The sequence below is a fragment of the Dermacentor silvarum genome, chromosome 10 (assembly GCF_013339745.2).
Source record: "Dermacentor silvarum isolate Dsil-2018 chromosome 10, BIME_Dsil_1.4, whole genome shotgun sequence".
NCBI classification, from domain to species: domain Eukaryota; kingdom Metazoa; phylum Arthropoda; class Arachnida; order Ixodida; family Ixodidae; genus Dermacentor; species Dermacentor silvarum.
The window spans coordinates 109998516-110070604 of record NC_051163.1 but is presented as its reverse complement, the minus strand read 5'-3'; the positions used below and the strand labels follow the sequence as shown (position 1 = coordinate 110070604).

General features: G+C 48.2%; 1 long non-coding RNA gene across 1 annotated transcript; it reads left to right on the top strand.

Annotated features, from left to right (window-relative positions):
• Positions 1–33431: 33431 nt before the first annotated feature.
• Positions 33432–43340, top strand: LOC125940947 (uncharacterized). Its single transcript, XR_007464101.1, has 3 exons — positions 33432–33487; positions 42873–43080; positions 43155–43340. It is a non-coding gene; the product is annotated as an uncharacterized LOC125940947 (long non-coding RNA).
• Positions 43341–72089: the final 28749 nt, after the last annotated feature.

Below are 72089 nucleotides of genomic sequence, written 5' to 3'. Positions count from 1 at the left end.
CCGATTCCCAAAATTCTTCCTTTATCAGTGCATTTACAGATTCAAGAGGTGAGCGGTTCTCTGCCAGGGCTGCGCTAATTCCTCTTTTCAACCCCGGTGATCCAGAGAAAGATATGTTATGCATTTCAGCCATCGCCGTTGTCATCGCCGTGAGGTTCTGTGTAAAGTCCAATGGTGATAAAATTGTCGCCGCGCGCTGTATGCTATATGTGCGAGTGAAAGAGCATGAGAGACGCGCGCTTTCACGTAGAGTAAACGCACAGCGGACAGCAAACGCGACTTCCATCGTGCGAAAGGCCGTGGGGGGATGGGAGGGAGGGAGGGGAGGCGATGTTTAGCTGCTGTACCAAATGTGGTATCTTGCGACCGGGCGCAAAGGGAACTGGTGACTCAATCTCCCACCCTAAAGGAGGAAAGCAGGATGGCATCGCGAGAGCTTCTCGAGAGGCCACAGCTTCTACTCTCCCAGCAACTGCGTACTTGTACATTGCGCGGCTGAGGGCTGTTGCGTGCACTGTATCTTGAAAGCGATCTCCACACGGATCTTACCTTTGTTTGCGCTGTGCTTTCGCTGCTCAATTTCCGTTGAAGCGATAGACCGCACGAACCTTCAGTCGCTGCTGCTGCCAGGCTTGCTCACGTCAGCATTTTGACAGTGGTTGTCTGCGGTCATTGAGTGTGTTCTATTCATGTTTGCTTGTGCGCGCTGACACCATGCTTGTTAATTCAGTTAGTGCATGGGTCCAAGTTTATGTGGTCGATAAAACTACTGTCCTTACTCCATATAGCTCTCTACTAATTGATGCTTCGCCTTTCGGGCGAAACTGCGGCTTTTTTTTTTGGAAGCATCATCTACATTTTATGTCCATTCATCCGTCTTGAATCGCTTTGGCGTGGTAGGGCACGGAGGGTCGTCCTCTGATGAGTCCAAGTTGCCACTGCCGGTATATTCATTTTCTTCAGAAGAAGAAGGCTCAGAGTGTTATCCCCTAAAGGCTTCTCATCACTGTCACTATCAAAGAGGATATCCACTATCTCGCGCTCGGAAACAACATGCCGTCCACTGGGCGCCGCCATTCCTTCTGCTGCTGAAGACCATCACTGAAAAAAAGAACTGAAAACATACAAAAGTACGTTCAAACGACGCAGTTAACTACTGCCATCTATCGATAACATATCCAAGCATCTTCACATAAGCTTACAAGTGCTGCCATCAATCAACAGCTTGAGGAAATTCTAAATGTGGCTACCCGGCACTTCGCCGGCTTCGGCAACATTGCCACTGCAGGTACAGGCGTCGATTGGCCAGCTTTGGAAGCGAATGCGTTAAAGCATAATCATGAAGTATCCCACTCTGCTCAACAAAAAAGATAAGCTGGCCATTACAGGGTTAACCAAGTAGTCATAAGTCCTATTTTGTCAGCATAGTTGGCAATGTATCTGTTAACGAAACAGTGCAAATATTTCCATACATTCTCACTGTGCAGTTGGTGAATCTACAAGTGAATCGAGCCAGAGCGGGGCACATTTCTCCTCGAGGTGGACAGCACAGCACGGCAGAGGCTCGACAGACAGTAAGAGGAGATAATGCAAGACCGCTCCTTGCTCGAGGCCTCACTCACCGAGCATCATCGGAGGAAGAGCCCCCGCGGGGTACTGCAAACGTCTGGGCGTGGGAGGATCGTTTGACCAGGTTCCACGACATCACGACACACTACCAGTTACAGAGACGCGTATACCCATTCTCTCACGCTAGGTTAGACAGGGCGCAAGCAGTACACTACAGGCAATTACAAACTGATTCTTATATAAACCCAAGACTCATGCACGCCATGTATCCAGACATGTACACTACAAACAGATGCACATCCTGTGGTGAGGTTGCCACACTTAATCACATGTCATGGGAATGTCAGGACATAACAAACAATTCGGGCAGTGCCGACACCTCCGTCTCTTACACCGCCAGCCTCCGCTCGCGTTGGAAGACCGCACTGCTCAGCTCGAACCTGACAGTACAGCTCTGGGCCGTCCAGCGAGCCGAGGAAGCCGCTTCGAGACAAGGTCTCGGAACCGCGTCCGCGGCGGGTGCCCAGACCCACTAAAAGTACGCCGGACTCAAATCTTATCGATTTGATAATAAAGTTTACGTTCTTCTTCTTCTTCAAGGAAAGACGGAATGGAGCTGTTCGGCTGCCACCTGTGCCCCTATATAACGCAACTCCAGTCCAAGTTGAAGAAACGCATGTGTAAACACAGTCGAGAAAAGCGCTTCGAATGCACAGTCTGTTTGATGAAATTTATATACAACTGCAAGCTCAAGCGTCACATACAGATGCATACTAGTGAAAAACCGTTCAAGTGCAACTTGTGCCCATATGAAGCAGGTGGTAAAGGCTCTTTGGCATGCCACATGAGTAACCATACGGGAGAAAAGGCTTATGCGTGTTCCTTGTATCCCTATGTCACTTTACGTAATTGTGAAATAGTGAAGCACTTGCGCATTATACAAGTGACAGGCCCTACAAGTGCAACAAGTGCCCCTATGCTTCAGCCAACCAGAGCACACTAAATCGACAAGTGCATGCACTGCATGGTGAACTGTACATTCGTTGAAACATGAAACTTCTCGTAACTATAAAAGCATGGAAAAAGTACTGGGGAAAGCAGAGTTTAAAAAGACCAAGGCAAATGTTGTCCAGCTATTAGATTAGTACCCGGAAATGTACAGAACACCATACAATTGAACAGTAAAGTATAAACCGCATGCAAGCGATCTTGCACGCGACAGCGACAAGCGGCGCGATGGAGATGGCTATCGCGTTCGCTCGTCGCCTACAAGTCGTACCGCATACGAGCGACAACTTTGAGCAACATCCCCCCCGGTGTTGCCGGTTTGAGGACAGCAAATACGCACATTTCTGCATTCCACTACTGATCACTTACCAGACAAAACAAATCACACACGAGGTCAATCGGAAGATTGCACACAAGACACAAAAAGTTACAAAAAGACACAAAATGTTAATTATCTTCTTTTGCAGAATGTGCTTAGCCTGCTGTATTGCAAATGATACAATGCACAACCAGGGCCTGTATGATGAATGATTTTGGAGGTCCCAAGTGCTTCGTTATAAAGGTGTTTGATTGTAATGTTAGAATCTGGGAATTTGTTCTTCGTGCAAACCAAACAATGCTGCTTAAAGCATGAAATGCAACTCTAAGCCTGTCTTGTATCTTGGTACTTGTTATATTGCCTGGTGTGCCTTCTTTTGCGTTGGTTTAATGGTGAGATACTGTGGCATTTTTTTTTTCTTTCTGCAAACTGAGCAGAACATAAAGCGTTTAGGTTAAAAATGGATACCCATGATATATTACTAAGCGTGGACGCCATTTTTGTGTACTGTAATGCAAGCAGCTACAGTAATCAGAGGCTTTGAATTGCATTCTGGCACATTAAAGATCCACAGGTGGTCGAAATTCCTGGAGTCCCCCACTACGGCATGCCTCATATCATATCGTGGTTTTGGCATGTAAAAACCCAGAATTTAAATGAATGTCATTCCGTTATGTTAGTGCTGAAAGTAATACCTTTTACACTTTGTTTTCAAGGTTCAACTCCTATTCAGGCGCATTTCGAACGGAGACGACCTTGCACTGCTTCAGAGAAAGATCCTTTGCGACAGACAAGGATGGTTTTCCTGTAGATGAACATTTGTGGGCTTGCAAGTTCAAGACGTTGGCCCTCTCTCTCATAGCATGAGCAAAGTGTCCCTGTTTTTGTCAGAGATGAGCTGCTGGGCATTTGATCCCAGCATTTTTGGTTCCTCCACTGAAGACTGTGTTTTGTTTGTATTCACGTATGTATGGTAGTCCACAGAATGGTTTCAAGAATGCTTTTTTGACTGTAACCTCAGTTTCGGCTTACTGTTTTTATTCTTGGAAATGGCTGTGCTAAATACTGGCTAAGTGTGCTTCTGTGTAACATAGTTTGTGTGGTCAGAGTGGCTTCCACTTGTATTGACAATTGCACTGTTTCTCTGCCCATTCCCTACTTAAGAAGTTCCTACACATTAAAAACGCTCATCAGTGATGCTTGAACTACCTCTTTGTAATCGGGCCCTTCCAACATCAACTTAGTTATTCAAGTGGAGCTTTTTTGTAGAACTGGCTCTTTCACAGGAGCAGCATGCATTTGGAGAAGCAGTCAATAAGCTTCTAAGCCTGACATCATATAAGCAGGAACTTTTCAAGAAAGAACAGATTTTTATTTTTCAATCCAGCCTTTGCTTTCAACACCTTGAATACATTAAACACTGAGTAAGATAAGCATGAAGTACTATGCCTAATTTTCAGTTGTCATGACTTGGCGTCATAGCTAGGCTTTCAATTGCCATGAATGTAATCGCTCGTGCAATAATTGGTTGTCTGTATTGACATGTGTACTTGTTTATCTTTCTCAGGTGACCGCATTTCACTGCCTAACAAACGTTATCACTCCACGCAGGACACGCCTGCATGTATCAGTAGTTTCTCGAATGTTATCGATGGTTCATTCCGCTGTCTGTTTTCACCGAACCTTGTGTAATCCGATTGCATGCATGCGCGGCGCAAATTGTGAAGTGCTTTCTGATTTCTGAGAGACACATGGGCACCAGCGATTACTCTGGAACCTTGAACGACTCATGTATAAAAGCCGACGTGCTTGACCTAACCGACGCCAAGACTTAACTGCAATGCACGACAACGAACCACTGACCTCGATGTGCTTCTCGACGGCCATGAAGTCACCGCACTTGTAGACACTGGAGCCGACTACTCCATCATCAGTGCAATATTTGCCGCCAAGTTAAAGTCAAGACTGCATGGGACGACCCCCAAATTCACACCTGTGGAGTACACCTAATAAGGCCGACTGGAATCTGCATGGCAAGAATTACAGTTCATGACCAGACCTACCCTGCAACGTTCGTTGTTCTCCAACAGTGCTCGTGTGATGTAATTCTCGGCATGGACTTCATGAACCAACACGGCGCAATCATCGACCTGGGGTCGAAGTCGATGATGCTGTCCACAGACCAAGCCATACCTCCAGTCAGCGTGCCTTGAGTGTACTTGACCAAGTCAGCGTCCCACTTCGCTCCAGCATTTTTATTTCTGTCAGCAGTGAAACACCTGCAGATGTAGAAGGCGTCATCGATGGTGACTAATGTCTACTGCTTGACCGTAAAATTTGCGTCGCAAAAGGGATCGCTCGTCTGCACTGAGGGAAAGTGAAAGATGCTGACAAACTTCAGCCAGGAGTTCAAGCACATCAACAAGGGCATGACGATCGCATACATCAAGGAAATTGTGGAAACCAGCAATGAGTTTGTCCTCTCGGATTTGACGCATCTACCCCGACGACCATATTTCCCGAACCAGGCTTCGACATAAATCCAAGTCTCCCCATGAGCAAGCAGCACCAGCTCAGAAGTCTTCTCCAACGATACAGAGACTGCTTTTCAACGTCATCAAGGATTCGACAAACATCAGTTGCAAAGCATCGCATATTAACAGAAGAGTGCGCTCGACTACTTCACCAGAGCCCTTACCGCGTTTTGACGCAAGAACGTGAAACTATAAGGCAACAAGTCGACGAAATGCTGTGCGACGACATCATCCTAGTCGTAAAAAGCCCATGGGCATCTCCTGTAGGCTTGGTGAAGAAATAGGAGGGAACCCTACGTTCCTGCGTCGATTATCATCAGCTGAACGAAATCACGAAGAAGGACGTATACCCCCTCCCACGGTTAGACAACGCATTGGATCGCCTCTGCAAAGCTAAATACTTCTCGTCGATGGATCTCAAAACAGGCTACACTCAAAGCACAGCGATAGCGGCAAACACGTCGGCGACCGTCGAAAATTTGATCTGCATGTCAAGCGCATCGCTCTTTATACATGAGTCATCGAAGGTTCCACAGTAATCGCTGGTGCCCGCGTGTCTTCCAGAAAGTACTGCACAATTCGCGTCGCGCATACATGCAATCAGATTATACAAGGTTCGCTGACAACAGACAGTGTATAGAACCATCTATAACATTCGGGAAATTTTCGATACATGGAGGCATGACCTGCGCTGAGCGATTATATTTGTTAGATAATAATGATAACATGTGTTATACACTTTTCATCAGTACTGCGAAAAGTTGTGCAGAAAGTCAGAACGTCATGGAACACTTGATCAGTTTCTACCGTGCTCAGACTCAGGTTGCACCAAAACCTGATCAAAGTTGGAATTAGAGAAAGTCTACCTACGCTTAACATTCATCCACTGAATAGAGTAATCAGAGGCTGCAAGCAAGAACGTGTCAGCACTGCTTCTGTTATAAACAAACGTGGCAAACACAACGCACACATATGCAAAGCTCACGTCAAGTTCACGACAAAGGTAAACTATTGATGACTGAACGTTTAACAGTCATGGAATTTGATAAGCCATATAATGTGCAAACTTTCTTTTCGACATGGGCACTTTTTGCTGAACCCATAAGTTAAATTTCGACACTGGAAATGCTCTACAGGTACCCTGCTAGGTTAGATTACATTTCTTGAAATGTTATCTGAGCTAGGCAGCGTTTAAATATATAAACAAATTATGTAACTTAGTCCTTTGTTAAGTAAGGCAGCATGTGTTCATTGTAGGCTGTGTTTTTTTATAAACCTAATTGCTTTTCTCCAGATGATATAGAAGCTTTACAAGTTACCTTTTGCTGTAGTTCCCCAAACCAGCAAGCAGTAAGGCAAACATGAGTAATCTATTCTTGTAAAAATAATCCCTTGTTCAGAGCACCAACAGTTGTTGATACATGTGTGCGTAAATGAGCAATGTTTGTCGACCAAGTTAAATTTTCATGGAAGTGAATTGCAAAGAATTTAGTTGACTGTATATTCTTCGGAACTTTATCTTGAAGCACAAGTTTAAATCTGCCATCTCTTATCTACTTAAATAATATGTAGTTTGTTTTATCACTGTTTGTTAGCCAGTTAGATGCCCAAGGAGCGAGTTCATTTAGCCATGTATTGACTTTGTGCATTGTTTTGGTAAAATTATTTTTCTGAGAGAATGTGTTAGCGTCATCTGTGTATAAAATCATCACGTTTACTAGGTATTGCTTACTCTTCAGCCAATTAAGCCAGAAATTGCCAAATGGGTCATAGTAGTTCTTGAAACCCTTGAAGAGCCTTCAATAGGAAAATGGCATTTGGAAGGCTCTCAAAGTACTTTTTATGAAATGCTTTAAGAACTGATTTTGTTTTTACATTAGACACCTTCAAATTTTAAAGCGAAGCTTTGTACCTCTACCAGCCAAGGGTTCTGTCGTGTCCGTCGTTGTAATCAAAAAACTGATCCCGACGAACCGCTAACAATTGCAGGTATAGCAGTATAGCTTACTTGAATTCAGGCATTCAGTGTACAACTAAGCACTCGTTTTTGCAAGAAAAACCACAAAAACAAGCTTCAAAGTGATGAGCCAACATGATGGATGATAAGGGCTGCGGGCAAACAACGGAAACGGGCTCGGCGCGGTCTGTAAGATTAGATTGCAGCTGTTGCAAAGCTTATGCAGCTGCTTGAAAGAGGGTTGACGTCATTCGAAACCCTTACAGCCTAGTAACTGCTTCGGTTCATTTTCTAGACTACCCCACTATGGGTAGACCACGGAAAGTAAAGACAGAAGAACATGCATTCGTGGAACGTGCATTGATTTAACCTTGGCAAAGAATGTAACTACAGTGAAAACTGAAAATTTGAGTGTATATCGCACCGATCATAAAGCAGTAGTGAACATTGTTGTGAAGTAAATAATAATAAAGGCCGTGGTTAAAGTTACGTTGTAGTGTGTGAAATATCAAGTGCGCCGCAGTCACCGTGAGGGTGGCGTAAAAAGCTTCGCTTTCCAACCACCTTAACAGGGTGGATTGGCGGGCAATTTTTTTATCTCTGTCCTCTGTGAAATGAGTATTCAGAAAATCTAGCCTTGAGCGAGACAGCTCTGTATGATGCTTATGCTTATTCTGATGTCTTTTGTATGTACAGCTTCCCGCATTTTTAACTATATCGCGCAAGAATACTATAATATGGTCGCACGTCGTCCAGAAGGGAATATCGCATTAGACGACTCTTGCGCAGAAGAGTGCTTAAAGCACAGTACTTCTGCCGGTCTCACTGATTATCACCACTTAAAGGTGCTAAAATGATGCGTGATGGACGCTCGCGCGACGTAGAGAAAAATGCGAGAGACTGTACATTACTGCTTATATGTCCATTCATTTATGCATAGTGTCTGTTTTGCTGTTGTCATTGTTATACATTTTTCTCCACAACTGATTGCAGTCATCATTGTTGTTCGAACTTGGCCAGCTGCAGACACTTTATTTGTGAACAGCATTGCATATTTTTAAGGATATAAACATGCCATTGTTACGGCACCTTCCCTCTGACCATTCTAAAATTTGATGAGTAAACTGAGCATTTAGTTCAGTGTACAAAGCTAAATTTTTAAAATCCCTCTGATTTGATATAAAGCTTCTCTATTCGGACATAGCCAGGAATCCAGCATGTATTTTGGTGCTAAGACTGACGAAAAACCCAGTGGAAACGCTTCATTTATAGGACATCTGAATCACGTCGCAACGTCCATGCACGATTTCAGACTATTAAAACGTCTGCCGGGCATTCAGTTTTGGATATCCTACTACGGATATCCCACGAATATCGCAGATGGACCTGTTTTCGATATCCTGCCATAGGTGTCCCAAGCTTATCCAACGTGGACTATTTTTTATATACACGTGAATATTTGTCCTCCAATTGAGGCTTTGTCCAAGTTACCTCGCAACAGCATTATGTTTTCTTGCATGTTCGAATTACAATCTGAAGCTATCATGTTCGCATCTCATGTGTGCATCGTACTTAATAAATTTTCTGACACAATTTACTTTGAAAACTTCAATTAGTTCATTAAGCCACTTGCGCTTTGCGGAGGTCCTAGAATATTGAGTATGCTGCACTGAGTAAGCGTGCATACACGAAAAACGTGCGCACACAATGTGACTGTTCTTGATGTGTGGCACTCTGCCCGTTGAAACTGTCCCACAGCTGTTGCTGCAACCGTAATAAGCATTATGGGAAACACTGCAAGAGGCCCTGGCATATGTCCGTAAAATGTACACAGCATGTCCCCATGATATCCCTCGTGGACATGCAAGGGATGTCTGCATTTCACAGAAAGTGCAGCCAAAATGATCATGTGAGGGATGTCCGCAGAACGTATTAAAAACATCCCTAGGCTATCCATGTCCTGCCAGTCAATGTCCATAGGATATCTATAGGACGTCATTGTTTCACTGGAAGAAATATTATTGATGCTGCCGCTCCTTCTTGTGCTATTTTTCACTTCATAAAATGGAATTGTCATTCCCCTTGATGTAATGCGAAGGTTCAAGAAGCACATGTTTTGTGATGAATGTCAATGTTTCCTGTCATGAAACAGAACTTGATTATTCCGTCTTGTTCATGCCAAAGTTTATTCACCCCATCTCAAGCTTAATAGCAATTTTCTCGATGTGTTGTTTTCATTGTATATGTGGAGGTTTTGGCCAGAATAGAAACAATACTATTGTGTCCTTAACTCTGTATTGTGCAAATACACTTGAACATCAAGTAAAATTAAATCAACTTTAGGACCTTAATTTCTGGCCATGAAAACACATTTGTAAAAAAAAATCAAATGTGTAAGCAAAACGTAACATGCTTAGCAATTAACAATAGTTTTTTTTAAACTTAAACTGTAATTCTTCTAGCAGATCATAAACGCAATTACTGGCTATGAGTTAGCTTTCCCATACATAAATTAGAATGGTGAGGTATCAAACTCAGTGTGGTAAAAATGATATGTTGGACATTATAGAGTTAACCAAACAATCATCAGTTTTCTTTTTTCAGAATAATTCACAATGTGTCTACTATGAGTGAAACAGTGAGAACATTTTCGTATCTTTTCGGTCTGCAGTTGCTGAATCTCCAAGTAGGCCGAGCCAGAGTGAAGCACATTTCTACTCGAGGTGGACTGTGGACCACCGCTGCGGTGCAACACATGGTACAAGAAAAAGAAGGTGTAACACTACTTCTCTGAGAAGAGGAAGAATAGAGCTGTTCTGCTGCCACCTGTGCCCTTACACAACTAAGTCGCCGTACGGTTTGAAGCCCCACTTACTGACACATAGCGGAGAAAAGCGCTTCGAATGCACAGTCTGTTTGATGAAATTTACACATAAGTGTACCCTTAAGCGTCATATGCGGACGCACACTGGTGAAAAACCGTATAAGTGTGACGTGTGCCCGTATGAAGCAGCTGATAAAAGCTCTTTGGCGTGCCATATGAGAAATCATACGGGGAACAAGCCCTATGCATGTTCCATGTGCCCATATGTCACTTCGCGTAGTTGTGACATCGTGAAGCACTTGCGCATTCATACAGGTGATAGGCCCTACAAGTGCAACAAGTGCGCCTATGCTGCAGCCAACCAGAGCACACTAAATCGACATGTGCGTGCACTGCATGGTGAACTGTAAATTTGAATCTGCACGTTTACATTTTCCACCTGAGAGATAAAAAAATGAAACATGCTTTAATTGGAGAAAGCATTTTAAAAGATGAAGGCAATATGTCTGAGCGAACATCATCCCCACTTTTGTTCTATTAGGCACTGCATGTAATGTGCGCAGCGGCTGCGCTCCATTAAATATTCTTAACCACCAGAGTGTATGTCTGGTTTTGTCACGCCTTACGGCTAGCAGGTCGACCTACCGGAGGTTCACTACCATGATGCCAAAACCCAGAACATCTCATCACAACGCTAAGCTTCTACTGCCATGCGAAGCTGAGGACTACTTTTCGAAGATCATCAGTAGAGGCCGGATATTTAGGCATTAAAAAAGCGCGTTTTAGGCGCCAGAAATAGGCAGGCAAAACGTTTTAGGCTTCCAATGTCGTAAATATAGGCACATTAAACTTTTACATAAATGCAAATAACTTCAAACGAAGACGTGCATGGCCCATATCTACGATAGGAAAAAAAATGTTATTGTCTATGATGGCACAAAGGTGCCAACAGTTGAACATAGCCGTGCAATTGTCCCATAAAACTGCTGGACTAATGACGATCAATTGGCTTCATTCAATAAGCACATTGCTCATATTCATGTTCAATGGCTACTGTACTCGAGCGTCGCATATAGTGAAGCAGGCATGAAAAAGAATACTTGAAAGCTGGGAATACTGATTAAAAAAAACGATACTTTATGTCTGCCTGACGCAATTAAATTAAGACACAACAAAAACAGACAAATAACAAATGCAAGAGAGACTACGATTTATTAAGAAATTAGCCTGTTCTTACATGAAGACTGTTAGGTACAACTCTTCGCAATTTCCTCATATACAATGACATTATCCGAATTGTACACACCAGATGTCCCAACACTGCCAAATACACTTCCGCCCATTTGAAGTGCACATGTTTGAAGAAATCTGTTTGGAGAGCACGCGGAACGTAGTTTAAGAATCACTGTGAAGATTGTGGAAACAATAGCAAACTACCACCATCGATCTCCAGATTTTTGGATTCAATATTGTGCCTCTTGTCACTGAGAATGATCTCGTACGCTGAGAAGGAACGCCCGACGGCGGTGAACACCTTAAAAAGTAAATTAGTAATTACAAACAAAACAAAAGCCGCGTGCACATCACATTTTTCTTCCTTCTATTGCTCTTCACTCTCCTTTCCCCTGACAGCTCTCCGCGGTTTCGCATTCGCCAACCGCCCGCGCAATGTCAGCGCGGCGGCTTATGCTGGCAGGTGCGTCCCATTTCAATGCTGCTAGCAGTTGTTTTCCGGGAGTTGGTTGAACTAAAGGACTAGGTTGAGCCCCATAGAGTTCCAAACAGTCAATGTTGCCCGGTAACATGAATAACGGTCTCTAACTGCACTCGAAAGCGAAACTTGAGGCTAAATAGTGTTCATATAGGCGCCGATATTGAAAATAGGCATTTAGGCACAAACGCCAAAATAGGCATTTATAGGCACTATAAAAACACTATAAAAGCTCTTCTTAACCTCTAATTCATGCTCATATATCAATGTGCGGTGATAGGAGCGCAAGGAACAAAAAAAGGCATTTGCCTAAAATCCGGTCTCTAATCATCAGTTCCGACGACCGTGGTGCTGAGGCCTGCAGCATCATAAAACGGTTCTACTCCGAGAATGGCAGAGCCTCCGCTCGCAATTGGACATCAGGAGCAAGGCTCACAATGCATACAAGAACAGGCACTACAAGAACAAGTCCGACTTGCCGAGCTGTATCGGACTAATACAGATTAGACTAATAGACTAATACTCAGACTACTAGAAGCATTATATTCGCAAGTACACAAGCTCGATGGCTCCATATTTTAAGAGGCCCCGGACAAGCTAATAGATAAAAAGGCATGAGACATTCCACTCTGTGAAAGTGGATGACCAGCGAAGCTGTTTAGCACACGACAGAATTTTGAACAAAGGTATGAACACATTTATTGTCTTGATTGGTGGTCATCGTGACGATAGATACACACATTCTCATATCACCTCTGTTTTATTATATTAATTCCATCCAATTCGCGTATTCACCCCGAGATCTTTGAGTGGCGCCCACTAGGTCGCGGGATCGAATCCCGGCCATGGCGGCCGCTTTTCGGTGGGGGCGAAATGCGAAAACACCCGTGTACTTAGATTTAGGTGCACGTTAAAGAACCCCAGGTGGTCAAATTTCCGGAGTCCCCCACGACGGCGTGCCTCATAATCAGAACTGGTTTTGGCACGTAAAACCCCATAATTTAATTTTTATTTAGTGGCGCCCACTAGCGTTTGACATCAATGAGGGGACTGCAGTGCCGCGCCGCGTGCTCGCTACGTGAAGGTAACTTGAAGATGTCAGCCGTCCTGCTCGTCTGCAGGTTTTTCGACCAGTGTGTAGGGAAGATTCTAGGAATGGTTGACTAACTTTTTTATTCGATTAACGATTAATCATTCATCGTTTTAGCCTTTAATTAATTGATCGATGCAGGGTTTTTCATCGATTAATCGAAATTTTTGCAGGGCGCTTTCACAAAGGTTGAAACACAATTATCTACTTTTTTGGACATTATTTTAATGTTTGACAAGTGAAACCAAGTTTGAAACACAAGTGTATAAACGTTTGATAAAGGATAATCTTTAACTTGTTAAAGACTGAATATAGTTGGCGCTAGTTTCTTTTGAAAAGATAAACAATATATGTTATAAAATGGCACTTGGAGCAGGTTTAAGTTAGATTCATGGCACTAGTCAAACCCTGTACAGTACAGTTAAACAAGAAATACGAAAAATTAGTTGGCCTCCCCCTGTCGAGGAAATGAGGCTAAGCGAAGCTTGTCGTGGGTTTCTTCGGTGTTCCTCCGAACTAATTGCACTGACGAGTACCACGTTGTGCTTGGACCACAACCGGTCACATGCACTGCAGCTGGCTGCGAAGTTCCGGTTGAGAAGCTCGCGTAGAAGCCGTCGCACCGGGGAAGTTGGCGCTAGCGTTGCCGAGACGTGGACCACCGTTGTCGGGTTCATGGAGGTCAAGACGACGCTGACGTTTGGCCTCCACATTGCGCTCCCGCAACTCGGGGCCCACGGCTCTTCGCTGACATTGCGCCTGCAGGCTTCGGAAGCCCTCACGCTAGAATCGGCACGTCGACCACGAGCCCTTTCACGAGCGCGTTCATTCTGGATGGATTTCCTTGAAATTTCTTGAAAATTAAATCTGTCCGTTACGTAAGACAATGAATGGCTCATACCCCGTAAACGTGGCCTCCCCATTACAACGACAAAAGAGAAACGAATTTCTACGCTGGAATGATTAGCGGCAACGCAGCCAGTTGTAGAAGCAGACGAGGAACGCAGGAGCAGTGGCACGAGCGCGTGCGGAGCACGTGCCGGTGCAGCTCTGAGAGCAACTTTTTTTTAAGCGTTACATCGCCGGCGCTGGCTAGCGTATACGAGCTTCGCTTGAAAATGGCAAATGTGAAAGGTATAAGTCCAACTTAAATACGCAAGAAATTACAATATACACAGGGGAAAAGAAAATTACTGGTTTAAGATGTTAAACCACGTTTTTATTTCTACAGGGCGAAGGAATGACAATTGACTGGGATGTATGGGTGAAACCGACACCTTCTTTGAATAGCCACACAACCAGCATGCGAGAATAGGCGCTCGGACGCTATAGATTTGCTGGAATCGACATGAACTTCATCGCTATGCCAAATACATGCGTCAAGCCTACGCGCATGCTGTGCCACGTCATAAGTGGACTGGGAGTGGCACCACGATCAACGACTGGATTGCTGTAGTATGCTCGAATTGCGAGGGCATTTCAAGGCTTCGGGTGGCGCGTGGGTGAAGCGGGGGGAAGCATTCGGCTCGGCATCACTCGGTACTCGGAAAAACAGTCGACAGTCGCTCTAGCACAGCCGCACAGTCACTGCTCGTGCGCCGCCATTCCAGTACGATTTCAAAATTTTCGCGCCACTCCTGTCGAAAACGATTCATCGAACAGGCCTAATCGATTAAGTCAATTAAATGAAAGGTGCATCAATGAAGATTAATCGTTTTGCGGGATACACTTAATCGATTAATCATTCATCGATATTACCAACCCTAGAAGATTCCAGGGCACGATTTCCTGCGAAATCACGCCGAGTAGTCGTGAGCAATCCACGCTGAGTGTGGATTGCTCCTGGCGTCGTCTGCTAGTAGGCGCGTTGCTTCTAAATGTACCATACTTGTAATCAGCCAAGCCATTTTAAACATACTGCTTTATTGTTAAATTCGAGGCTCTGACTTACTGATGTTTGAACGTGGGCTGGTTGGTTCTTTGGCATATTTTGACAAAAAACAGCGCGTAGACGAAAAAGCGCTCTATTTTCGGAAAAACACGTAATCCCATTCCATTCCGGACAAAAGGCGCTTAATTCCATTCCCACTCCATTCCTCCAAGCGTTGTCGCCATTCCATTCCATTCCGGGCTCGCGAAAATGTGGAATTATTCCGGAGTCATTCCAATTCTGCAGTGGTAACTCTGCAACACTGCTGCAGACGTATCCTACGCCGAGCGATTACGTTTAACATTTGTTAGCCGGTGAAAAGTGGTCACCGGAGAATGATAAAAAATTGGAGGACGCTTAAGCTTCGCCTTTAAGAGTGGAACGCGATAGCGTTATCGGGCCCCGTTCGCATCGCATTTTTAATCGAGCTTCACCGCAGCACAGAACGTGGGAAAGTCAGCCCGATCCCCTTAAAGCTGGCTTCAATTTTAAACAGAAATGCATTGCTGGGAAGACGTTTTTCCAGGGGCAATATAAGTCATCTTATACTGAAATGTGAAGGCCCTAGCACGATTATTATTTTATTAATCGTTTGCTATTTCCCCGACGCGCGCACGTGTCCAAAACTCATTAAGCAGGCGAAGTCCCAATTTGACCTGCTGAGGATGCGAGCGCCATCTGGATAGCATTTTCGCAAGTAAATTACCCTAGAGCTCCGTGTTGGTGTGGTATAAATGCTGGAAAAGGGATTTGTCTGAGTTTCCTCGTAACAGAATTGTTTTCTCGTACATTCAAATTACAATCTGACGCCACCATGTCTGTCGGATGTGGTCAAGTCGTACTTTGCCGTTTTTCTGACGGATTTCACTGTGAGAAATTCAATTTTTGTTCACCAAAACCATGCACCACATGGAGGGCCTGCGCGGTCGGGGTGGTTGGGGATGATCTTTTCCGCCGCGGACGCCGACATCCACGCCGACGCCGGATTTTCTGCGACACGGGGCCCTTAACGCTATCGCGTTATAAAAACACGTACACGTGTCAATGCCCCCTTTTTTACAGCACCCTTCCGATGCTGCAAACAAACCCAAGAGCGAAAAAGTTCACCGACGATTACGATACTCCCTAACGGGAAATTTGAGCGCAGCTCAACACGTGCTCTCATTTCGCGAGCCAATATTTTGTATTAGGATTCTATAGGTATTAGGAATAGAACGCTGTGAGTAGCGTAGCTGGCGCGGACAATGTGTTTCGTGCGGCACATGCAAACGAAGCGAAGTGTGGTGCGACTGCGTCGCTAATCGGGAGATCGCGATAGGCAGCGCGTGGGTGACGCGTGGGCGCGATTCACAGCAGCCGCAGCACACAGACCTCCACTAATGCAGCGCTTTGTTTCCATACAGAAGACGTGCGTTACTCTGGCGCCATATCGTAGCCATCGTCGCCGCATAGCCCATCTTGCGCGGCACTACGCTTTCCTTCACGCGTTTTCGTTCCACCAACGACGAGAGCGGCCTTCGTCGCGGGGAAAATCGCGCCATCAGTAACTATTGTCAGCAGCGACAACACCCAAGGGAACGTCAAATCGAGCGTTACTTGTAACCGCTCGCTATCGCCCTCTTGCAGGAGCAGTGATCCCAGTCACACACGCTTGTACCGCGGACTGACCTCAGCAGCTGACGCCGCCGACCAGCGTAGCCCTTCCCACCCCAAGCCACCTAGCCCCCCCTCGGAAGCGCAGATGAGATCGCCCACGCGGCGGCGGATACCGGCAACTCCGCGCAGTCCGTATCTCCTCTGCGCTCCTCCTCCTCTTCATGCTTTTTTCATTCATTTCCCACTGCGCTCCGCGTTCACTTTGATCTTTCGCAGTGCTCGTTCGCTCGGTTACGAGGTAGTACGACGGCGAGGCGTGCCCAGAACGCGCGTCTAATACCCCAGTCACACGGGCACTTTCAAAGTTCTTTGAACCAAAGATCCTTTACTTTAAAGGAAGACGCACGCTGTCACATGGGCGCATCAAAGGAGGCCTAGTTGAAGGGAGCTTTGAGTCGAGGGAGTCCGCGTTTGTCCTTTGAAATCTCAAAGGAATACTTTTGAGCCTAGAGGGCGTCCGACAGAAGAAAACAAAATTCTGTATAAATACGAAAGTTAAATTTTTACCTGTTAAAAACAAGTTTAACTATATTATAGAAGTTTATAAGCACTAAAGACTTTCGTGACACCTGCAGTCTCAATGATGAATGCGCCGGTACAACAGCGCCGGCACGGCCTGTCACAATCGGCAACACCGACGCAAAATGGGTCTTGGAGGGTTTACGGTAGCGCGATTAAAAGACAGAAGAAAAGAAGACACACAGGGACACAAACGGCGCTAACTTCCATCAGTGTTTGTTATCGAAGTCCAGTTCGTACTTTTAATCGCGCTACCGTTAACCCTCCAAGATGCGTTACCAACAAGTACACATTGCAACCCTCATGAGCAAAATGGGTGCCATGTGCGATTTGGTTATCGGCTACTACGCATCGAAGTGTCCTCATGTTGTTTTTTTTTTCTTTTTTTTCTCGTCACTTTTGCGTTTTAGAATACGTGGCGGTTTCTGTCAAAAGCTTCAGTGGAGACCACCTGGCGACCGTGTAGCACTGATACATATCCCTTGAACTAATGTTCCTTTGAAAGCTCTATGCTCCTTAACTTCAAAGGACCTTCGGTATGCCATTGTGACCTGGGGTATAAGAGCTACGTTCTACAACAAAAGTACCGGTATTAAAGAAAAGCAATAATAAAGGAACAGTGTCGCGTAGTTCGTCACCGGGCTAGAGAGTCTTAAGACGTGGGCGACTTCAGGTTGTGCATGGCGCCGCTGTGATTTCGAAATGCCATCTGGCGAGACCTCATCGTCAAGTGCGCCAATACGTATGATGAACTTGTAGGGGCCGAAATAGCGTCACAAAAAGTTTCTCACTAAGTTCTCGTCGGCGTATCGGAGTCCAAACCCAAACACGGTCGCGGGCTGGTATTCCACGTAGCGTCGTCAAAGATTGTAGTGTCGACTGTCCGTCCTTTGCTGGCTCTTGATACGCAGGTGGGCAAGTTGTCGGGCTTCTTTGGCGCGCTGCAGATAGGCGGCAGCGTCTAGATTCTCTTCGTCGGTAACATCTGGCAGCATGTCGTCGAGAGTCATCGTCTGGTTGCTTCCGTAAGCCAGCTTGAACGGCGTGATCTGCATTGTTCCTTGCATCGCCGTGTTGTAAGCGAAGGTTGCGTAGGGAAGGACCGTATACCAGGTCTTGTGTTCGACTTCGACGTACATGGATAACATTTCGGCGAGGGTCTTATTCGGGCGCTCTGTAAGGCCATTCGTCTGAGGGTGGTAAGCGGCGGCTATCCTGCGGTGACTTGTCTGGCTGTATTGCAGGATGGCTGAAGTAAGCTCCCTGTGAAAGCAGTTCCTCTGTCGGTTATCAAGACTTCTGGGGCACCATGTCTTAACTGGATGTTCTCGGCGAAGAATTTCGCCAGTACGATCGCAGTACCTTTGGTTAAGGCTTTCGTTTCGGCGTAGCGGGTATCGTAGTTGGTAGCCACCATGATCCACTTATTCCCAGATGTTGACGTCGGAAATGGCTCCAAGAAGTCCACTCAGATCTGCTGGAAAATGGTTGAAAAGGTGGCTCCACTAGCTGCAGCAATCCCGCTGGCCTTATTTGTGGTGTCTTGCGTCGCTGGCAGTCTCGGTATGTCCTGACGTAGTTGGCAACGTTGGTGGTCAGGCGCGGCCAGTAATACTTCTCTTGTATTCTTGATAGCGCACGGGAGAATCCGAGATGCCCAGCCATCGGATCGTGGCGTGCAGAACCTCTCGGCGCTGTGCTGAAGGCACAGCCAGAAAGTAGTTGGCGCGGACTGGTGAGAGGTTCTTTACGAGACGTCGTTTTTCAGGAAAAACAAAGACAATCCTCACCTAAACGCCCTAGGAACAACGTCAGTGTTGCCTTCCAAGTACTCGCCGAGGCTTTTTAGCTCAGAGTCTGCCCGTTGCTGTTCAGCGAAGCCATGCACGCTTATTGTTCCCAGGAAGGCGTCGTCATCCTCGTCGTCCTGCGGCGGCGGTTCAGTGGGGGCGCGTGATATGTAGTCGGCATCATAGTGCTTCCGTCCCGACTTGTGTACATTCCTGGAATCTGAGACTCCATCGTGCGAGGTGTCCTGAAGTGTCTTTAAATTTGCCAACCAAGACAAGTCATGGTGGTCGCTTACGACTTTTAAAAGGGCCTACCGTATAGGTAAGGACGGAGTTTCTTGGTAGCCCAAATGATAGCAAGGTATTCTTTTTCTGTCATCTAATGATTGGCTTCTAATTCGTAAAATATTCCGTGAACATCTGTGCGCGCTCTTTGCTTAATCTCCCATTTGCTGTTATGCTTGGGCATTCTGTGCTTTGTTTTGTTTTTTAGTTCAACCACTGTACAGTTGGAGATTTATTTTTTGCGTTGTTTCCATTGTACTCAACAGCTCATTGTTACATTGCCCCCCTTACTCAATGCCCGACAGTGCCTGTAAGGTGTTTTCTAAATAAATAAATAAATAAATAAATAATTTCCATAGCGACTGGCTAGCGTAAACAATTACACTTTATTCGTCTTTCCCCCTGGTGTAGGACCGCGCCGAGGGCTAGGCTACTCTCGTCGATGTGGATTTCGGTGTTGGCATGTTCATCGAAGTGGGCTCGTACTAGTGGTGACCGCAGGCGTCGTTTAAGCTTTCAAATGCTTCGATTTGCGGCGCTTACCACTTAAACTCGACGTCGGATATTGTGAGTTATTAGTATTTAACGAAGCGCTTGTAATAAGAACACAGGCCAATGAATCTGCGTACTACCTTCTTGGCGGCGGGCTGTGGAAAGTCAGCGATGGTAAATGTCTTCTGCGGATCAGGACAGACTCCAGACCTGCTGATGGCGTGGCCCAGGAACAGAAGCGAATCACAGGCAAAACGGCACTTTTCCGGCTTCAGAGTGAGCCCTGATGATTTGATGGCCTCTAGTACTGTCCCAAGATGGCTAAGGTAATTGTCGAAGTTTTCGGCGAAGACAACGATGTAATCCAAGTAGACGAAAAAGGTCTCTCACTTCAACCCTGCTAATACCATGTCCAACACGCGCTGGAACGTTGCAGGTACCGAGCACAGCCCGAATGCCGTGACGTTGAACTCACAGAGGCTGTCCGGCGTGATGAAGGTGGTGTTCCAGAGATCCCTCTCGTCGCCTTCTTTTTGCCTGTAGCCAGTCTTGAGATCCATCGATGAGAAATACTTGGTGTTTCAGAGCCGGACCAGTGCGCCGTCTATCCCTGGGAGCAGGTATACAAGCGGGTATACGGGTATAGAGCTATTTCAAGATGGAAATTGAAGCAAAATGCGATAGATTTCGTCCCAACCACAGAGGACTTAACCTACTCGACATCCGCTGCGGTGGCTTAGTGGCTATGGTGTTACACTGCTAAGCACGAAATCTCGGGATCGAATGCCGGCCGCGGCGGCCGCATTTAGATGGGGGCGAAATGCAATGACGCCAGTGTACCGTGCATGTTACTTCGCCATAACATTTACCATGGTGCCCTCCCTCTCTCCCTCCCTGCTTCATCCCGTCACCCTCCTTACTCAATTTCCGCTAGATTTGATATCGGTTGAGTTCACAGTTCTGCCAGAGCTACGAGATAAATTCTTTGTTCGCAAAACAGATTCATAAAGCTCCGGATCACTTGCATGCGTAATTTACTGCAAATGTCATAATTAGTCCCCTGTCTTTAAAGTTTACCTAAATATTGTCCATAACGCGCTATCTACTTTCGCCAAATATAAACGAAATGTCTTTCACCGAGGACATCGCTGAAACCAAGTCTGAACGTGTTATGGCACCTGAAAATAGGGACAGAAAAAAGACGGTTCAAGAATTATTCGCAACGCTTCTAGCTGCATCAGGAACGTAAAATTTTTTTCACACATTGCAGTTACCATGTCCCCCTTCCCCTTTGCACAAAATGTAAACCTGCTGTAACCTATAGCTATGTCGGGATACTAAGAAGCAGAACGTATGACACTCTTTATCACTTGAATAAGAAATCTTTTACAAAGGCTATGTATGATACAACGACATTTAACTTCGCACAGAGAGTTTCCATAGCATACCACCAGCTTTGGCTAAATTTGGTCTTGGTGGCTTTCATAGTTCTGCCATGGCAGTGGGCTCAATTCTACCCCGCTCGTTAGACACGTTTATACCATTCTAGAGTGCTTGTATGCGTAATTTATTACGAAAGCCCCAATTACTTATCTACTCTGAACTTCAACTCATCATCATCATCATCAGCAGCAGCCTATATTTATGTTCACTGCAGGATGAAGGCCTCTCCTTGCGATTTCCAATTACCCTTGTCATGCGCTAGCTGATTCCAACATGCGCCTGCGAATTTCGTAACTTCATTACTCCACCTAGTTTTGCTCCATTTTCCGGCCGACCTCTCTACATTTTCCAATAATTAAACTACTTCTTCTTCGACTGCGCTTCCCTCCTCTTGGTATCCATTCTGTAACCCTAATGGTCCACCGGTTATCCATCCTACGCATTACATTGCCTGCCCAGCTCCACTTTTTGCGCATAATGTCAACTGAAATAACGGCTATCCCCGTTTGTTCTCTGATCAACACCGCTCTCTTCCTATCTCTTTACGTTATGCCTAACATTTTTCGTTCCATTGCTCCTTGTGCGGTCCTTAACTTGTTCTCGAGCTTCTTTGTTAACCTCCAAGTTCCTGCCCCATATGTTAGCACCGGTAGAATGCAATGACTGTATACTTTTCTTTTCAACGACAGTGGTAATCTTCCAGTCAGGATTTGGTAATGCCTGCCGTATGCACTCCAGCCCAATTTTATTCTTCTATAAATTTCTTTCTCATGATGAGGGTCCCCTGTGAGTAATTGACCTAGATAAAAGTACTCCTTTACAGACTCTAGAGGCTGACTGGCGATCCTGAATTCTTCTTCACTTGCCAGGCTATTGAACATTATCTTTGTCTTCTGCATATTAATCTTCAACCCAATTCTTACACTTTCATGGGTGCTTTGTAGTGCTAACATGCTCTGTCCTAGAGTATATACTCTAGGACAATTGAAATGGAAAAAATTGCCGACATACAAGTCCAACAAATGCCGCATCAAGCATTGGTGTTTGCTATCCCGCCTGGTGTTTCAGTTTTACAGTATGTACACATATTTACCAGTGCACCACTAAAAAGGGTTCAAAGCTCTTCCTGAAAACTCTCACAAGCACTTACCACAATCATTTCCCCCTATAAGTGGTTTTGCTGAAGAGTATACAGGTATACAAGCATAATTAGACAATGAGTTATGTGGGTAGGAACACTTTATTTTCAGCACACATGTTTTTTTGATGAACTGCTTCTATACTAGTAAAATCAGTGCTTTCAATAAAAGTACAATGTACTGCTTCATCACTCCATGCCAAGTGCAAGTATCCTGTACCAGGAAGTCAAACCAAGACGTGGAAGGTTCAGTCTGTGAAAATAAAGACGAGTTTGAAACATTAACGTCTAAAAGTAAAGCACAGTCAAGAAAATGAACACAGTACAAGAACAAATCCAACAAATCAGAATTACATTTGAGAGCAAACATAACATAGTTTCTATGGCACAATGAAGAAATCTTATTCCTCCGGCATTTTTTTTTTTTGTGAGAAAAGATGAAAGTGCATCTGTTCTGTCCCATTTTGTGTATTTTTCACTTTTCCACACACAAAAAGATGTCGTCTTAACGTGCCCAACTGTCTTTGCATATCTATTTCTCTGCTCTCACACCATAATACCTACAGTTAAAGGTTGTAGTAATGCTTAGCTTGAATGAACCAACACCAGCCATGTGCACTATGCTGCTAAACATAACAATGTAAGTTAAGTTCACGCACAGCACATTTATGTGCTATATACGTTTGCTCTTGATTATAGGTAAGATAAATAAAAGGAAGGCATGTAAATAAGAATGGCCCTGATGTGCTATGCAGAAGTGCTCTCCCATTTGGACAGAAGCCAAGCGCAACCACAATGAACAAGAAGACAACTTATACAGCATTTAAAATCTAGGAGCTCGGTGCTGAAGATTTTTCTGAATTCATGGTAAAAAATCTAGCTGCTAAAGGTGACGCATATATAAACAGGTCTCTGCTCAAACTGGTAATGCTATGTGTAGCTTAGTTTCACAAAATGTGTCCTACCACTGGTCTCCCAAGCTGAGGCTGCAGTCCAGTTGCAACTGCAAATCACTCAATTATGTCTAGGGCGCACTTGAGCAAAATGCGGACAAAAATTACTACACCACTGAGAATGTACTAGAGGCTCAACAAAGCAGCTGACAGCCTGCATGGACTGGAGCAAGAGAAATGCGTTTTGGGTCTAGGTGCGCACAGCTTGCAATTGCTCATGGACGCTATTTAATGTATTTTACATATTTCAGTTACGTCTTGGTTTCAGGCAAGAAATATAATGTATTTTGTATCCTTTCCAGTGTTAAATACTCAAACCCAGGACACCACAGGTCTGTTTTTGGCATCGGATTTCTTCTCAGAAAACTAACCCTCTAAAAAAATTTCACAGGTACTTAACCCCAACCTCTCTTGAGAAGAGCCTGGTTTTTGAACATGACAAGGCCACTAATTAATTAACACAGTGACTCCTTGCGATGTGATGTACGTAAGCACTTTAAAAGGAAAGGAAAATTTAATAGTAGTATGACAGGTACACAACAAAGCAAAGTGCCTGATTTCACCATCGTATTCAATGTTTGCTTGTCTACTGGCGTTTTGCCTACAAAAATGCAACAGGCGAAGGTGACTGCTCTGTTTAAATCATGGGACAGAAATGACATGTCAAATTATCAGCCGCTGTCAGTGCTCCCTGGCATATCAAAAGGCTTAGAGAAAGTTATCTGTAAAAGAGTTGTCATTTTGTGAAAAATATTCGTTATTATATCCGCATGAATTTGGGTTTCATAAGGGCCGATCGACTGAATTAGCTATATTAACACAGAAGAATTTTTTCTTGAACGGCTATGAAGAAAAAACATTAATGTTAGGTGTATTTATCGATTTTACCAAAGCCTTTGACAGGATAAATCATATTACTCTACTAAAAAAACTCGGAACATTACGGATTGCGTGGATTACCCTTGGACATTCTAAGGCCTTGCTTAACCCATAGGAAACAATGCATTTGCATCTCAGGAGAATAGTCAGACTCCCTGAATTTAGACGCTGGTGTTCCCCAAGGGAGCATATTAGGGCATATATTGTTTAACATCTATATAAATGATTTAACAAACATCAGCAACTTATCACACTATATAATATACGCAGATGACACCAGTCTTTTCTTCCAATCATGTAATGCTGATAACTTATCACAACTAGCAAACACCGTCCTTGATAAACTATATTGGTGGAGTAAAGCAAATTCCTTACAGATTAACTCCAAAAAAACCAAAGCTGTTCTTTTTGCACCTGCCCAAAAACATGTACCGTCCTTGATAAACTATATTGGTGGAGTACAGCAATTTCCTTACAGATTAACTCTAAAAAAAAACTAAAGCTGTTCTTTTTGCACCCGCCAAAAAACATGTAAATCGTAATCTAAACATATTCTCTCGATCAGAACGAATTGACGTCACCGCGAAAGTGAAGACACTGGGAGGGATTTTTAATCAGCATTTAAGGTGAGACAAACACGTAGAACACGTGGCAACAAGTATGGCAAAAGCATGCGGTGCGCATTGTAGGCTTTGAGATGTTCTTCCGTTAAAACTATGGCTATTTCCGTAGAACACCGTATTTATTTCTCATGCAAATAATTGTATTCTTGTATGGGGGACAACGCCACAAAAATATAGAGACATTCTCTCTTTTACAAAAAAAAACAAAAAAAAACAATGTGCCGTGTTGCTTGTATTTCTTATGACAGTCATACAAGTACATTCTTTTCTAAGTTTAAAGTTCTCTTATTTCATTACAGTTATCAGTTTAATCTTGCTATGAGATATAAAGAAAGCGTAAAACGTGGCCACACGGGATTTATTGATCTTTGTAATCTAAGCAAATCTCATCACCTCAATTACGACATTCGGGAGCAAGAAACTTGGGCCGTGCCTTTTTCACGAACAGATCATGGAAAGGACAGACTACTGTGCCGAACATCGCTATTACTGAACAGTCTTGAAAAAGGAAACATGGATCTTATGACGGTTTCACGTTGAATTTTGAAGGAATATTTCATTAGCCGTGCGATTGCATGTGAATAATGCATGTTGTATTTGCGTTTGCTTTTCTTGCTTGTAACTTAAGTATGGAAGATTTTTGTATTTGTCTTGCATGTGAAAGTGCTTTTATATATTCTTATGTGCCCGGAAAATGTATTGTTTCACCGCGTTACATAAGTCTGATTTCTGTTAGGACAAGGCGTGTATTGTTGGTAAAAAAAATGTTGGTTAAGTGTATGTTTTCAAACATTAACGTGCCCTTAGAAATGTTTTTAAAATATATTTTATGTATCGATGTATTGTTGCATGAAAAGAGTTGACAAACTGTCTGCTGCCGAATACTATAGTGGCAGGGGCCTTTGTTAAGCCGCTTCAAATAGTGGCTTTTTGCTCCAGTTCAAGGAATGGAAAAGGAATGGATAAAACATCGCACATGCTGCCATAAATGTTCCTGTCTCCATTTCAATGTGGATGTTTTTAGCAGTGAATATGTCATTATAATGAATGTCATAATATCACAAAAGCGAAACGGCAATGGTCCTTGCATTCTGAACGGGCAAATGTACTTTAATATGTTTCAGCATTATACACTACGTTTCTTGCAGTGAAGCATACTAATAGCGGCAAGGGTGAACCTATCACGTAGGGTTTAGGCAAACTACGGTGGACGTATCCTGCAGTGAGGATTCTTCTATATTGTGGTAAAGCATATTGATAGTGAACAGAGCTAACTTGGCATGTAAAGATTTAGCCAACAAAATTTGTCGAAACATCATCCGGCCGCGAAAATATGCTTTGTTGGGACTAGAACGTTGAGCCTGGTAGGGTTCGTCGCTGACTGAAACCGTACACTCCCGATTTGCGTGAAGCCTTCCCACTATCAGTATGCTTCACAGCAATACACAAATATGTTGCGGTGATATAACAGTGGCCGAACAGGCTGATGCAAATGTTTCGACAAGAGAGCTTGCCTTCATCAGGGCACATAGGCGTATTGACTGGGGGATGTGACACCTTGGGTTATAGCGGACGTGACGTCATGGGTGAACGCAGACGTTTTGGGCACCTTTTGTATGCTGCGACCCGGTCGCAGCGGTGGCGGCGGGTATTGACCCTTTTTGCGGCGTAAAATCATGCCCGCGCGCTTTCCCACGACGAGATGCTGTTATCATCTTCCTGGAAACTCGGATCCCTCTGGTTTGGGAATCATGCCCGCGCGCTTCCCCACGACGAGATGCTTTCATCATCTTCCTGGAAACTCGGATCCCTCTGGTTGGGAATCATGCCCGCGCGCTTCCCCACGACGAGATGCTCTCATCATCTTCCTGGAAATCGGATCCCTCTGTTGGGGAATCATGCCCGCGCGCTTTCCCACGACAAGATGCGGTTATCATCTTCCTGGAAACTAGGATACCTTCAGGTGTGGGAATCATACCCGCGCGCTTTCCCACGACGAAGATGCGGTTATCATCTTCCTGGAAACTCGGATCCCTCTGGTTTGGGAACCATGCCCGGGCGCTTTCCCCACGACTAGATGCTGTTATCACCTTCCTGGAAACGGATCCCTCATGAATCATGCCCGCGCGCTTTCCCACGACGAGATGCTGTTATCATCTTCCTGGAAACTCGGATCCCTCTGGTTTGGGAATCATGCCCGCGCGCTTCCCCACGACGAGATGCTCTCATCATCTTCCTGGAAACTCGGATCCCTCTGGTTTGGGAATCATGCCCGCGCGCTTTCCCACGACAAGATGCTGTTATCATCTTCCTGGAAACTAGGATACCTCAGGTGTGGGAATCATACCCGCGCGCTTTCCCACGACGAGATGCTGTTATCATCTTCCTGGAAACTCGGATCCCTCTGGTTTGGGAACCATGCCCGTGCGCTTTCCCACGACGAGATGCTGTTATCACCTTCCTGGAAACTAGGATCCCTCTGGTTTGGGAATCATGCCCGCGCGCTTTCCCACGACGAGATGCTGTTATCATCTTCCTGGAAACTCGGATCCCTCTGGTTTGGGAATCATGCCCGCGCGCTTTCCCACGACGAGATGCTGTTATCATCTTCCTGGAAACTAGGATCCCTCTGGTTGGGAATCATGCCTCGCGCGCTTTCCCACGACGAGATGCTGTTTATCTTCCTGGAAACTAGGAGTCCCCAGGGTGGGGAATCATGCCGGCGCGCTTTCCACGACGAGATGCTGTTATCCTTCCTGAAACTAGGATCCCTCTGGTTTGGAACACAGCCCGCGCTTTCCCACGACGAGATGCGGTTATCATCTTCCTGAAACTAGATACCTCTGGTTTGGGACATCATGCCCTGCGCTCTTTCCCACGACGAGATGCTGTTATCTTCCTGGAAACTCGGATCCCTCTGGTTTGGGAATCATGCCCGCGCGCTTTCCCACGACCGAGATGCTGTTTCATCTTCCTGGAAACCTCGGATCCCTCTGGTTTGGGAATCATGCCTGTGCGCTTTCCCACGACGAGATGCGGTTATCTTCCTGGAAACTCGGATCCCTCTGGTTTGGGAATCATGCCTGTGCGCTTTCCACGACGAGATGCTGTATCATCTTCCTGGAAACTCGGATCCCTCTGGTTTGGGAATCATGCCGGCGCGCTTTCCCACGACGAGATGCTGTTATCCTTCCTGGAAACTCGGATCCCTCTGGTTTGGGAATCATGCCTGTGCGCTTTCCCACGCCGAGATGCTGTTATCTTCCTGGAAAACTCGGATCCCTCTGGTTTGGGAATCATGCCTGTGCGCTTTCCCACGACGAGATGCTGTTATCACCTCCTGGAAACTAGGATCCCTCTGGTTTGGGAATCATGCCTGTGCGCTTTCCCACGACGAGATGCTGTTATCTTCCTGGAAACTACGGATCCCTCTGGTTTGGGGAATCATGCCCTGTGCGCTTTCCCACGACGAGATGCTGTTATCACCTTCCTGGAAACTAGGATCCCTCTGGTTTGGGAATCATGCCGGCGCGCTTTCCCACGACGAGATGCTGTTATCTTCCTGGAAACTCGGATCCCTCTGGTTTGGGAATCATGCCTGTGCGCTTTCCCACGACGAGATGCTGTTATCTTCCTGGAAACTCGGATCCCTCTGGTTTGGGAATCATGCCTGTGCGCTTTCCCACGACGAGATGCTGTTATCACCTTCCTGGAAACTCGGATCCCTCTGGGTTTGGGAATCATGCCTGTGCGCTTTCCCACGACGAGATGCTGTTATCTTCCTGGAAACTCGGATCCCTCTGGTTTGGGAATCATGCCTGTGCGCTTTCCCACGACGAGATGCTGTTATCACCTTCCTGGAAACTCGGATCCCTCTGGTTTGGGAATCATGCCTGTGCGCTTTCCCACGACGAGATGCTGTTATCTTCCTGGAAACTCGGATCCCTCTGGTTTGGGAATCATGCCTGTGCGCTTTCCCACGACGAGATGCTGTTATCACCTTCCTGGAAACTAGGATCCCTCTGGTTTGGGAATCATGCCGGCGCGCTTTCCCACGACGAGATGCTGTTATCTTCTTCCTGGAAACTAGGATACCCCAGGCGTGGGAATCATGCCCGCGCGCTTTCCCACGACGAGATGCTGTTATCTTCCTGGAAACTCGGATCCCTCTGGTTTGGGAATCATGCCTGTGCGCTTTCCCACGACGAGATGCTGTTAACTTCCTGGAAACTCGGATCCCTCTGGTTTGGGAATCATGCCCACGTGCTTTCCCACGACGAGATGCTGTTATCATCTTCCTGGAAACTAGGATCCCTCTGGTTTGGGAATCATGCCCGCACGCTTTCCCACGACGAGAAGCTGTTATCATCTTCCTGGAAACTCGGATACCTCAGGTGTGGGAATCATGCTCGCGCGCCTTCCCATGACGATATAATCTCCTCCATCCCTGAGAAAGCGTCAACCTTCTAGGCTCTGAGCAGATGCAAAGGCGAGCACCCAAAGGAGAAGGCACGAAGGGAAAGAGGTCGTCCACTTGACAACCTGACAAAGGCACTGACACTTCACCAAGTTCCCCAGGGAGACATCGGCTACCACAGGACAGCGAGGGGTTATTTAAGGCCGTCCTGGCCCTCGTGTTAGACAGGACCGCTCGAGACTCAGAGTCACAACCATGTACCAATGAAATGAATACAGTCTTTCCATTTTTTTTCATCATCACGATGCGCGCCTTCGTCGCCGTTTTCTGATTCTTGCGGTGACGACCCACCTCACCCGGTCGAGATCGTATCAAGGTGTCACAGCTGTCCCCGATTTGTCGTCGGCGCGAAGTCGATCGATGGGGTAGACAAGCCGGTTGGTCGTTCCGTACGCAAGCGAGCACAGTGAGAAGAGTCAGAGTCGGGAGTAAACAAAAAAACAAGATATTTATCGACTGATAAATATACACAAGTTAATAAAATAAAATAATAAGAAAAACACAAAACAGACTAACACACCTGAACTTAATATCACACAATGATGAAGACAAATAAATGCGAGTAATTAACAGTACATATACATATGAAACAGTGCGAGGATCAAATACACAAGAATACACTAAACAGTATTTCACTAAAGCAAAGTTCTAAAGAAGTCAAAGTTCAAAGGAAAACAAATGGTGTCATACGCATTGCCGGGCAGCAGCAAGTCCATAAACCGTGGAAGTCGGTGCACAAAGCTTTCCCGAAGAAGGCTGGCGGTCCGATCTTGTCGAGGTGGATGCGAATTGCTGAGCTGGGGTTCCCGGGAGTCTAGATCTGACGACTTCCCTCAAGCAGGTTGAGCTAACTTGAGGTGAACTACCGTGAGCTTCGTTGCAGACGCTGGTTTGACGTCTCGTACGTCAACAAGTTCCTCGGAGTTCCGACGTGGCCAGGCGGCCCAGGCGATACTGGACGGCACTAGCCCCCCAACGGCTTCTCAGCAGCGCATAGGTTCAGCTTCTAGACTAATCAGCAGGGCCCAAAACCTGCGCTTAAATAGCCTCTCCTTTCCCTAGTTCCCTATGTAGGGAAACTGCCGCTATGTAGAGTTCTCCGAATTCATGGCTCTTTGCTCCCAACAATCTTGGCCGCGTCCCTTTCACCATGGTCGAAGAACCGCAGATTCTCCTCTCTCCCAATGTCAAGGGCCAAGGCGGAACCCGGCATACCACGCAGACGTACACGCACACTTCTGGGTCTGTAATCGGCGTGTCGCGTCTGGAATCGAGATGGCATCCCGAGCGGCCACGACGCTTTTGACGCCCGTAATTCGGCGTGTCGATGTCGAATAAATTATACGCTGCACAGTCAGGAGCCCACGTTTTTGACGCTCGTAATTCGGCGTGTCGTTAATCAGCGTCCAAACCATTCGAAAATATGCCGCTCCGTGACACAAGGGCATAAACGATGATTTCGTGGAGGTTATAGGGACAACCGAGTACATATTGCATGGGAAGGCCGCAAATGCAATGAAGTTGCGGAAGTTCACGGATGACTGAAGCAAGGGTGTCCTCTGCCTCCATTGTTTTTCGCGCTTTATGTGCAGGGCATAACGACGTGCGTCTCTTAGGCCATCCCCAAATCTGTCACGTACGAGACGCTCTTCGACTTGAGGAGCCTGGTAGTTGCAACGCTTGGCCATGCTACATAATTCGCTGTTATAAACATGGACGTCCTTAGCCCGGTTCCTGAGTACGCTTGTGAAACCAAGAAGATTCGTAAACTTCGTTTGCTTCGTGTACGAAGTGCTCGCTGAAACGTTTGACGACAGTGTCGTAGCACCGCAGTTCGCCCACGGAAAGCGAAGAGGTTTCAAAAAAGGGGACGACTTTCAGGTCTCATACAGTATATAAGTGAGCGTACTTGCGCTTCTGGATAAGTGTGGCAAATTCCAGAAACGGCTGCGTAATCTTCGTAGCGTATTATCCACTTCGGTCAGGACGCAGCGTTTTTGAAGTCGGACACGTAGGTTTGCCGTAGGGAGATGCCGAGCAACTTCAAAGGGGACGCTTCGCGTTCAGTAGACGAAAGCAAACGAAGGTATTCAACCAGCCACTTCTGACACCGTGCAGAATGGTGGGTTTCAAATATTGTGGTGGTAGCGACACCGCGTATCGAGAGGGGCGGCAGTGACGCGCTCTGACAGGAGACACGCCTGTACACTTTGGCGTCGCAATAGAAAGTGACGTTTAATCATGTGTCGGAACACAGGAGGGAACGCAGATGTCCCCACCAGATATCCAGAGAAACATAAGTGGCGACAGCTACACTCGTGAGAAGATTGGCACAATGAAGGAGAAAGAAGCCCACCACTCCACGTGCTAGCACTTAATGAGACTGCAGACACCTTGACAAAGGCAGTGCATGGTGGGCCTGTGGGTTTGTCCTTACCCAACTTCACTATGCTGGCGGTGACACGATTGGGCACCTCATTGCTGCATCGCATTACGGACATGTAGCGTTCCCCTGGAATGTCCGGTCGTGTCCCTCTGGGAAATGCGAAGTTACGTACGTTTACTCTATTACGATGTAGAATGCCGGAGTTAAATCTGTACATGAAGAGGTGTGGGTTTGCACCATCGAAATGTTGTGCATCATGCGGGGATATCGAATTACTGGACCATTCCGTCCTCTGTTGCCGAAAATTTAATTCCGAAAGAAAGACCTACTTAGAGCAGCCCCTATTGCCTATTGACATTCCTCTCTCGGTTATTAATATTTTATCTTTTGTTGCAAGTACCCTTGGTCGAGCCCGAAAGGAAGTGTGTCGGATTGTGCATGAGTACGTCATTGCTACTGGGAGGCTCTAATCTTAAACGTCTTTTCCTCATTATTAAGACTAGATTGCATTATTTTCATAATCTAGCATCTTCGTCAAAATTGGCAAGACGTCTTTGCAAGAAAAGAAACCAAAATAAAAATAAATTTTAATCATCATCATCATCCTCATCACCAGCCTATATTAATTATTTTATGTCCACTGCAAGACGAAGGCCTCTCACTGTGATCTCCAATTACCCTTGTCTCGCGCTAGCTGATTAATAACTATTAATTAAATATAGGTAGTATGATCATTAGGCTAACAGCAAGCAAGAACATCAAATTATGTTTGCATTGTGAACCATCTATTCACCATCAAAAGAGCATGAAACGAATAACAGTGGCGATGTTTCTTGATGTCAAAGGCGCATATGATAATGTAGCCCACCAAGCAATCCTCTATGCTTTGACCGATGTGGGCACCGGTGGCCGTGCCCTGCGCTGGATTCATAGCTATTTGGAGGACAGATTCTTCGTGCTTACAGAGGATGCAATGACATCCCACCATTTGCCAATCCTTCCATCGTGGGTACGTGCCATAACATGAAGGAAGAAAAAAGAAGAGCAACGCAAAGCCAATTCTGCCTAGAAATAGAAACCGTAGAAAACTATTTCTTAATATGTCGTCGGTATAAATTACAAAGAAAAAGACTTCTTGAAGTACCGCTTGCTAAATTAGGGGTAAATTTAACATCAGAAACAGTACTCACTTTCGGTGCCTCGGTATTTGGCTTTAGCCACAGGGACGTATTTGATGCCGTTTGTGGTTTCATTCAATCAAGAAAACGAATGAAATTTTAAATCCCTACTTTTACAATTCTCTCAGAGATATTTCAGTTTTAATTCATGGCATTATTATTATAAATTATGCAGTTCAGGAAAATTAATCTGTCTGTTCTGATTACTGAATTGCACATTATCATTATCATATCATTATCGATATTTAGAAGTTCAGGTGCTCAATTCTTGGCCAATCCCCCGAAGTGGGTACGAGCCATGTGCTGAGGACATCATCATCATCATCATCATCAGCAGCAGCAGCAGCACCAGCAGCACCAGCAGCACCAGCAGCACCAGCAGCAAAGCCGTTCCATTAGTACTGAGGATCATCATCAACATAATCATCATCACAGCTGTTCTACTGAGCTCGCGGACGCTGCTCGATTGGCCAGAACAGCGTTAGCTTTGAACACGGCCGGCGGCCGTACTCCCACTGCGGGCGCGGCTCCTCATGAAGCCCAGTCTTGGACCACATTTCGGGCTGGCGATGACGGCGGGGAGAGTGCGGGAGCGAGTGCCGACGGAGGACCAAGGTCAAGGGAGTGCGCCGAGCTGTTTCCGCCACGACGCAGCAAGAGGATCCAGCCAAGAAGCGGCCCCGCCCAAGACGACCCGGGCGAAGCGGAAGCCGGCTGCACAATCTCGTAAGTTCAGGGAGCATATACACTTGTTCTACTCTTCATTGTACTTGTCGAGCGGGCGAGTGACACAGCAGCCAACTCTCCGGGCGGGCAAGTGCACAACAGCGTTTATTGAACCCGTATATAGCCGAGGATGCAGTGCTGCCATATAGTGGTACTGCCGTACACTACATCCTCCCTTCTGTTAAATAAAACAACAAAACAGAGGAACTCTTGATCCGGACAAAACGTTCATAGGTCGAGCCTTCTCGGCCTGCGGATCTTTCTGCCGAACCTAGAGACGCGTGGTGTAGATATAGAACCGCGGGATGCATCGGCAGTGGAGATGCTTTCCCGAGGCGATGCGGTTTCCAGGTCTTGGGCTGCTCGATCAGCTCCACGCGTTGTTGGGGACATGGCGGTCTGCGCCGCCACGGGAGTTCCAGGTGTACTGGTAGTGCCTTCCGCAGGACGTCCCGTCGTTGGAACCAGGTGCATCCGGTTGCGCTGGAGTACACCCGTCGGAGTCTCCATCTCGTAGGAGCGAGGGCGTTGTGCTGGCCCCATAACGATTGCGGGGGAGTTGACGTCCCGTACCCAGACCTGTTCGCCGGCCTGAAGAGGTCGCAGTTCATGAGCCGCATGTCTTCTGTTGAAGTTGGATGCTTGGCGCCTCCGGTTGTCTTGGTCACCCCGAGTGAATGGGACCGACGGCGGCCAGGTAGGCTCCAGCTGGTGCGAAGCCTTCGGTACCCGGGTCTGTAGGCGCCTGCCCATGAGTAGCTGAGCAGAGCTCACTCCGTTTACCCCAGGAGTGTCCCGGTATGCCAGAAGCGCAAGGTAGGGACCATCCGCGTTCCGCAGCAGGTCCTTGACCGTCCTCACCTCCCCGTTCCATCTCCTCGTTCGACTGACGTGGCGGAAACCGTAGGAATCAGCGACGGCGGAGAACTCTCTTGCAGCAAACTGAGGACCGTTATCGCTGCGCACCAGTCTCGGGATCCCGTGGCGCACGAACACGCTCTTGATGACGTTGATGACAGCAGGCGAGCGCAGGCTGATGACCTCCGGGAAGCGTGACCGGTAATCCACCAGAAGGACGTAGTCCTGGCCGTTCAAATGAAAAAGATCGACGCCCACCTCTTCCCAGGGCCGAGTTGGAGTGGTTGACGGCAGCATGTGTTCCGAGCGCTGCACCCTGGTTTCGGCGCACGTGGGGCAGTTAGACACCAGTGTATATCTGGTTGTTGATGCCCGGCCACCAGACTGATTCCCGAGGCAGAGCTTTGCAACGGTTGATGCCCGTCATGAAGGAGCTCGAGCGTGCGGCTCTGAAGGGCGGACGGCACGACGATGAAGGATCCCTCACAGACGGTGAGGTCCCCTTGGTGCTGCCAGTACCTCTTCACGTGGAGAGGCAAGTGGGATCGCCGGGGCCAGCCGTTGGCGCAGTACTGCAGCAGCAGACTGCACACGCCATCGTTGGCTTGGTTCTGGTGCAGGTGCTCGAGCTGCGACGAGACGATGTCTGGGAAGGAGCGAACGACCTCTTGGATGAAGAGGTCGACTTGATTCACCCGGTTGGATGGAGGGGAATCCAGCGGTGCGCGCGAAAGCATATCGGCGGTTGCCAACAGCTTCCCCGGTATGTAGAGTACTTGGTACTGGAACCGCATCAGCTTAAAGCGAAACCGTTGGATCCGTGGTAGCAGCAGGTCAACGTCCATGGAACTCAAGAGCGCCACCAGAGGTTGATGGTCCGTCTCGAGGAAGAACTGAAGTCCCTGGACGTATTACTCGAACCTTTGCACCGCCCAACTGGCCACCAAAGCTTCTTTCTCTGTTTGTTTGGCTGTACCGGCGTTCTGTGGGTGTGAGGGACCGCGATGCGAAAGCGACGGCTCGACGCTCACCGGACGGCTGCTCCTGAAGAAGTACTGCCCCGAGGCCATAGGAGCTGGCGTCGGCCGAGACCATGGTCCTGTATGCGGTGCTGTAGCGAGCTACGCAGATGTCCGAGCACAGCCGCTTCAGTTGGGAGAAGGCAGACTGCTGCGCATGACCCAAAGTCCAGACAGAGTTCTTGAGCAGCAAGGCTCGAATTGGCGCGGTTACCTCCGAAACGTGGGGTAAGAAGCGCCCGATGTGGTTCACGAGGCCCAGCAGACGACGGACCCGGCCCTGCGACATCTTCGGGTGCATGCATGGCTTGGATCGCCGCAACCTTGTCTAGGTCTGGAGAGATGCCTTGAGCGCTGACCACGACGCCAAGGAACTTGACGCTGGAAGTGGCGAACGAGCACTTCTTCTGGTTGAGCGTGATTCCTGTTTTTGCTAGCCGATCCATGACTTGCCGGAGATGACGGTCGTGCTCGGAGCGTGTCTTCCCAAAGACGAGGATGTCGTCGATCATGTTTACCACACCCGCTTGGCCTTCGAGGATCCGGGACATCTGCCGCTGGAAGTACTCCGGTGTAGACGCGATCCCAAACGGCAGTCGGAGGAAGCAGTAGCGGCCAAACGGGATTATGAACGTGGTGTATTCTTGGAACTCGGGGGACAGCTTTACTTGGCGGAAGCTCGACGTGGCGTCCAGCTTGGAGAAAACTGTGGCTTCTCCGAGCAACCCCAGGCATTGTTCCACAGCACGTGACACTCTCGAAGAATCACCTTGTTGAGGCGCGTCAAGTACACACAGAGCCGATAACCGCCCGAGACCTTGGGGACCACAACCAGTCCAGCACACCAGTCAGTGGGTGTGTTCACACGACAAATCACGCCCTCTGCTTCTAGCTTGTCTAGCTCAGTCTTGACGACGTCGCGGAGAAGGATTGGAAGGCGCCGGGGTACGCTCAAGGAGAAAGGCGTAGCGTTGGGTTGCATCATCATCATCATCATCATCATCATCAGCCTATATTTATGTCCACTGCAGGACGAAGGCCTCTCCCTGCGATCTCCAATTACCCCTGTCTTGCGCTAGCGTATTCCAACTTGCACCTGCGAATTTCCTAACCTCATCATCCCACCTGACTTTCTGCCGTCCTTGACTGCGCTTCCCTTCTCTTGGTATCCATTCTGTAACCCTAATGGTCCACCGGTTATCCATCCTACGCATTACATGGCCTGCCCAGCTCCATTTCTTCCGCTTAATGTCAACTAGAATATCGTCTACCCCCGTTTGTTCTCTGATCCACACCGCTCTCTTCCTGTCTCTTAACGTTACTCCTACGATTTTCGTTCCATCGCTCTTTGTGCGGTCCTTAACTTGTTCTCGAGCTTCTTTGTTAACCTCCAAGTTTCTGCCCCATATGTTAGCACCGGTAGTATGCAATGATTGTACACTTTTCTTTTCAACGACAGTGGTAAGCTCCCAGTCAGGATTTGGCAATGCCTGCCGTATGCACTCCAACCCAATTTTATTCTTCTGTAAATTTCTTTTTCATGATCAGGGTCCCCTGTGAGTAATTGACCTAGATAAACATATTCCTTTACAGACTCTAGAGGCTGACTGGCGATCCTGAATTCTTGTTCCCTTGCCAGGCTATTGAACATTATCTTTGTCTTCTGCATATTCATCTTCAACCCAATTCTTGCACTTTCTCGATGAAGGTCCTCAATCATTTGTTGTAATTCCTCTCCATTGTTGCTGAATAGGACAATGTCATCTGCAAACCGAAGGTTGCTGAGATATTCGCCGTCGATCCTCACTCCTAATCCTTCCCAGTCTAAGAGCTTGAATACTTCTTCTAAGCATGCAGTGAATAGCATTGGAGAGATTGTGTCTCCTTGCCTGAGCCCTTTCTTGATAGGTATCTTTCTACTTTTCTTGTGGAAAACCAAGGTAGCTGTGGAATCCTTGTAGATATTTGCTAAGATATTCACGTATGCCTCCTCTACTCCTTCATTACGCAATGCCTCTATGACTGCTGGTATCTCTACTGAATCGAATGCCTTTTCATAATCTATGAAAGCCATATAGAGAGGTTGATTGTACTCCGCAGATTTCTCAATTACCTGATTGATGGCATGGATATGGTCCATCGTAGAATATCCCTTCCTGAAACCAGCCTGTTCTCTTGTTTGACTGAAGTCAAGTGTTGTCCTGATTCTATTGGAAATTATCTTGGTGAATATTTTATACAATACTGAAAGCAAGCTAATGGGTCTGTAATTCTTCAATTCTTTAACGTCTCCCTTCTTATGGATAAGTATAATGTTGGCGTTCTTCCAGCTCTCTGGTACACTTGAAGTTGTGAGGCATTGCGTATAAAGGGCCGCAAGCTTTTCAAGCATGATATCTCCTCCATCTTTGATTAAATCTACTGTTATTCCATCTTCTCCAGGCGCTTTGCCCCTGGTAATGTCTTTTAAGGCCCTTCTAACTTCATCGCTAGTTATAGGAGCTTCTGTATCCGGTTCATCACTATTTCGAATGAAAGTAGCTTGACTGTTTTGGCTACTGTACAGGTCAGTATAGAATTCTTCTGCTGCTTTTACTATGTCATCGAAATTGCTGATGATATTACCATGCTTATCTTTCAGTGCATACATCTTGTCTTGTCCTATGCCTAGTTTTCTTCTTACTGATTTCATGCTGCGTCCATATTTTACGGCTTCCTCAATTTTTCCCATGTTATAATTTCGAATATCCCTTACTTTCTTCTTGTTGATCAGTTTTGACAGTTCAGCAAATTCTATCTGATCTCTTGAGTTGGACACTTTCATGTTTTGTCGTTTCTTTATTAGGTCCTTTGTTTCTTGTGAGAGCTTCCCTACAGGTTGCTTTGTTGCCTTACCTCCCACTTCAATTGCTGCTTCTGAGATCAGCCTAATTACGGTTTCATTCATTAGCTCTGTGTTATCAGGGTTGCAGCATAGAGTTTCTAAATAAGTTATAGTAATATGAAACTCTATGGGTTGCAGCCTGATAGTGTAGGCTTCGGGGAGTGTCCCAAGTCCTCGAAAGAGGCTGGGATCGAGACACAAGTCGCCCGAGGGCTGTGGAGTCCCCGAGACTTGGTCGACAAACGTGCAGACGCCCAAGGCTTGGATTGCCGGGAAGCCCAGCAGCGGGACCGTCTTGGTTGCCAGGACGTAGAGTAGCTAGCTGCTTGGTGAACTTGCCGTGCCATGACAGGGTAGCAACGTAAGTGCCTATGACCGGCAGGATGTTGTTGCCAGGGCCTTTCAACTCGCTCTTGGGGTCTTGAAGCTTCGAGGGGACGCCTGGAAACGTACTGGGTACGACAGAAACTTCGGCGCCAGAGTCCGCCTTGAAGGGAAGATGGACACCCATCGGCAAGTACTTCAACGAACTTCGCGTTCGGACGCTCTCCCGCAACTGCATGCAGCTCGATGGAGCTGGCAGAAGGCTTCAGTGTGTGCTTCCCGCTGCCGCGTTTCTTCTTAAGGCACACGTTCTCGAAGTGGCCACTCTTGTGGCAAAAGTTGCAGGACGCTATCCGAGCCGGACAGTCGGCGCGAGGGTGTGATGCGTGTCCGCAGAATGGGCACAGGTGCTGCGTTGTCTTATCAGAAAACGCTGGCTTTCCCTTGCGAACGCGAGTGGTGTCAATGCGAACGCGAGCGGCGTCAATGGCGAGTGTCGATGAATCAGCCGAGTCACGAGCCTTGCGTTCGTTATCGGCGTCTTCGTGTTGGCTAACGTGCGTAAGCGCTTCGTGCAACGTCAATCTCGGTTTCCGACAAAGCTGGTCCAAGAGCTTGCGGTCAAGCAAGCCCACGAGGAAACGATCTCGGACGAGACGCTCTTCGATGTCGGGCGATGAATAGTTGCAGCGTTTGACCATCGTCCGAAGCGCAGTGTAAAATGCATCGGCCGACTCACCCGGCTGCTGCGTATGGCGGTGAAAGCGAGCTGACGCTTACAACTCATTCGGCGGGTGGACGAAGTTGTCGGTGAACGCCTTCTTTACTGCTACGACGTCCTTCAGGTCCTCGTCTCCCAGCGTGGTGGACGCGAGGACCACCCTGGCTTGAGGGCCCATGCAGTAGAGCATAGATCGCACTTGGACCTCCGTCGGAGCGGCGTAAAGTCTGGTGGCGAACGAGTAGCCCTCGTACTGCAGCAGCCATGTGGGCCAGGAGCTGGGGTTGTCAACGTCAAACGCCGGCGGTGGACGCAGCTGGGTCATGCCATGTAGAGACGCAGCGGCCGACGAAGCAGTGAGCGTTCCGGTAGAGCCTGTACCGGTGGCCATGGAGAAGGAAAGGTGACTTCATCGACGGAGAGTGGCGGGGCCAGGGCCTGTGTCGAAGCCGCGAGTACGGGATCAGCCGAGACGCGATCCCACTTCTGACACCATGTCGAGCGGGCGAGTGACACAGCAGCCAACTCTCCGGGCGGGCAAGTGCCCAACAGCATTTATTGAACACTTATATAGCCGAGGATGCTGTGCTGCCATCTAGTGGTACTGCCGTACACTACAATACTGACTCATTATTGAATTTATTTTTATAGGTTCCTTCACGGACTACTAAGCTGGGCAAAGAAGTCGCCAACACGATCGGTGTCATAATTTACAGATACATGATTATCTTCATTTAATTCTGTTTGTGTCAGCAAATGAGTCGAGCCTACGTGCATTTCTAGGGGCAGTGCTTATTTCAACAGAAGCTCCAGGTAACACGTTTACCCTTAATGCATGAAAAAAAATTTGTCGCAGTTTCACCCGAAAGTCGAAGCACCAATTGCGATAGCAAATTAGTAGAGAGCTATACGGAGTAAGGATAGTAGTTTTATCAGCTGTATAAACTTGGACATGCAGCAGCACCAGCAACGCGCCGAACTGTTGTCGACAACCGAACGCGCGCGGCGTTTTAACACGAAAGTGTTTTATGCCGGGGTCCACCAAGACTTCACTGACGTATTTCCGTCACGGAAATACGTCACACGAACATACACGAACATAATACAAAGAAAGAAACCAGAAGAAAAAGTTCCACAAACATGCAAAATTTGGAAATCGAACCCACGACCTCTCGGTCCGCGACGATAGATCGCCGAGCGTTTAACCCATTGCGCCACAAACGCATTTGCAGAGAGCTACACAGACGCGCCTTATATATCTAACACTCCTCCGTGTACCCGCGCTCTTGCTCGGGGCGGTGCCGCCGCCTACGAGCAGAAAAGAGAAGTACTGCATTATGACACTAACGCGCACCGACAGTGAACGCTTCGGTGGTCTCAGCACTGCGACGCCTCGATGCCAGCATTCGAAGGGACGCTGGCATCAAGAAGCACTACCAACGCGTTCTCGCAGAAGCACTACTAGGTGGCGTTCACCGTACTCAGCACAGCGGAGCGTGGCCTCCGCAATTAGCTCTGAAAATGTTTCTGAAGTTGATCGCGGAGGCTGCAATTACGACGCGCTGTACGCGCTGATTTGACTCGGTGACGATTCAGTTACGTGCTTTGTCTTGCGCGTTGTATTAGTGTGTCAGTTACGTGCTTCGTCTTTCGCGTTGTGCTAGCGTGTGCAGCGTAGTGCAGCTTCCATATGCACGACGGTTGCTCATGGTCATCGACGTTGGTAGTCGTGATGGAGGAGACGTGCCACCAGGCGTCAGCGTGGGTGCATCAACGCCTAAGGGCGCTTTAGCCACAAAACACCAATAGACATTATATATCAATGTGCAATAAACATTACACTACTTCTGTGAAGACACGTTTCACTTTCGTGTTCTATACCGATTCCTATATAAGAGGGATCAACCACATTTTTATATACATACTTATTTGGTGCCGCAGCTAAACGTCGCCTCTCCTCCCTCCGTCCCGTCCCCCCACAGCCTTTCGCGTGACGGAAAAAAAAATGTGGTTGATCCCTCTTATATAGGAATCGGTATAGAACACGAAAGTGAAACGTGTCTTCACAGAAGTAGTGTAATGTTTATTGCACATTGATATATAATGTCTATTGGTGTTTTGTGGCTAAAGCGCCCTTAGGCGTTGATGCACCCACGCTGACGCCTGGTGGCACGTCTCCTCCATCACGACTACCAACGTCGATGACCATGAGCAACCGTCGTGCATATGGAAGCTGCACTACGCTGCACACGCTAGCACAACGCGAAAGACGAAGCACGTAACTGACACACTAATACAACGCGCAAGACAAAGCACGTAACTGAATCGTCACCGAGTCAAATCAGCGCGTACAGCGCGTCGTAATTGCAGCCTCCGCGATCAACTTCAGAAACATTTTCAGAGCTAATTGCGGAGGCCACGCTCCGCTGTGCTGAGTACGGTGAACGCCACCTAGTAGTGCTTCTGCGAGAACGCGTTGGTAGTGCTTCTTGATGCCAGCGTCCCTTCGAATGCTGGCATCGAGGCGTCGCAGTGCTGAGACCACCGAAGCGTTCACTGTCGGTGCGCGTTAGTGTCATAATGCAGTACTTCTCTTTTCTGCTCGTAGGCGGCGGCACCGCCCCGAGCAAGAGCGCGGGTACACGGAGGAGTGTTAGATATATAAGGCGCGTCTGTGTAGCTCTCTGCAAATGCGTTTGTGGCGCAATGGGTTAAACGCTCGGCGATCTATCGTCGCGGACCGAGAGGTCGTGGGTTCGATTTCCAAATTTTGCATGTTTGTGGAACTTTTTCTTCTGGTTTCTTTCTTTGTATTATGTTCGTGTATGTTCGTGTGACGTATTTCCGTGACGGAAATACGTCAGTGAAGTCTTGGTGGACCCCGGCATAAAACACTTTCGTGTTAAAAGTTTCGTTCCCTCTCTATGTATGGAAAGGAGGAAAGAGACGCTAAATTCTGCAGCCCTTCAGGGAGCACGGCGCAGAACGCGCGTTTGCTCTCCGACGTGCGTTCGCTCCCCGTGAAAGCGCACGTCCCTCGCGCCCTTTCACTCGCACATACAGCGTCCGGAGCGCGGCAACGATTTCATCGCCGTTGACGTCATACCGAACCTCACGGCGACGCCAACGGCAGAAATCTGCTTAGGAGTGTCCATATAATTGCTATCGCAATAAAATATTGATAACAGATTATGAGCAGCAATTATAGACGATTTTATGAAATACAGTACCCAACCAGCTCTGCGAAGTATTATACTCAAAACAAACTGAAAAAAAAAACGCTTAACCTAGAACTCGGCCGCGCAACGCTTAAAATAGCGAAGCTGGGAGATCATAGCCCAGCATTTTCCGAAAGTGCGCGCGAACTTTTCATCTTATTGCTCATGATGATAAGGTCTTTTTTCGCGTCTATGACTTACGGCCGTCACTGCGCGTTGCATAGCGCAGCTAGCAACACCGACCCCGCGTTGCATGCCGACACCGCGTTCATCCGCGTTGCAATGGCGTTCCAGCAGACCCGTTCCGTGAATGTGCCTCTCTCTCTCGCTCTCATTTTCTTTATCGCTCTCCCGAACATAGCGCGGCTCCTCATGAAGCCCGGTCTTGGACCACATTTCGGGCTGGCGATGACGGCGGGGAGAGTACGGGAGCCAGTGCCGACGGAGGACCGAGGTCAAGGGAGTGCGCCGAGCTGTTTCCGCTACGACGCAGCAAGAGGATCCAGTCAAGAAGGAAGCGGCCCCACCCAAGACGGCCCGGGCGAAGCGGAAGCGGGCTGCACAATCGCGTAAGTTCAGGGACAGCATATACACTTGTTCTACTCTTCATTGTACTGACTCATTAGTGCCTTTCTTTTTCTAGGTTCGTTCTAGGACTACTAAGCTGGGCAATGAAGTCGCCAACACGATCGGTGTCATAATTTACAAATAAATGATTATCTTCATTTAATTCTGTTTGTGTCAGCAAATCAGCCGAGCCTACGTGCGTTTCTAGGGGCAGTGCTTATTTCAACAAAAGCTCCCGGTAACACGTTTACCCTTAATGCATGAAAAAAAAAACATTGCAAACATATTATAGGCAGCAATTACAGACGATTTTATGAAATGCAGTACCGAACCAGCCCTGCCTTGTATCATACTCAAAGCGAACTGAAAAAAAAATAATAAACGCTTAACCTAGAACTCCGCCGCGCAACGCTTGAAACAGCGAAGCTGGGCAATCATAGCCCAGCATTTTCCGAAAGTGCGCGCGAACTTTTCATCTTATTGCTCATGATGGTCTTTTCGCGCGTCTATGATTTACGGCCGTCACTGCGCGTTGCATAGCGCAGCTAGCAACACCGACCCGGCGTTGCATGCCGACACCGCGTTCATCGGCGTTGCAATGTCCACAACGCGTTCCAGCAGACCCGCTCCGTGAATGTGCCTATCTCTCTCTCTCTCTCTCATTTTCTTTATCTCTCTCCCGAACATAGCGCGGCTCCTCATGAAGCCCGGTCGCGCATTTACATTTGCACGCCCGTGCAGCCGGTCGATTGCAGCGCGCCCGCGCGGCGCTAAAGGGAATTACAGATCTAGGTACTTGCTGGCAACGCGTCTCCGCAAACGCCCCTAGCTCTGTGAGTCCCTGCGCCCTAGCGCCGTCGCCTCCCCAGCTTCTGCATGACTCCACGGAGCGCGCCGCGCAGGCGGCCGCGCCGCCGTGGTACAGCGTACTAGAATGTTTTAAGACATTCTAGTTCACTATAGGCTCCGTACAGTCGAGTTTGCCGCTGCTCTGGCGCCATCTGGCGCAGCGACGCAACAGTGTTGGGAAGTGGGCGCCGCAGCTCGGCCGGCTCGATGAGTATTCTTTCCTGCGCGCTACATTTCGTCTCGGCCACGGTTGAAGCCGTTTTGCTTTGTTCACCAGCCTCCTTATTTTTTTTTTTATACGTCTTGCGACAGTGCAATGGCATGCGCTTCATCGGCAAGCGTCGGAGGTGGAAAAAAAAAAAGGCAAGTGGAACCGGCGATACTGCTGCGTAAAGGGCTGTCACAACCACGAAGGCCAGCCCGGGATAAAGTTTTACAGGTTTCCTGGCAAGTCTTCTGAGATCGAACGGCGAAAGAAATGGATCACAGCTTAGATGAGAGTAAATTAATTCAGCTTTTTTTAATATTTGTGAGAAGGTTTTGTTCTGTAAAGCGTGCTACACATGCGCGTTTCACAGCTCTAGCCACCGTAACAGCTCGTTGTGCGAAGCGAGCGGCCATGGCCAGCTGCTGAACATTTAAAAGAAATTTGTCACGACTTTGCTGATTTGACAACTGCTTGTCGTTGTCTTAGCATTCGGTATGATCAGCATAGCACTGGCATGTGCGATGAGCAATATTTTATGCCAAGGAAGCCTATTTTGTGCTGGCGAGCACGAATTCGACGATCCTCGTTTCGGCCGCTGGCGCTTGAGAGGCGCGGTTTCACATGGTGCGATTTTTCTTGTGATATACAATTGCGGTGTATCATTGTAAAAGCAAAGCGCGTATGCAAGGAAAGGAATTCGCAAGCGAAATCGTATCTTGTGAAAGGGGCCTAATGAGCCTCGATCATTGTACATGATGAAAAACGAACATTCGCGTCATGTAAATTAAGATCGCCTAGTTAATAAATCTCGTTTACCAGCGCAGCAGGTGGCTCCGACTGGGTACCAAACGAGTCAACGAGGATAGCATGGTCACTGCCACACGATCCAACAATCCGAATCGTTTAGCTCACTCGACATGACTGTGCTGACGACAGCCTACGAGTGAGCGTGTAGCTGCACGCGGTCCAGATCGAGCTGTATGACAATCTAAAGTAACAGTGTGACAGGGGCATCAAATGATAGGCCGCGGCGTACAACGCGCCGGAGCGAAATGAGGCATGCATTGCCAACAGTGAGGCGTCGATTGAAAATCGGTCAACTACAACGTTTTCAGGGTGCCAGTTTAGTGACTTCAATTTAAGTATAACAGTAAGCTTTACTCATGTGAAGGATGACGTCGTATACTTGCTTTCCCTGTTGCGAACGGCACTTCGCGTGAACGTCCACGCCGTCCACTTCTTTCACACAAGCAACATGCGAAGCAGCGTAGAGCTTGTCTCCGCTGGTTAACGCTGCACCGTGAAAGTAATCGTCTATTCCTTTAAAAGGCCTGAACCCCGCAAAAACTATTTGTGCCATCACAGAGGGCCACGCTTGTACTTTCACGTACACACACGCACAAAAAAAGGAGGAGGATCGCGGATATACGTGCGGCTTTCCGAGGCGTGTATACGTAGTTCCGAAATCTCGCTGTCTTCACCCCTTCCCAGTTTCGCGCCGCCCGCCACATGCGACGCTGAGCATCGCGCCACCGCTGTTGCGCAGCAGCGCCGCCTGTTGACTGTACGGAGCCTATAGCCGTGGTCCGTCAGAATGATGCATTGAGTTAACGGTGTTGAAATCTGACTGGCCACAATTTGTCACTTAGCTTGGATCTCAATTTCTTTCCCCTTTTAGTTTTACCATACGTTACCGCATACGGTAAGGTGCGCACCATGTTTTGCAAGCCGAGCCGGACCAAGCCTAAACATAGCGAGCAAGTGGCGTCGGCCACAGAGCCCACGCCATGCATGTCCGCGTCTCGCGTGCGTTTTTCACCATGGTAGCACCAAGAGACGAGTTAAATTTAATTCACCTTCTGCAACGTGGCGAAGTGGCAGCAAGTGTGAAAAAAAAAAACACTTCGGGTTGGTGGCGTCATCTAGTGACGAAGATTTTACTTAGAGGGGGCGCAGTAACTAATTATATTCCACTTATCTGCTGGTGTAAAGTGTCGGCAGCGGTGCAATTTAAAACAAACAGTCCTATTTTTTATACGCATTATATTTTTATACATTTGATATATACCGCTGTCATCGTTATCAAGTTGCCGTACGCATCGAGCACACACGCAGCTCAAACGTATTCGGTCATCGCGGTACGTTACCGCACTTGCCACACCGTAACACGGCACTACTAAAACTAATTGACTAAACAGTCGCGACAGGAGCAGAGCCGAGCACACACAGCTCAAACGTATTCGGTCATCGCGGTACGTTACCGCACTTGCCACACCGTAACACGGCACTACTAAAACTAATTGACTAAACAGTCGCGACAGGAGCAGAGCCGAGCACACACAGCTCAAACGTATTCGGTCATCGCGGTACGTTACCGCACTTGCCACACCGTAACACGGCACTACTAAAACTAATTGACTAAACAGTCGCGACAGGAGCAGAGCCGAGCACACACAGCTCAAACGTATTCGGTCATCGCGGTACGTTACCGCACTTACCACACCGTAACACGGCACTACTAAAACTAATTGACTAAACAGTCGCGACAGGAGCAGAGCCGAGCACACACAGCTCAAACGTATTCGGTCATCGCGGTACGTTACCGCACTTACCACACCGTAACACGGCACTACTAAAACTAATTGACTAAACAGTCGCGACAGGAGCAGAGCCGAGCACACACAGCTCAAACGTATTCGGTCATCGCGGTACGTTACCGCACTTGCCACACCGTAACACGGCACTACTAAAACTAATTGACTAAACAGTCGCGACAGGAGCAGAGCCGAGCACACACAGCTCAAACGTATTCGGTCATCGCGGTACGTTACCGCACTTGCCACACCGTAACACGGCACTACTAAAACTAATTGACTAAACAGTCGCGACAGGAGCAGAGCCGAGCACACACAGCTCAAACGTATTCGGTCATCGCGGTACGTTACCGCACTTGCCACACCGTAACACGGCACTACTAAAACTAATTGACTAAACAGTCGCGACAGGAGCAGAGCCGAGCACACACAGCTCAAACGTATTCGGTCATCGCGGTACGTTACCGCACTTACCACACCGTAACACGGCACTACTAAAACTAATTGACTAAACAGTCGCGACAGGAGCAGAGCCGAGCACACACAGCTCAAACGTATTCGGTCATCGCGGTACGTTACCGCACTTGCCACACCGTAACACGGCACTACTAAAACTAATTGACTAAACAGTCGCGACAGGAGCAGAGCCGAGCACACACAGCTCAAACGTATTCGGTCATCGCGGTACGTTACCGCACTTGCCACACCGTAACACGGCACTACTAAAACTAATTGACTAAACAGTCGCGACAGGAGCAGAGCCGAGCACACACAGCTCAAACGTATTCGGTCATCGCGGTACGTTACCGCACTTGCCACACCGTAACACGGCACTACTAAAACTAATTGACTAAACAGTCGCGACAGGAGCAGAGCCGAGCACACACAGCTCAAACGTATTCGGTCATCGCGGTACGTTACCGCACTTACCACACCGTAACACGGCACTACTAAAACTAATTGACTAAACAGTCGCGACAGGAGCAGAGCCGAGCACACACAGCTCAAACGTATTCGGTCATCGCGGTACGTTACCGCACTTGCCACACCGTAACACGGCACTACTAAAACTAATTGACTAAACAGTCGCGACAGGAGCAGAGCCGAGCACACACAGCTCAAACGTATTCGGTCATCGCGGTACGTTACCGCACTTGCCACACCGTAACACGGCACTACTAAAACTAATTGACTAAACAGTCGCGACAGGAGCAGAGCCGAGCACACACAGCTCAAACGTATTCGGTCATCGCGGTACGTTACCGCACTTACCACACCGTAACACGGCACTACTAAAACTAATTGACTAAACAGTCGCGACAGGAGCAGAGCCGAGCACACACAGCTCAAACGTATTCGGTCATCGCGGTACGTTACCGCACTTACCACACCGTAACACGGCACTACTAAAACTAATTGACTAAACAGTCGCGACAGGAGCAGAGCCGAGCACACACAGCTCAAACGTATTCGGTCATCGCGGTACGTTACCGCACTTGCCACACCGTAACACGGCACTACTAAAACTAATTGACTAAACAGTCGCGACAGGAGCAGAGCCGAGCACACACAGCTCAAACGTATTCGGTCATCGCGGTACGTTACCGCACTTGCCACACCGTAACACGGCACTACTAAAACTAATTGACTAAACAGTCGCGACAGGAGCAGAGCCGAGCACACACAGCTCAAACGTATTCGGTCATCGCGGTACGTTACCGCACTTGCCACACCGTAACACGGCACTACTAAAACTAATTGACTAAACAGTCGCGACAGGAGCAGAGCCGAGCACACACAGCTCAAACGTATTCGGTCATCGCGGTACGTTACCGCACTTGCCACACCGTAACACGGCACTACTAAAACTAATTGACTAAACAGTCGCGACAGGAGCAGAGCCGAGCACACACAGCTCAAACGTATTCGGTCATCGCGGTACGTTACCGCACTTGCCACACCGTAACACGGCACTACTAAAACTAATTGACTAAACAGTCGCGACAGGAGCAGAGCCGAGCACACACAGCTCAAACGTATTCGGTCATCGCGGTACGTTACCGCACTTGCCACACCGTAACACGGCACTACTAAAACTAATTGACTAAACAGTCGCGACAGGAGCAGAGCCGAGCACACACAGCTCAAACGTATTCGGTCATCGCGGTACGTTACCGCACTTACCACACCGTAACACGGCACTACTAAAACTAATTGACTAAACAGTCGCGACAGGAGCAGAGCCGAGCACACACAGCTCAAACGTATTCGGTCATCGCGGTACGTTACCGCACTTGCCACACCGTAACACGGCACTACTAAAACTAATTGACTAAACAGTCGCGACAGGAGCAGAGCCGAGCACACACAGCTCAAACGTATTCGGTCATCGCGGTACGTTACCGCACTTGCCACACCGTAACACGGCACTACTAAAACTAATTGACTAAACAGTCGCGACAGGAGCAGAGCCGAGCACACACAGCTCAAACGTATTCGGTCATCGCGGTACGTTACCGCACTTACCACACCGTAACACGGCACTACTAAAACTAATTGACTAAACAGTCGCGACAGGAGCAGAGCCGAGCACACACAGCTCAAACGTATTCGGTCATCGCGGTACGTTACCGCACTTGCCACACCGTAACACGGCACTACTAAAACTAATTGACTAAACAGTCGCGACAGGAGCAGAGCCGAGCACACACAGCTCAAACGTATTCGGTCATCGCGGTACGTTACCGCACTTGCCACACCGTAACACGGCACTACTAAAACTAATTGACTAAACAGTCGCGACAGGAGCAGAGCCGAGCACACACAGCTCAAACGTATTCGGTCATCGCGGTACGTTACCGCACTTGCCACACCGTAACACGGCACTACTAAAACTAATTGACTAAACAGTCGCGACAGGAGCAGAGCCGAGCACACACAGCTCAAACGTATTCGGTCATCGCGGTACGTTACCGCACTTACCACACCGTAACACGGCACTACTAAAACTAATTGACTAAACAGTCGCGACAGGAGCAGAGCAGCAATGTATTGTCTTCTTGCCTGCTTACTAATGGCAAGAAATTAGGCTCTAGCACTGTGGCATAATCAGTTCTTTCAGGTATGACTACGAGCTTGATGCTCTACCATTCGTCCACGATCACATGCATACTTCCCTCCGACTTCATGATCGGCCAAATGTAATCACGTTTTAACACTTCGCCAGCGCACAAATGCCATCGTCGTTTTAACATTGACCACATGACACTAACGTAAGCCCGTACGGTTGTATACACTGTCGCTAATCGCGTCAAAATCCCGTGTTTCTCTAGTTAATGCTCGTTCAGTACCTGCACTAGAACCCAACCGATCGTTTTCTAGTGCGGCTCGCCACGGCCGCACTAGAAAACGATCGTCTTCTCAACGTGGTCGTCGTCGCGCTGTTTGTGCACGCACAGCTCCGTTCGCGCAAACGCGTTGTTCCACCTTGTATCGCTTCGTTTTATCTCAAACAATGCATGATAGACATCGATTCCAGCAGTGTGCACGCCACCCTGCTTGCGGAGAGTTGCCGAGCCTGGTCCAGCGGAGGCGTTCCCGCGGCTATGGCGGCGAGCGGGGACTAGGGGGCTCGACGCAGATAGGTACGCGCGACCCTTAGGACCGAAAAGCACCTAGATGCGTAGTTCCCGTTAGTGCCGCGCGGGTGCGCTGCAGTCATCCGGCTGTACGGGCGCGCGAATGTAAATGCGCAGCCCGGTCTTGGACCACATTTCGGGCTGGCGATGACGGCGGGGAGAGTGTGGGAGCGAGTGCCGACGGAGGACCGAGGTCAAGGGAGTGCGCCGAGCTGTTTCCGCTATGACGCAGCAGGAGGATCCAGCCAAGAAGCAAGCGGCCCCGCCAAAGATGACCCGGGCGAAGCGGAAGCCGGCTGCACAATCTCGTAAGTTCAGGGACAGCATATACACTTGTTCTACCCTTCATTGTACTGACTCATTAGTGACTTTCTTTTTCTAGGTTCCTTCTAGGACTACTAAGCTGGGCAATGAATTCGCCAACACAATCGGTGTCATAAATTACAAATAAATGATTATATTAATTCATTTAATTCTGTTTGTGTCAGCAAATGAGCCGAGCCTACGTGCGTTTCTAGGGGCAGTGCTTATTGCAACAAAAGTTCCCGGTAACACGTTTACCCTTAATGCATGAAAAAAATGTTGCAATCATATTACTGGCAGGAATTACAGACGATTTTATGAAATTCAGTACCCAACCAGCCCTGCGAAGTATCATACTCAAAACAAACAAACAAATAAAAAACGCTTAACCTAGAACTCGGCCGCGCAACGCTTGAAATAGCGAAGCTGGGCGATCATAGCCCAGCATTTTCCGGAAGTGCACGCGAACTTTTTATCTTATTGCTCATGATGATGATAATTTCTTTTCACGCGTCTCTGAGTTATGGCCGTCACTGCGCGTTGCATAGCGCAGCTTGCAACACCGACCCGGCGTTGCCATGCCGACACCGCGTTCATCGCGTTGCAATGTCCACAACGCGTTCCAGCAGACCCGCTCCGTGAATGTGCCTATCTCTCTCTCTCGCTCTCATTTTCTTTATCTCTCTCCCGAACATAGCGCGGCTCCTCATGAAGCCCGGTCTTGGACCACATTTCGGGCTGGCGATGACGGCGGGGAGAGTGTGGGAGCGAGTGCCGACGGAGGACCGAGGTCAAGGGAGTGCGCCGAGCTGTTTCCGCTATGACGCAGCAAGATGATCCAGCCAAGAAGGAAGCGGCCCCGCCCAAGACGACCCGGGCGAAGCGGAAGCCGGCTGCTGCCGACGATGGCGGCAGTCCATCTCAAGAGGCCACCACCGTCCAGCAGCCGCGTTCAAGGTCTGCCAATAAGGACCTGTCTCCACCAACGACGAGGTCCCGGTCTGAGAAGCCGGCAACGCCGAAAGCTATCGCCACCACGGCTTCTGCCAAGGTGAGAAAGGCCCCAGATGAACCAGCACCTGACGCCGATGTGAGCGTTCCGTCCACCAGCAAGGGACCAGCAAGAAACAAGGAGCTCCTCCCCGAGCGATGCCACCTCTGCACCCTGATGTCAGGGAGCCCCTGGCCGACAACTCTAGGCAGGCCCGGTCCGCCAGCCAGAGCTGGTCAGCCGAGCAAGTGGCGCGAAGAGCCGCCAGCCATGCACGAGGAAAAGGGAGGGTTGGGAATAAGTTCGAACGCCATGGGCTTGGGGCAGCTCCACAAGCACTGGAAAAGATCAGCCCGGGGCGCTTGACAGGTAGTATATTGTTGAATATGGACACCAAGGTAAAATAAGTGTCCCAGATAGGGGGAAATGAATGCCTTGGTCTGGATCTGGTTTTATTGCGATAACAATTATATGGACACTCGAAGCGGATTTCTGTCGTCGCCTTCGCCGTGAGGTTCCGTATAAAGTCCAAGGATGATAAAATCGTCGCCGCGCGCCGTATGCTGTATGTGCGCGTGAAAGCAAACGCGGGACGCGCGCTTTCACGGAGAGCGAACGCACGGCGGAGAGCAAACGCGACGTCTTCCGTGGCGCGAAAGGCCGTGAGGGGAAGGAAGGGAAGGAGGGGGCGCGATGTTGTGCTGCGGCACAAACAGCGTTTCTTGCGACCGGGCGCAAGTGGAACTCGCGACTCAATCTCCGACGCGAAAGGAAGAAAGCGGGAAGGCAGCGTGGGAGGGAAGGGGTGTGGCTTCTACTCTGCCAGCAACTGCATACTTGTACTTTGCAGGGCTCCGGGCTGTCACGCGCACGGTATCTTGAGAAAGTGATCTGCACACTGCTCCTACCTTAGTATGCGCGCACTCGCTGCGTATGCTATGCTTTCTCACGCCAGCGTTTTGACAGTGGTCGTCTGCCGTCATAGAGCGTGATCTATTCATGTTTTATTGTGCGCGCTGACACCATGCTTGTTAATTCAGTTAGTAAGCGAATGCGTCCAAGTTTATACAGCCGATAAAACTACTATCCTCACTCCGTACAGCTCTCTACTAATTTGCTATCGCAATTGATGCATCGCCTTTCGGGATAAATTCCGACTTTTTTAGATCGCAGCTCTTAAGGCTCTTTCACGTGGTGCGACTTTCATTGCACCGGAAGTGCGATTTCCGTCGCATGCGACGATAATCGCTGTCGCAGTGCCGACTCTGCGATTTTCGGCTGCGACCAACCGGTTGGTTGCTGCGTCACAACGTCGCAGCGATCGCTGCGATTTTCTGTCGCAATTGCGCCGAGAGCTATTTCGCGGTCTGTTTTGGAAAATGCCGTCATCTCGCTTAACAAGTGCGATGCGCGCGGTGGTGGATGGCCGAATACGGCACGTACGCGAAGGGAGAATAAAGAACTTGTGCGGCAAATTCCATTCTCCGATTTCTATGCGTTCATTGATGCGCTACGTAGCAAACGAAGTGCATTTTCACATTTGCTTCGTATGCTGTAGACACACCTATGCGAGTTCCCAATACAACGAGGTGTTCGATCCCCATGAGACGACATGGCCTTTTGGGGTTGTCACAATTTTAATTTGTTAAGTAGCATACAAAAATCGCGCGTACGGAGCAGTTTAAATAATTGCAACCTCTGCAAGGGCAAATGACAAGGAAGCAAAGTACCTGAAGTTTCAACGTTGCGCTGAACTCGCGACCGTTTAGGTGAATTCTTTTCCTGTCGGTTTTCCGCACGCGTAAACTTCCCGATGCATCTTGAAAGCTTATCTTGCCTCACTTGCTTATTAATTATGACATGCCAAGCGTGCAGGCTATCTTAATGGATTTTCTACGACAGCATATTCAACTCCGTGGCTTGAATAAACAGTCAATTTGTTTTTGAATACTCCATGCACGTTAAGTTGTATCTTCTATGATGGATAGTTTTTTTCCTACTCAGAAACCAACAAACCTTGAATATATTGCGGACTTTTTATCCTATTTAGACAGATCGGCGCATAGAACCCACGTGATACAGCACACAGCGCTAAACAACCAGCTGCGAACAGCTGTTTACTTAGGTCATTCATAGGAACCGCCGTTGCGCACTCCAAAACAAACTTAATCTTCAAAACGTGTTTAAATTACAAAACACGTATTATTTGCTCCTAAGAGAAAGAGGTCAATTACCTTATAACGAGAACGTCTTTTTCATTACATTAAAAGAATTATGTGGCGTGTGCGACAAAAGCTGGCAGCAAGCAACCCTGGGCGTCGCATCAGTCGCATTGTTGAAATCGCAATCATGTGAATTCAGCCCTCAAAAAATCACATGGCGACGCGTGCGACCGCACCGATTTTCTTCGCTCCAGTCACAGCATGTGAACCAGCCTGTGAACCAGCATGTGAACCAGTCGGTGCAGTGATTTCGACCTCAAATTATTTGCCCCAATATATCGCGAAATGAAAACGCGTATCCAGCTGCGCTCAAATTTTGCATTAGGGAGTATCGTAATCGTCGGACATTTTTTTATCGGTCAAATTTTTAAAAATAGGAGATATTAGTATTATGAAACGCGCTCGGGAAGTTGCATAAAATCGAGGAAGGCTTCAAACAGCTCCTCGTCGGCGTCTCGGCCGGCCGAGTGGATGACGGCTGGCAACACTGTCAAGAGGGACAGCGGATGTAAAACGAATGGAAAGCAGGCCGTGGCCTTAGAGGTGGATGTAAGCACGTAAAGTACCTGGGTCAATGACATGCAACCGTTCGGCCCGTATTCACAAAGAGCCCTTACGCTAGAGTTGTTCCCAAGAGAAAATGTGAGCAAAAGCTGATGCTGGACGTACCATTAGGGAGGGTGGCCTGTAAATGACGAAGAGCACTTGCAAATAAAACAAAAAGATGCGCGAACTTTTTAATGTTTTCAAGTCTTTGTAAAAATCAAACGTTCCTCTATCGTGCGCCGATAATCGTGTACGCCATTTATTCAAGTAATTAGTGGTTAATGGCATAGTTTTTGTTATATCGGTTAGAGCAATTTTCTTAACGCGATGATGAAGGCGCATTCAATGAAGCAGTTGCAATGTGTATATATCAGTCGGGCTTCCCGAAAGGTGTAATGTCTGCGCGTACTTTTTCGACAGGGCGCCGCAGAATACAATGGAAATAGTGTCGTAAATAGTAGCGCCAATTGACTACCCACCACCCTCTAGCCCGCATAATCAGAATCTACAAATAAATGTGTGGTGCGCTGGTTGCCACATGCAGTTGGGGCTGCACTTAATCTTCCCGCGTGGACTGCATGACACTGAGAGCTTCATAAAATGTGTTGTTTATTACATTCCGGAAGTTAAGTTATCTTACCGATAACTTAACTGAACGGGTGCAGGCTGCGATGCCAGCGGTTTCATGCCGTTACGCCATTCTCCTTTGCTTTCATTCCTGACATGGCGTTGTTTGAAATTGAAACGTCGTTCGCGGAACACACTTTATTCGTGTTTTGGGCGGGGCTCCAGTGTTCGTCGCAACGTCCGGGTTCGGAGGTTTTAGTGAGATTAGCATTCTTAATATGCATCACGCCCTTTGCGGAATGTTTCTATACCTATGTGTTTAACCGTTTTCCCGCCAACATGAGTCATTTGGGTCTCGTCCGTGGTCTAATAGGTAGAGCATCGGCCGCTCTGCTGAGGAAACCCAGTTCGAAACCAACCATTGGCCCAACTTGGGTCACTGGTAAACTGCCACTACGTATGTGCCTTTAGAGAGATTTAGATTAGGGTACCCTAACCACGCCGTACCCAGGATTTTTCGGGGGAGGGCCCAACCCAAGGTAACTTGTCTATGCAAATGAGGAGAGGGGGTTACTTTTACCAGTGTATAAACGGGAATAATGCCCTCCGTTCGCCATAAAAGCGCGTAAACCCACAGAAGAGAAATGACATAAGGTTTATCTCACAGGTACGCCTGTGTGACAGACCTCGCCTTACCTGTGAGGTACACCTCTCCGTTACTTGGAAAACAACGAAGCACATCAAATGGACTCGCGCAGGAATAAAACGCAGGAAGGACACTGCCAAGAACAAGTAAACAAGCGAAAGTGTAAAATAAAGATTTCTATTAGTGTGTTTTGAAATAGCTCTGGAAGAAAGATATATATGCGGAATAATCACGGTTTTTTTTTTTTTGGATCCATCGTTAGCTGCTCTAAGCAAGTGCCAAAACCGACTCGTATTGTTAACTGGCAAGTTGCGTAACCATGCGTGGCCGCCGGTCCCGTACAACGGCGTAGAGCTCAGGACACTGCGGTTCTAGACGTACTGCGCCCACCGCGGAAAGTTAGAACAACACTCACATAAGCACAGCAGAGATGTGCCTACGTCGGGCGGTTCTGCTGATAACTGTTGAAGCGTCATTCAAAACACACGGAATCATTCTCCACTTCTGGCGGCGTTTTCTCTGCTTGTTTTTTTTAAAATTTGATCCATAAATCTTTTTCACAAACAACGGTTAAATTTGATAATTTTTGCTTTTCCTTTCTGTTTGGCTGCTACCTTGGCTCTCTTCCTAAGCAGATAGCTTAATTTCTCAACTCCTTGCGACCCTTGTTTCCCGTTGCTAATTTCGCACGAAAAGTACTGTACTATTAAGTAAAAACCAGGCGATGCCCGGTAACGGGTGACATTCATATTGTTACGCGAAGGACGAGTCAATTAGACGAGCAACTATTTACAGATTATATTTACAACAGTGGTTGCAGCGCTGACCGGTTGGATTCACAGCTCGAGCCCAGTTCATTCTTCCTCCTCTTTTCTCGAGTGATGGCGCCCGCGCGCACCCGTGAATTACGCTACACTCGTGTAGCATAATCCCCCGGCGGTAAAAGCGACGTCTCGGAGCGTCTAAATTTCATCACTAGGAGGGTGATACTACTTCACTCGTGTAACGTGCACATTATCAGTGGACTTGGAAGCAGATGGGGCGTCAGGGGCCATCGCGTAGGTGACGGGAGTGATGGCACGAAGCACTCGGTATGGTGCTGTGTAACGAGACAGCCGTTTTTCTGACAGGCCGACCTAACGCGACGGAGACCATAGAAGCACCACAGAACCAGGCGGGAAGTGCACGCATCGTTGTCGCCGGTCGTACAAACGCCTTTGACTCTCTTGGGAGTTCAGAAGGCGGTCACGGGCAATTTCCCTTGCGTGGGCAGCGCGGGCGATGGCGTAAAGTGCATATTCACTGGTCGGTGCCGCGTGAACAGGGAGGGTTGTGTCGATGGACAGTGCTGGTTCTCGGCCGAACAGAAGGAAAAATTGGGAATAACCGGCTGTGTCGTGGCGCGAGGAATTATGAGCAAACGTGACAAATGGTAGAGCGAGGTCCCAGTCAGTGTGGTATGAAGAGACATGCTTCGCGAGCGTGTCTGTGACTAGTGCGATTGAGACGCTCCGTGAGGCCATTTGTTTGCAGATGGTATGACGTGGATAGCTTGTGCCTCGTTGCACAGGACTGCAGGATGTCTGCGATAACTTTTTATAGGACTGTCCGGCCACGGTCTGTGAGAAGTTGTCGTGGAGCTCCGTGTAACGAAATCACGTCGCGTAGAAGAAAATTGGCGACATCTGTGGCGCAGCTTGTAGGAAGCGCTCGGGTGATGGCGTATCGCGTGGCGTAGCGCGTGGCGTAATCCGTGGCCACTGTGATCCACCAGTTCCCAGAGGTAGATAGAGGAAAAGGGCCAAGTAAGTCCAAACCAACCCGAAAGAATGGCAACGCTGGAATGTCGAGTGGTTGAAGGTACCCGGCAGGGAGCGTCGATGGTCTGTTGCGTCGCTGGCATTTCTCACATGCTGCTACGTATCTTCGAACGGAGTGAGCAAGCCCTGACCAAAAGAAGCGTCGGTGGATCCAGTCGTAGGTACGTGACACACCGAGATGGCCGGAACTGGGGTGGCTCGTGAAGTTCGTGGAGAACAGCCGGGCGAAGGTGTTTAGGGATCACAAGGCGTAATGCTGGGCCGTCGGGGTGTACGTTGGGGCGGCATAGTACGCCATCTTGAAGTATGAATAAGCGAAGGGAACTGTCGGCAAGTCACAATTCCAGGCGGTCAGTGATGATACGCAAGGACGGGTCACTGCGCTGCTCGTCGACGACATGGAGCAGTGGAAAAACCGAGAGAACGCAGACGTCGGAGTCAGTATCAGACGTAGAGGTCGGGTCTTCGACTGGGTATAGCGAGAGAGGCAGTCTGCGTCCTGGTGTTGGCGTCCCGACTTGTAAGTCACTGTGTAGGGATATTCTTGTAGTCCGATGGCCCAACGACCGAGTCGACCAGTAGGATCCTTGAGCGACGAAAGCCAACAGAGCGCATGATGGTCTGTGATTACTGAGAGGGCCTTGCCATATAAATATGGGCGGAACTTTGAAACAGCCCAGAGGAGAGTACGACATCCGCGCTCGGTAATCGAATAGTTGCGCTCTGCAGTTGTCAGGAGCCGGCTAGCGTAGGCTATAACGTGGTCGTGTCCATGTTGGCGTTGCGCTAAGACGGCGCCGATTCCATAACCACTGGCATCGGTTCGGACCTCTGTAGGTACGGATGGGTCAAAGTGGAATAAGACAGGTGGATTGGTGAGAATGGTGATAAGCCGTGAAAACGCGGCAGCTTGAGGGGAACCCCACGTAAAAGGCGCGTCTTTCTTCAGAAGTTCGGTGGGCGGTCGAGCGATTGCTGCAAAATCTTTCACGAACAGTCTGAAATAAGAACAGAGCCCCACAAAACTCCGGACGTAATTGACAGACTGGGTTACAGGAAAAGCCGTTACTGCTCGTAACCTTCTCCGGGTCGGGTTGTACGCCCGGAAGCATCGGCGAGATGGCCTAGCACTGTAATCTGTCGGCGCCCGAAGTGGCACTTCGATGAGTTTAATTGGAGACCAGCCTTACGGAAGACGTGAAGGATAGCTGCGACGCGCTCAAGGTGTGTTTCAAATGTAGGAGAAAACACAGACATCGTCGAGGTAACCAAAGGCAAGTTCACCATTTGAAATCTTGAAGCAGAGAGTCCATCATTCGTCTGAACGTGGCGGGGGCATTGCATAAACCGAACGGCGTAACCTTGAATTGGTAGAGGCCATCTGGAGTGACGAAAGCGGTCTTTTCGGTCTTGCTCATCTACGGAAGTCTGCCAATAACCACATTGAAGGTCTATGGACGAAAAGTATTTGGCACCCTGAAGACAATTACGAGCGTCGTCGATTCGTGGTAAAGGGTAAACGTCCTTTTTAGTGATTCGGTTTAGGTGGCGGTAATGAACGCTGAAACGCCACGTGTCATCTTTCTTTTTGGCGATCACGGCCGGTGACGCTCAAGTATTCGCCTTAATCGTGACAAAAAGTGTGCCAAGTGTGCAATCAGGCTTTCGCCTTAACGTTTTACAAACGTGTAACACTTGCTTAATTTTCCACCAACGCGTTGTTACAAAGGCAGGTGTGACCACATGCCTGTCGAGAAATCGCAAAACTATGGTTTTCAAAATTAACTAAGAAAATTTATAAGATCTTAGTAAGTTGTTCTTCTTTGGACACTTCTCTGGACACAAATCTGGACACCTTTAAAAAAACATAGTCTGACGATCTGGTGTAATGAGAAGGAGAAACGTGACGAGGTACTGAAAAATTTGCATAAAACATTTCCATTCTGAATTATCACTGTAGCCTCGAAGACGTAATTTTTTTAGTCTTTTCCTACCGAGCACAAGCCAGGTAAGTCAGTGAAATTTGTACCGCTCCTACCGAGGACGAGCTGTGCCCGTCCGAATTAAAACTTTCAGACACAATAGGGCTTCAAAGCAAATGTGTTAGACCGGCTTCACTGCATGAGTTTTACGATGTTGCACAAGAGCCGATTCGACAGAGCAGCCAGTTTTTGTAACGGCAACCCGTTTTGCAGAATGACGTCGTTTTTTAGTGGAGGCTCTGATGAGCGAGATACCGACCTCAGCCTCGCAGAAAGGATGCAATCCTCAGCTGCTAATGTCACGCCTTGTCCTTCACCACCCCGGCAAGTCGCGAGCGACAAGGACGACGACAGACGAGGACAACTACTGAAAATCAATATTTGGCCGTTTTCCCAGAGAGTGGCTAACAACGAAAAGGTTGCATAATGAAGTGTTTCACGTACACCGCATGCGGAATAATATGGGTATACATTGATTTGGTGATATCACAGCGTTTGTATTGAGTGAAAGCGATGATAGTTCACAATAACAATGAAAGTGATAACTAAAGATATCGCACAAAATCTCGGTCATTAGCCTTTCACTGACTGATGTTCTGTAACCTATGCCAATCTTATCACATCCTTCGAAGTTCAAGTTGTCGGACGCCGGCTGTATGGCGCTTAGCGCCACCAAACGCGCCACAACCCAAAACACGCAACCGATTTTGCGAGTAAAGGCGAAAGTCAGTTGCAGGAAATACAATGTCCCCGCGCGTGGCTGCGAGGGGGTGTAAACATGTCGGCGCCCTCCTTGCCGTGCCGCCGCGGCCAGCAAGAGTAAGTGAGACACGTCACTAAATGTGGGCGGTGCTTCGTAGAACGCGGAGCGACGCAAGGTGAACGAATCCTCAAACACTCTCGAAGGGCACAAATGGCGCTTTATGTATTCTATTGTTTCGAACCAGAGCTGCTCTGTAAGTTTTTCAGAATGTTTTTGTTGAAAAATATCCTCAAATTCTAGCAAAAACCAGCCTGAATGCGCGTTATTTACGAAGGCGAACTTTTCATGGCCTTCCCTTCCAGCTGAGCGTGACTGTTTGCTCAAGGGTTTGTCAGTAGCTCGGCGGATATAATTGTGGACATTATATACGAAGCTTATACGAAGCTTATAAGCGCACCGAATGGGTCAGTGAGTGGGTTTATGCTGACCGAAAATGTAGTGGCTGTGTGTGGACTTGTACTATGCGTACAAAAATAAAAAGAAACACGAAAATTAGCAGCGCATCCGTATACTTTGAAGACGAGTGGCGGCTTGAGTGCGATTGGCATTTGTATTACGATAGCAATTATATGGAAACTCCGGGCGCATTTCAGCCGTCGACGTCGCCGTCACCGTCATGTTATGTATAACGTCCCAGTGCGATAACATCGTAACTGCGCGCCGTATGCACTGGGTGCGAGAGAAAGCATGCGTGGGTGGGCAGAGGGCAGTGGCTTGATCTCGCGTGCGATGGGGAGGAAAGTGGACAGGGAGTGCACCGTCTTCCATCACGCGCAACATACCGGGGGTGGGGAAGCAGAGGAGCGCGTTCTAATTCGGCGTCGACTGCGTATATGACCAGGCTGAGCACATACGCGCGGCCCTATATCTTGCAAGCGATATACTGTGAGTACAGAATCTAAGTGTGCCGAAGGCTGTAGCTTCTGTGCGCTGTGTTCTCTCCGGTTAGTTCGCGTTCAAGCGAGAGCCAGAACGAAGGTAATTTCACTTCGCTGCTGCTGCCGCTGTTCCTCACGCGAGTGTTTTGACAGCGAGTGTATGCGATCAACGAATAAGATGTGTAAATGTTTGCCTGTGCGCGCGTGACACCATGCATGTTAATTTAGTTGGTAAGCGAATGTTTACAAGTTTATACGGCCGATAAAACTGCTATGCTGACTTTGTATAGCTTTATAATATTTGCTGTCGCAATCAATGCTTAGATTTCCGGTAAAAGTGCGACTTCGTTTCATTGCGTTGGAAGTATTATTAGTGTGGATACATTGCTTCGGTGCCATGTATGCGGATGTATCCCCGCATTCGCTCCAAATTAGCGTCACAAATTTCGCCATCTTTCCCGAAATGCGGCGGCAAGCGGTTTCGGCGCGCTGCCGCCTTCGTTCTTTGCTTTCCTAGCCGGTACTACCCAGCACGAGACATGGGGGATGGCATGGCGTGAAGCTGCTTGCAACCATGAGGGGGAAAGAGAGAGACAAAACTTCACTGAGCCGAAAGAGCCCAGTTCCGGGCAGCGTAGTCTCATGGGAATAGCGAACAGTGGTAGGGGCCTAGTCCGGCTCAGGCCGAGGAGCCGCGTGTGGGCGACATGTCTGAGGATGCCCAAATAGTTACGCCACTTCACCAAGAGCAGCTGCTGCGGTGAATCCAACCTTCTGTCTTAGCTCGATTTCTGGCCATGCTTTAGCGCGTTGCGCTGAAAACCGTAGCGCGGTCAGTCGGGCGCTGTGTAACTCACCGACCGCAGTAATGGGTGGTGATTGCGTATGCAACGTCAAGGCGTTCCCACTCGGGGGCGGCCGATTTGAATGGTGCTAGCGGTTTCCAGGAGCTTTCAGTCGCAATTTCCATGTCACGAAACAAGTTCTGGAATAATATTTTAACAGTGCTGTTATCTTATTATTTCCCTTAAGTGCCCGTATAAAAGAAATTTGTGGAATGCTACGTACGGGTCGCGTCTCCAATACCGTTCATCTGCAGCCGTATTTGTATATATAGGACAAACAAAAGCTTGCGATAACATGAAACATGGCATGCGTAATGGGAAAGCATGTAATCTACTATTGGATTGTGGCGCCTGCGGGTGTAAGGCATGCTTTCAAGAGCAGCCCTAGACACGCGTGAAATCTCACACCTTCAGCAATAAAACATATGCATAGAGTTGCGGAATCCAACCATCGGTGGTTTTAAACACAAACAAATTGCGCTTTTAAACCTGTGCACAATCTAATTTGCAAAGTCATAAACTGTTTTTATTCTTATTTTTTGCCATATATGTTTGAAGACCACCTTATTACCTGCATTGTTCCAACGTATACGTTCTTTGACCAATAATATTAATTTGGTAGCCAGCGCGTGTGCACATCCTGCACTTCAATGTTCGGCAATGCATTCACGTCATGAACTTAGACCAACTCGCCCAAATCACTATACTAATTTAGAGTGGCCGATTCGGGCCCTTTGACACCAAGACGTTGCCGGTAATCGACAGCCGTACCGAGGCCCGATCTTCCTTCTCGGGGACATCCTTCCTCGTCTTAGCCTTGCTAATCACCACGGTGTGTCACGATCTGTTCACGTCGGTACATTACATCGCAAACAAACTGCTCCTCGTACAAAATCCGTGATGATGGAAACCGGCACCGGTTCCCCAGCCGAGAACTGGGAGTGACGCTCGGCGCAGGCAGATCGTCGTTCGGCCGCTAGTTCTGTAATGACAGACCTCGGCTGCAACAACGACTTCGTCCTCAACACAGAAGACAAGCCGCTGAGTCCAGATCCGTAGCCTGCAGCTGCTTGGCGAGTTTGTCAAAGCGCTCCAAGTACTAGAAGACGCTTTCCAAGAGGTGGGACACCAAGCGAGGGCACCATGGGCTCTACAATTAATGTTTGTGGAAGTAACAGCTGTAGTCATGAAAAGGCTAATTGTATGAGTACGCCCGCAGAGGATTCGGCTGCTCATTCTTAGATGACCGATGCTATGAGTTCGTGTACCCATTATCGGATGTTTGCATCTGCATGTTCCGCTGGGCGGGTCCTGCTCAGGCCACAAAACTCCCCTGCAGCCGAACCCCGCGCCATGAACGCACTGGCAGTGGAGAAGGCTAGACAGACGGAGTCGGCGTGTGTCTCCATGAAAACGTCCTGTTCACCGAACACAATATCGATGTTCTCCCCTTTACGCACAAGGATATGCACTGTGAGACTGTGATCTGCTACCAGGAATAGTTGGAGTGCCCGTTTCAGCCAGGCTTAGCTCAGATACCTGAAACACTACTATTACTTCGAATGTCGCCACAGTTCCAAGATGCGGCAATGCTTTCGACACCAAGAAATCCCTGCACTATAACTTATATGGCATTTTCTGTACTGTCCACGACAGTAAATAATCTGAACAGAAGACTTGCGACAAAGCGGAGTGTCACCCTAGTAACCGTGTCGCATAAACTTTGTAATTGTAGACATTGCACTTTGCGCGCTTATTCCCATCGTGCATAGAAAGTCACAATTTCCGCGTCAAGCAAGGAACAACGACGGCACTGTAATGGAGGCAGTTTCAAATGTCAGTGCTCTGAACTTCCCAGACTGCAGAACCTGCCTAGTTTCTCTAGACATGCGAATATTTTTATCATAATAATTCCAAAGGCCGTGCACATCCGCAATACGCAGAAGGTTGTTGTAATGAACTCTATAAGGAGCGCGTACCTTTTAGCTTAATTCTTGAGAGCAAGGAATTGATTGACAGGAAGCGGAATTTTCGTCTCTTACTCCCGCACAATAGCTTTTAAACAGCAGACAAAATAAAGACGCGAGTCTTGATGAGCAAGCGTAGAATATAAATCTATATGCCAATCACGTAAGAATGCACTATGTATAATATATATCTATATTATCATCATCATCATGTGTGTGCATGCCCTTCAACTTCATCGCGCGTGTGGGCGCATCATCAGTGTGGACTGTGCCGAGGTTCCTTCGCCACTTCTTTTGGGCTCAATAAATGTCCGCCCTTGATGTGACGTCACAACTGGTGGAGGTGCTTCTTGGCCCCCGTGCTTTGCACGTCTGGCCTACTCGCTGGTGCTTCGTTCAGGTCGCTGCTTGTGCCCACTATCCGCAAGCATGTCGCAGGACGAGCAGCCGGGCGCTTCTACCCTAATGGAATTTTCCAATGTAACATGCATATTGCAAAAGTGACAACAAAAAAATGTGGTTGATCCCTCTTATATAGGAATCGGTATAGAACACGAAAGTGAAACGTGTCTTCACAGAAGTAGTGTAATGTTTATTGCACATTGATATATAATGTCTATTGGTGTTTTGTGGCTAAAGCGCCCTTAGGCGTTGATGCACCCACGCTGACGCCTGGTGGCACGTCTCCTCCATCACGACTACCAACGTCGATGACCATGAGCAACCGTCGTGCATATGGAAGCTGCACTACGCTGCACACGCTAGCACAACGCGAAAGACGAAGCACGTAACTGACACACTAATACAACGCGCAAGACAAAGCACGTAACTGAATCGTCACCGAGTCAAATCAGCGCGTACAGCGCGTCGTAATTGCAGCCTCCGCGATCAACTTCAGAAACATTTTCAGAGCTAATTGCGGAGGCCACGCTCCGCTGTGCTGAGTACGGTGAACGCCACCTAGGTGGCGTTGGTAGTGCTTCTTGATGCCAGCGTCCCTTCGAATGCTGGCATCGAGGCGTCGTAGTGCTGAGACCACCGAAGCGTTCACTGTCGGTGCGCGTTAGTGTCATAATGCAGTACTTCTCTTTTCTGCTCGTAGGCGGCGGCACCGCCCCGAGCAAGAGCGCGGGTACACGGAGGAGTGTTAGATATATAAGGCGCGTCTGTGTAGCTCTCTGCAAATGCGTTTGTGGCGCAATGGGTTAAACGCTCGGCGATCTATCGTCGCGGACCGAGAGGTCGTGGGTTCGATTTCCAAATTTTGCATGTTTGTGGAACTTTTTCTTCTGGTTTCTTTCTTTGTATTATGTTCGTGTACATTGTAAGAACGTCATATCCGTGACGGAAATACGTCAGTGAAGTCTTGGTGGACCCCGGCATAAAACACTTTCGTGTTAATATATAAAAAATGGAAATAAGAATAAATACAGTCCAATAACAATTTTTCCAAATTTCTATAAAGGTGTAGAAAATGCTATTTTAAACGCCTGTCCGATTTTGTTGATCACCTCATGAAACCGGCCCAATAATGGTTTTCGTAAAAAACGATCGACTGAGCTTGGTCTTCTAGAACAAAAGGTGTACATATTTGAGAATTTTTAATCCCATTTCATGGTACTTGGGTTGCTTTTGGACTTCATGAATGCATTTGACCTTGCTGATCATGGCGTTTTATTACAAAAAAATCGAATATAATGGTATTTGGGAAGTTGCATATTCTTTAATTTATTCTGATTTGCGAAATAGTCCCAATTTGTAAGCATTGCAGGCGAATGTTCAGAAGAGAGGCCAGTAACGATGGGCGTTCCTCGGGGCAGCACCTTGGGACCCTTCCTTTTGGCCCCTTAAGTAAATGAAATAACTAATGTAGATACGGCTGCTAAAAATGTAATATACGCGGATGACATGAGTTTGTTTACTGCCGGCAACTCAGGTGATGACTAAATTTTAAGAGCTGATTATGCACTAAGGTAAATAAGCGACTGGGCAACTCATAGTTACCTAAAATTAACATTAACAAAATCAAACCAATCCTCTTCCGTCCGCGCAACAAATCCGTTAAACTTCCTCCCATTAAGCTAAACGACAGTGCCATCTGCAGTTACGCTGTGAGTTTTCTGCGGCGAACACATCACTTAGGATGACCACGTTGAGTATATTGTCACGGGTGTAAAACTATTAACGCAATGTATTTACAAGAGATACATAAACAGAAGCTGAGAATCCAGAGCGGCTGTTGTCACTTCGTCGTCTTCTCCGTCGTCGACATTGTCTTCTTTCCCCACCGTAACAATATTGTCGGTAAGTTGTCTAGAATCACGGGCATACTGCGTCGCCACTTTTCATTTTCCTGTATCAGCCAACATAATGCTTTACAATGCGCTTTTATTACCTCAAATTAACTATGGAGTTGTTGTCCGGGGAACTACAACAAGCGAAAACCTGAATAGAATTATACGTTTACAAAAAAAGAAAAAAAAAGAATATTCCGCCTAATATCCAAAGCTGCTTTCCTTACGCACAAGGCGGGCCTTTTTCAGAAGCATAATCTTCTTCCGGTTCATTCAATGCACTGTTATAGACTATGTCGACAGTACAAACTCGCAATACCAAATAGTGATGTCGTAGTAATTAAGTTAGCCAAGCTAGTAAAATACGCCACAGCACATATTACGCGGAAACCGGAACCGTGGAGCGTTTTAAAATGCTGTACAAATTATGCTAAACAAAGGCTCAGTTCTTATTGCCCACAATACTGAACACCAGGTATAATGAGAAAAATACTGACTTGACTAATACTTCATTAAGCGAACTGAGAAGCATATTTGTAAATAGGAGCCCACTTGCGGTGAATTCCTTCTAGCCTGTGATGCAATTGTTTTGTGTTTGTTGAACCTTTGTAGGTATTCAATTATATTCTTACGTGGCGGAAGTCACATATACAGGTGTACTTACAATATATACAAGAGACGAAACGAGACATAAACAAAATGGCTGGCAAGACCAATTCTACCTCAACACGTCAAATCATCTTCTTCAGATTGGCGCCACTCTTGGTTGCGCCGTAACATCACCCCCGCCTGCAAAGGCGCCGTCTCGGCGCTAACTATATGGCAGGTCAACTCGCGGCAAAGTAAGGTTTCAGCCGGGACACATGCACAACGTCAGTAGCGACACGCGAGTCCAGCGGAGCGATCTCGTAGTCCACATCGCCAAGCTGACGCAAAATCGTGTTGGGCCCGGTGTAGCGCGACAGCAACTTTTCGGACAAGCCGACGCGGTAACATAGTGTCATAGGAAAATGGAGCCTGAAGGAAATCGAACGTGCCGATGTCGGCTGTCGTACCGCATCTTCTGCGCCGCTTGAGACTCAGTGAGCCGGGAGCCGGCAAATTGGCGCGCCGTGTAAGCCCGGGAGTGTTCGTGAGAGTGTTCGTCGAGGAAGGAAGCCGTGTGTCCAAGGGCAAAGTAGAGTGGCGGCCGAACAGAAGGTAAAAGGGAGAAAGCCAGCGGTCTCGTGACGAGACGAGCTTTATGCGAAGGTCACGAAGGCTAGCGTGCTGTCCCAATCACTGTGGTCGTCAGAAACGTACATAGACAGCATTTCTGTCAACGTGGGATTGAGCCGCTCCGTGAGTCCGTTTGTCTGCGGGTGGTGGGCGGTGGAAAGCTTCTGCTCGGCAGAACAGGATCGAAGTAGGTCTTCAACAACGTGGGACAACAAGGCGCAGCCACGATCAGTGAGGAGCTGCCAGAGTGCGCCGTGATGGAGGATGACGTCATGTCAAACGAAATCCACCACCTCCGTTGCACAGCTTGTGCGCAAAGCTCGCGCGATCGCATACCGGGTCGCGTAATCAGTCGCGACAACGACCCACTTATTGCCAGAATTAGACGTCGGAAAAGGGCCGATAAGATCGAGACCGACGCGAAAGAACGGTTAGGAGGCCACATCGGTGGGTTGCAGGCGTCCAGCGGGCAACACAGCAAGTTTTTTTTTGCGGCGCTGACAGAGCGCACAGGCTCCAACGTAGCGGTGCACAGACCGGTACAGGCCTGGCCAGTAGAATCGGTGCCGTACGCGGTCGTAGGTACGCGAAACGCCGAGGTGACGTGCAGTATAGGGGAGTCATGCAACTGCTCAAGAACTAAGGTTTGGAGATGGCGTGGGACAACGAGCAAAAATTCTGGTCCTTCAGGGCGTAAGCTGCGACGGTAGAGAAAGTCGTCGCGGAGGTGCAAAGGTTGTGCCGAACTCCTGTCTATTCCCAAAGCGCGTGCAGCAATAGACAGGAGAAATGAATTCATTATAGAATTTAATGTACGGTCTAATATACCCATCTGGATGCCTGGCGAGTTTAATCGGCGTGCTTGAAGACTCCTCCACAGTATTTTTCAGCATAAGGAATACAACAGCGGCAAGAATGTCGGACTTTGCGATCTTTCTCAAAGGTGTGGAGCTGTAAAGCTTGGTTGTTGCGCACACAATAAGGAACTGACGCTTATAGTGCTTAAATTTTACTTGCTGTTGCGCCTTCGCTTCTATGTTAAATCTCTAAACCGAGAGAGGTCTTGCTAACGCGAACAGATGAAACACCTTAAGCTCTGCCAACAACCGCGCTCGTCGCTCGCCCGCACCGTCTCTTATCTCCACACGGCTCTGACCTTTCTATGCGCTGTGCATTCACCGCTCAGTTTCCGTTGAAGCGATAGACAGCACGCACCTTCGCCTCAAGCTTTACCTTCGCCCGCTGCGGCGTATGCGCTTGCTGCCAGCGTTTTGACAGTCGTTGTCTGCAGTCATTCAGTGTGATCTATTCATGTTTGTTTGTGCGCGCTCACACCACGCTTGTTCAATCAGTTAGTAATAGTCGGGCCACATTTTTCAACGCACGCTACACATGCAATGCTGCCCGGATCGGCAGTGCAGCGCTACAGGTGTGTCCCTTCGCACGCGCTGCCCACGGGAAGCGCTTCTCATCAACACCACCGTTTCACACGCGCCTCCTCGTGGTCATCGAGTCTCTCTTCATGTCGGTCTACTTACGCCGCAGCACACCTGCTTACTTAATCAGCTCATGTTTACTACAATTCATATTGCTACCAAAGCCGCTCACCTTACTTCGTATGACATTGCTGTGTTGCTATCGCATTCATTGCTTCACCCTTAGGGCGAAACTGTCACATTTTTGGCACCCCATCGTGACGTGGAAAGTCGTCGGTGGTGCACCGCAGCCTGGGCAGGTGGTGGGGTATAAGGTTGGGGAGAACTTGTTGAGAAGGAGAAGGTTAGGATACGAGTTGGTTTGAAGCCGTCTCAGGGAGACGGCTTAGACGGCTTCATTCCCGGAGAAGGATTTGGGTGGAGGATGATATCGCAAGCGCCGTAGTCTGTAATAGTCTGGAGTGTCACGTTATGCGTCGGGAAAATTGCGGGAGGCTTTATCTGGGTTGGTCGTCTCACTGCCAGGGGCCCGGCAGGTTAGTGAAGCGCAGCACGCGTTCACGCTAGTTAAACATAGCCATCGCAACCGCCGAGCCGATCCCGGAGGCCCTATGTGGCTCCGCTTGCTAACAATGACTCCAGGAGGCAGCGACAGATGGCGCTGCAGTAGACCCGCCTGCAGTAAAGCCCCTCTTATTGGGGGGCTTTGGCCTGCAGTAGACCCGCCGAGTGGAGCTCAGCGCAGCAGGAGCAGCATACCAATGAATAAGTTCAATTTTTGTTTATTTTTATTTGGTTGATAGAAGTGTTAGGGTAGCCGAGCTATCTATATATGTTGTTTTTCATGCTTTTTTAGTTTGTTGGTTAGTTTGGTAGGACGTTAGTAGGTAGCGAATAGTTCTACTTTTTTGGAAGCGGGTTGTGGCGCACGTGTTGCATGGTGAAAGCAGTGTAAAGCGGCAGTTTTAAACCGCGTTAGGGAAGCTAGCGGAGGTAGCCGGATAGCGAGGTTGCCGTACGGCTTACCGTGGGGCTTTGTTCAGGTATTTTGGTGGGCTTTCTCGTTAGGTGGTCGGGTGGACAATGGTGCGGCAGGCTAGGAAGGATAGGGGTGATGACGAGCTGGTGCAGTGCGAGGAGTGCAAACGTTGGTGTTTTTTGGACGAGACGCACTTCGCCAGTTTAGCCGACGCTGAGGAGGCTAGCTTCGCGTGCAGGTCGTGTGAAGGATTTAAGGGGGCTGTGCGGCGGATGGAAGGGGAATGGGCAGCCAGTGTGGAAGAGCTCAAAGGGGAGCTGAAGGTGGAGCGAGAGCGGCGAATTGAGCTCGAAACTCGGATCGGCGAGTTGCTTCACAGGGAGGGGGCCGAGGCCGTCCTGGTAAAGCGAATAGCTGGCGAGCTACAAGAAGAACGGCAAAAGCGGGCCGTGCTGGAAGAGCGGGTGGAGGCGCTAATGGCACAGGCGGCGCGTAATCCCGGGTCAGCTCAGGCGGGCGGCGGGGACAGCGCGGAGACTCAGGCAGAGGCATGCCATGAGAGCAGGGAGGGACGCCTAGGGGCCGTTGAACAGCAGGCGAGAGCCGGCGGCAACACGGCGGTTCCACAACTCTACAGCGAGGTAGTGCGGCAGGCTTCGGGTGGGAAGGGACGAACGGCAGGGAGCACATCGTCACGTGTCAGTGGCGCACGGCGGGTGGAGAACCAGCTAGCGCGAACTGGAGGACGACAATCGCAGGCGGGAGGCAAACGTGTAGAGCGAAGGGTCCTAGTGGTGGGGGACTCCAACGTAGCTAGGGTTGAGGAGGGCGTCCTTACAACAGTGAAGGCAGACGGGCGGGTGAGGGTGGAGGCCCAGTCAGGGAAGTGCATGGTTGACGCAATGGCAAAAGCTCAGAAGGTGGTATCGGACAACCTGGAGCATGAACATCTGGTCGTTATTCATGCTGGTCTCAACGATGTGCTGAAGGGAAGGAGCCAGAACCTAAACAGACAGTTAGAGGTTGGGTTGCGTAAACTCAGAGAAACCTCTGCGAATGTGCATGTGACATTATGCACAATCCCACAGGTCCGGGGCCAGGCTAGCGGGATGGAACGGAGTGTGCTTGAGGCTAACCGGGTCATTAGGGGTCTGAGCCGACCACTTGGGTCGGCATAATGGAGGTAAACCGGGAAGTGTACGAGTCTGGCTCCCACCCTTTTGCACAGGATGGCATTCACTACAGTGGTGCCACGGGCGGGAGGGTAGGTAGTAGGATAGGGCGCCAAGCTACGGCTTTTTTGGGGGGACCCAGAGCCCTAAGACCACCAGTGTAGACGAAGACGGACCCAGAGAGGCCCCAAGATTCAAGAAACGTAGAATCGGTAGGAGAAGAAATAGACGTAAGCACCAGGGGCAAGGTCATTCTGACATAGAGTACTATAACATGCAAGGTGGCAGGAATAGGCTGAAGTGGGACGAGATAGATGAGCAACTAAGGCAGGAAAAGCTGATGGTATACGGGTTTGTGGAGACACATCTTGGGGACATGGAGCAACCTCCCTGTAATCCTGACTATGCATGGGAATATTGGAATAGAACAGAGGGCAGCAGAAAAGGGGGTGGAATTGGTGCATTCATTCATAAAAGTATGAACTGGCAAAGGGTCAAACAAGAATGCAGGGAGCATTTATGGCTAAAAGGGAAAGTTGCAGGAAAGCAGACACTCCTTGGCTTTGTATACCTGTGGACAGGAGCAAATGCCAAAGAGGAAAACAAAAAAATGCTGGAATGCATATCAAGCGACATTAATGAGCTAGGAGAAGGGTGCGAGATTATTATACTAGGAGATATGAACGCACACATAGAAGACATGGACGGGTACACAGACTCAACAGGCAACATGATGCTGGATATGTGTGAAATGCATGACTTAGTTGTATGCAACAGTACTGAGAAGTGTGAAAGGCACATAACATGGGAGGTAGGGAGACTGCAGTCGACGATAGACTATGCACTAATGTCACATAGAATGCACAATAGGCTAAATGTAATGAGCATAGATGAATATGGCTCCAGAAGTCTAGGTAGTGATCACAAACGTATTAAGGTGAGTTTTAGAAGGGAAATGAAAGTAGGTAGGAGGCAAGATGAACAACCAGGTGGGATATTTTACTCTGAAAAGCAGCTTGAAATAGCAACCCAGCAAATTGAGGAAGTAATTTCAGAGGATACAAAAACAGAATGGACATATGCAAATTTAACA